The sequence below is a fragment of the Haliotis rufescens genome, unplaced genomic scaffold (genome assembly GCF_023055435.1).
Source record: "Haliotis rufescens isolate VD_foot unplaced genomic scaffold, xgHalRufe1.0.p SCAF_27, whole genome shotgun sequence".
NCBI classification, from domain to species: domain Eukaryota; kingdom Metazoa; phylum Mollusca; class Gastropoda; order Lepetellida; family Haliotidae; genus Haliotis; species Haliotis rufescens.
Genome location: NW_025963968.1, coordinates 6662093 through 6734181, shown reverse-complemented (window position 1 = coordinate 6734181; position 72089 = coordinate 6662093). Strand labels below are relative to the sequence as shown.

The following is a 72089-nucleotide window of genomic DNA, read 5'->3' as shown; positions in this document are numbered from 1 at the left end:
TTGATACAAGAGACTCGCAGACCGCGACCGAAGGGCCATTGTTTTTGTTCCCAGTGCAGAGAACCCTTCTGTCACTTGCACACATGCAGGAAGTCGGACGGCGAGTCTTCCTCGTTCGGCGCAGTAGATGCGGCGACCGTAGCTGTCTGACTAGGTGTGTCTAGTTTGAAGGGAGACGTATTACATAACGTGGTTCAAGGTCATTGGCCCACGTAGATACACAGGCTCAAGACCCGGCGACATGTTGGGGTGTTAACTTATACTTGTAGATGGCACCCGGATGAGGCTTATGATTAGTGTCGATAGGGCGAATGGTTGCTGAATATGCAGAACAGAACCGGATGGTATATCACATTTATGAGATAATTGTTTTACTTCCAATGTAACATATGCCGTATGACACATTAATAAAATACCTCACCTCAACAAATTGATATTCATATTCTTATCATGACAATTTCTACAATTATCGCAATAATCACAATTTCTTAATTCCCTTGGTGTATAATTGTATAACCTTTCAATATTTAATATATGCATTTAATATATATTTGATATAAAATATATTGGCCTTTTTTAAATAATATACACCGTGTTTTGCTATCAGTAGGGATCTCAACACGTAGCCAAATCCATGTTTCTCGGATTGCAATTTGTCAAACCTCATAACAGGTGCTACTGGCTAACAGAGAACTCGATTTCATAGAACAGAAGACCTCCATAAAAGATCTTTTCTGTGGTTTCACTTTGCGATTAAGTTTGTTAAAATGCAAGAATTAGTAATAAAAAAATCCTCAAACAACTTTTGAGCAAGGATCGTATAACTCTCTTTGAAATTTAGACAGAAAGAGCATGTTCGATTGTACCCAAAAGTTGTGAAGAGGAGATACCAAAGGCTGGAGCTGCTTGAGATGTCGACTGTTGGAAAGTTGAAGTCATATCCTTGTAATTCTGAATCTTAATGCATATATCTAAACATGAAACAGATGAAGCGTTTACATTGGTCTCCTTTATTTCTAGTTCGGCTGGATAAATCAGTGAAAGGAAAATGTCTATTTAATTATTATTGAACGATATCAGATCATCGATATACCTGAAGCTTAAGTTACACTACTTTGCCTAATTCCCTTGGTTTGATTTTGCCTAAAGAAACTGACCAGCAAGGAGAGCAGCACAATGCGGATGTTTACTTCTTGCTTAAACGTCTTACCTTTAAATTTCAATGCCCGTGAAGATTCCGGGGTAGAATAGGTCTTCAGCAACCCATACTTGCCGTAAAAGGCGACTATGCTTGTCGTAAAAGGCGACTAACGGGATCGGGTGGGCAGGCTCGCTGACTTGGTTGATACATGTCATCCGTCCCAATTGCGTGAATCGATGCTCATGATATTAATCACTGGATTGTCTGGTCCAGACTCGATTATTTACAGAACGCCGTCATATAGCTGGAATATTGCTGAGTGCGGCTTTTAACAACAAACCAACTAAGCTAATTCAAATTTCAAATAGATGTTATCAATGAGGAAGTATTGTTTATTGTTTATTGTTTCCTAGTAGACTTCAGATGGCATTTGTTTTACACATTGTCATAACCCTATGTGTATGGTCGACACGTATATTGACAAATGCCCTATTGATTAAGAAATTAATGTTTTCTTTCAGTATGTCTTGTGGGACAGTGGTGTACAAATTTGAACATTTGACAAAATTGAACTTGGTGCTTTTCCTGGATAGCAAAATTTCAAGTAAATCCTTTGGGGTTTTAAAGTTCCGCTGGTTTTAATTCCAATTGACTCAAATACCTTTCGTGATTATTTAGAAAGTTATTTCGTGATTTGGTGGTATATTTGCGGGACACTTCAATACATGTATGTATCTCTCTCATCCTATACTGACTTAACCACGTCAAAAGACATAAAGCAGATTCATCTCCTTGTTTGGCCCATGTTTTCACTACGCTCCGACAGCATTCCTAATGATTCTAAAGTTGTGATCCCAATTGGTTGCAGACAGTTCATTTGGGGCCTTATTTGATTAACTGACGAAGCTTGTTATTGTCAACAACAGACAGATGGCCTGTGATTTTATGGCCAGCAAGTTGGAGGCAGTAAACTGAGTCATGGCAACGTTAAGTAGTGGAATTTACATCATGATCGTTCTGCAACACCTGTGCTCAAGGACCTCCACTACTTGCCTGTCAGGGCCCGGACTTTAAGATTCTTAGATAACCAATGATTTTTAGTGATCCATTCATATAATTTTCACATCTATTTGCCCTTTATGCCAAATGTGATCTGTTTCGGAGGACTATCTGGACTGGTTATTCTCCTTCATTGACAATTTATATATATCATCTTGGCGGTCCATACAATAATCTTCATGGACTGGCACCTTCTTTTCAGCCTGAACGTATCTGTCCCCATGTGCCAACACGTGAATTACAATGTTGCAGACATGAGCAAATGTACAACCTTGATTGTGAAACCTTCTGAACTGATGTCCTTTGACAACCATCGTTCTCATATTAGTCTTATGGAATGATCACATGTAACATTCACTGACAATACTGACACATTCACCTTTTTTCTCTTCATTACTCCTCGTAACAACTGCCGTTGTCCAGATTGTCCTCGCGTGTATACATCATAGATACTCTTACATATGAAACCGGGACTGCTTCATGATATGAAGGACAGATGCAGGTGTTGTTCGCAGTTATAGCCAGTTATTTATTACTGATAAATTTCTTTAAACGCAAGTGTGTGGACCTGGGTTCATCAGTCCAGACACAGACCTCTGCACAAGTAATACAGCTACATCTTTAGATGTGAATTCCAAAGTCAATAAATCAAACACCACAATTAGTCCAAATTGTGAATTCCAAAATGTCCAATGATATACGTGTGTTTGACAGTAACATCAAATGTGATATAAACTGTAGTAAAAACTAAACCCTTTAAACTGGAGACAGTAAGCTAGAAAGTTAAACACAAAGGGGCTGCGAGGGGCGCACTTGGGCAGGCTGTTGTGTGACAGTGCACTAGGTGATTGAGGCTATGGCAAAGTACTCATGCACTAAGCTGAAACAGAGAATTAGGAGAGCAGAAGTGTGAAGTATATAATGTTTAAAAAATACTTGACTGAACATTTAATTCAGTAAAAATCTAAACTAATAAAACTCTGAAAATATATACAATTATCTGATCCTGTCACACATATGTTCACACTGTTATAGCGCCTTGAACAGACCCTGGGACGTGGCATTGCACATATATAAACATGCATTATTATTTGATATTATTTTTCAGCCACAGTATATCACGACAGAGAAAGGTGAAATCTCAAAGTGACACAGACAGTAGACAAATCTAGGATCATAATCAGGTCGAAACCTGAATGGAAATACCCTAAAAACAGCCGATCCTGACCCGACTAAGGAACGCTACTCTACACATCTTAATGCGGTGACTTAGACAATAGTACCAACCTTCCATATTCATTCCTTAGGATTAATTAGTTGTCTCTGGACTCTATTCCCTATGTGACACAAGTAGCCAATGTGCACGATGTTCTGGTTCACAATGTCCTAATCGTTAGGGATCAATGTTCGCGCCAAAACGATTTAATAGACTGACAAAAGACATTACCAACACTTTGTTCCTTAAAACAGAACACGACCAAGTCAATCAAGGAAACTTGTATTGTCAAAATACATGAATTAACAGCATCATTACAATAAAACCCTTTCCATATTTAAGTATTGCCATGAATTAGACCAACGATGAAAGTGTGGTATCCACAAATTGGAGGATGTGGTCAGTTAACCATCAAGCATAAAGACTGAAATCTGTACAAGAAACCCCCTTTATTCAGCCGACGACGGGCAGACGATGTGAGACGTCACTGGCTTACATGAAATCTCTTGGGGACTTGTGTTTTCTTGCTGAGACATGGTCAGAGCTCTCTGCTGCAAGAACGATAGTATACGACAGGTCGGAGAACGTGGTCAATGTGATGCTGTCCAGTGATATTTTCTTCCAAAATCACCAGATGGGTCCTGACTTGGCCACAGAGGCTGTGCCACCTCAAAACGTTTCGAAGCTTTGAACTCAACAACGTGACGTGTAGAACGTGTGTTCCTCAGCAACTTGTTTTTGTTGTGTTTGGGCGATTGATTCTCACCCAGTATAATGACTCGCCACAATACAAGACTCTCGATATACTACAATGGATATAGGTGTACCAGCCGTCTACGTGAACCGCAACAATAACTCCACTGTACTATAAAAGTCTCCACATACTACAGTATGCTCACTGCGTTTCAACAATCTTGCAAAGATGTGCGTGCTAAAAATACGCCCGTGTTTAAATGATGAATACCAGTATGTGTGGAATGCACTCGCAGTGACACAGTCGTGTCTGATGTAATTACCCCGGCCGCATCATACCAAAAGACGTTAGAAGATGGCGCTTGTTGTTACCCTGTCCGCCGCTCGGCATTAAGGGGCTAAGATAATGACTGGTCGGCTCGGAGTCAGTATACTGTGTCTGAGTGGGGTATTCATGTTAAACTGCGGCATGGTATCTCAGTGTGCTAGCACTATTAATCGGCATCAATCCGGACAAGTACAAGCAGCCACACACACACACGTGCATGCAAGTCGCTATATAAGTCCAATAATCTTGGACGCGACGTTAAACCCCATTTCACCTCACCTGATGTTATTAACGTCTCATTGCTACAAATCGTGCTAGTTGGTGCTAATATCTATCCAAATTGTTGTATGAAAGCTGTTGATATTACGAAACATTCTTTCCAGCGACATCAGGAGGCAGAAAAAATATCAGATGAAATAAAAGAGCTGAAAAGCTACTATCACTTGACAATAAATCACCAGGTGGCATAAACATATAATATCTTAAAAGCTTTTCTCGCATTCTCGTAATTCATATCCCTGCATGGTATTTATCAAGTCTCCTAGACGTCACTGTGGTATTGTATAGGGCTACATAAAAACGTCTTTTATTGATTTTTGTAAGGCGACATTAAATATATGTTGTGTTATTTCACTCACTTCGTCTGTAGACTATGACATTACACCCTGCTGGTACATGATGATACTGGTCACAATATTGGTTTATGGCATGTCCTGGAAATGGATAATAACAGTGATTTAGTCCCGACTTGTAATTGGAATTAATGACATTCAACTCCCTCGTGTCTTTATGTCACTGCAGAAACACTGCAGATTCTATGGCATTCTTCTAAGCAGTGACCCTACACGTATTAACTGGGATTGTCTGGCAATACAGACGGTATAATTTCTGTTTTGCAGGCCTGATAGCATCATGCCTCTCAACAACCTAGGACAGAATCAGCCTGAAACACGATGATTAATAAATCGGTTTTATTTTCAAGAAGACATTGCATTCACAAGCTGTTCAGATAGGTTTGAGTGCTTTCATGTGCCTTCATAATCTATTTCGCTGAACGACAGTTCATGATGACCGACGAATTTGGGATGAGGCGACACAGTAGGATTACAGGTATTTCCCCTCAAAATTACAAATCACGAAAATGAAGGCTTGAAACCAAATTAATCGCTGAGATGTTCTGAAGTGCTTATTGCTTGCCCCTAGTGCCCGCTACAGCCGACAAGCATGTTCATTAAAACTATGGCGTCCATGTGCATGATTAGTAATGAACGTTAAACACTGTATGTGGGGCCTTGATAAACTACTTTACGTGGACCTTGATTGTGGTTTTCAGCTTGCATCATCGCCATGCAGAGGGACAGACGCCATGGTCAGTAGGTAAATAAGACCCAGGAACATTTTCGACAGCATATTCTTTGGTTCAGTGTTTACTGGCGTTTTCAGCAGTGGCTCTCGGTGACATGTAGTTGGGATGTTTGAAGCCATTCTGTAACCCGTTTTGAATGGATAGTGTATCATCTTATGCGACCTTTCACCGCCTCCGTGGTCTAATGGTAGAGCGTCCGCCCGGAGAGCGGAAGTTCCGGAGTTCGATCCCCGGTCGCGTCATACCAAAAGACGTTAACAGATGGTACTTGTTGTTACCCTGTCTGACGCTCGGCATTAAGGGGCTGAAACAAGGACTGGTCGGCTCGGAGTCAGTATACTGTGTCTGAGTGGGGTATTCATGTTAAACTGCGGCATGGTATCTCAGTGAGATAGCACTATAAATCGGCATCAGTCCGGACTAGTACAAGCAGCCACACACACACATACACGTGCATGCACGTCGCTATATAAGTGCAATAATCTTGGACGCGACGTTAAACCCAATTTGACCTCACCTCACCTTATGCGACCTTTCAATTTGCCAATGACAAATAATTTTATCGTTTACATTTACTGGAGAAAGAAGGAACGAGAAACTATTTTTACAGCGCCATGACCTCGCTGTTTTCCCTAACGTTGTAACCTTCACCTCCATCAGTTTCTATATAGAAGGTGCTGAAACTGTTTTTCTTAATTCCTTTTCAAGTTACATGTGTGGTAATAAATAGAATTTTACACGAGCTTCACTTAATTGACGTCTCTCGTTAAAACTCTGTAAAACCGAGGTTATTTCACAAGGGACATAAACTTGGAGTGAAATTGAAGCTCGTGTAATATACTATCAATAGTTTAGTCAAATTTTGTCCAATCCATGCCAGATGCTGTTAATACAATCTACACAACCTTTTCCATGAGAAGTCACTGCTAACAGCAAAGTCCGCTGTTCGAATCCGAATACATCATGAGCAAGTCCAACTTATGGGGATGATGCGAGGTGTTCGTGAACATATTATGCTGTACTGTGTTATTCACAGGAACTATTGTTTAATGTCATATTCCATATTGGTTATACTGAAACCGACCTCCGAAATTAATGAAACTAAAGTTTTATTGAGTACATCTGTATATAAAATAATTTTAAAATGCCATCTATAATAGTAAGATGCAACTGTAACATGGTAATATTACCCTCAATCATTTGATGGCATGCAGAAAAGATTACACTTTGGAAGGGTTAATCAAATATATCGTCATCCTGGGTACTCCCAGATTTGCTCTACCACTGACATTCAAGAACTAAATTTTCGAGACCCTTAATGCTATAGCTTGTAGTGAATTTGGAAGAGATCTGATTCATATAAATTAATGTGTCAAGCTTTAATATGTTGGTTGAAACTTTGAAAGACACGAAGGTTAACTTCTTTAAGTGGCATTTTGGAAGAAGGTTTGATGAACGAGGAGATAGGTCTATTGATATACATCATCTTTGTCACATTGTGTACGTGAGTATGTTTATGTGAAGATTCTACCACGAACGTTGTATTGCCAGAAATGTATACACTAGTCTATGCTTATGTGTCATGACAAACAGTTATAATAATGCTTCTCCTGTGCCTTATATAATGTTTGAGCTTTTGGATTGAGCACGGCTTTAGGAGGGAAAACTAATTTTCTTGGAGAACTCATACGATTTCCGAAATTCACTTTGGACCAATGGCTGAAGGTTCAGGCTGTGACACATGTACAGCTGACTAAACACTACATAATTCATACTTTTTATTTATTAACGACTTAATGAAAACTGGCAAGTCATAGATAATCCGAATTGAAAGCAATTTCATGTCAATAATTGCCAGAATTACTTTAATAATGTAAATATCACAAGAAATCATAAGGAGGGAGATCATCTTGGGGTGGGTGTGTGTGTGTGTGTGTGTGTGTGTGTGTGTGTGTGTGTGTGTGTGTGTGTGTGTGTGTGTGTGTGTGTGTGCGCTGTTTGTAGTTTAAGACCACACTCAGCAATATTCAAGCTATATGAGATGAGGGAGGTCTATAATTACTCGAGTCTTGATCGGACGAGACAACCCAGTACTCGACATCACGAGCATCGATTTACTAAATGGGATACGATGACATCTATCAACCAAGTCAGCCAGTCAGACTACCCGATCCTGTTAGTCGTATTTCGCGACAAAGATGGTATTTTCAGTGATGTACCTGGTAAGACACGAATGGTGCCAGCTGCACATCCCCCACTGGAGATGGAACCATCGAGGCACAAGGTGCATCATGTAGCTCAGTGGAGCGTCTTCCTGGTCCTTCAGATGTTGTATGTCTGTCTGTGTCTGACAGACAAGTACAGTTATATATAGCCCCATTTCCTAACTTCAGATTGAAACTGTAAATGCATTAATTTGGCCACATAGACTTTGTTTGTGGTTACAAGAACTTTAAAGTATGTGTATCAAGAATAATCTGGTGAGAATTTTCATTATTTTGTAAGATCTTTGTACAGGTCCACATGCTTTATATTTAATCTTAAGGTTGGAGCTTGACGTACTTCTTAGTAATGTCAATCTTGCAGGTCTCTGGCTTACGTTTCCTACTTCGGTTAGGTCTGGCAACGATGACGTGGTTCATGGGCACTGTGTCTTACCCCGGGGTATGTGACACTGCTGGGGAATTCTAGTGCATCGCTGTAGTTGGGGTACATGAGTGAAGTTGTGTAGCTCCAGGCCTTGCAGCGTGTGTGAGCAGTGTTATTTAATTGAGTGAGTTAGTTAGAATAATTTTAATAAGTCCTACAATATTTAATAGAAAGGCCTAAATTATGTTAGAGACTGATATATGTACGTGCTGTGAATATTTAATTAGTACTAATATGGATCTAGAAATCCAAATGAAAGTCGTATTGAATTTAAAATATTTCAGGGAATTATGGGAACGTATAGGCCTATGTATGTGCAGTGTGTAGGTGTTAATGAGATTGTGCTGTTAGAGTAGCTTTCCTTGACTTGGCCTGGTACTGCGTGGTGCTTTACAGTAGGCCCAGATGTCGACACTGCTTCTCTTCTGACAAAATAGCATAGGTTTCTGTTGGGAGGGGGGTTACACACATTTCCCCGATGTTACCACCAACATGAACAACTTTATTAGTAGTTTGCATTTATGATTTATCTTGTTTTGCTTTTTGTAACGAAATCCACGTCCTCTGCTTGTGAAATGGGGTGCCTGTGCCGGAGAAACAGACATTATGTCTTGGACTTTATTAAGAAAATATTTGTTTGGGGGAGAATGTTGAGATATTCGATAAGATTGAGACTATGGTTTAAGGTAATGCCCTTTTAATGCACTTACCAAGCCTTGCAGCAACAGTAGGAATCCGCAAATCATTCAGTTCGTATTTAAACCTAAAGCTGATGTGGTTAATCGCCATTGGCCTCCAACACTTCCGACAAAACGGCCTGAACATGACGGAAAATGTTGATATTGTGCACATGTACCTGAACAAAATAATTAAGCCCCCTTTCCTCTGCCCGATTGGAAATCGTGCTGTGTTCGGGATATATTAACAGGAATGACATTTAGACTGTCGCCTTTCGGATGACATTCAGCCATCTTTGACAGTCCAGCATCGCAAAGCTTGGGGGCTAGCAAGGGTATCCATGGTGGGCGTGGTTTCATGACGTCCGTCGGAACAATGCATTGAAAAGCAGGGAGATTATGTTGAAAAATATAATTATAAACACTTTCACAATTGTTGGTTTTGTTTGTTAGGCTTAGAACGTTTTGTCCAGCCCCCGTACACCAGAAAGATGAACCGAATCTATCCTCAAATTCAATTCATAATGAGACCGCATGTGTACATGGTACCTGCTAACAGTGGCAATGAAAGTAGTTACCTTTGGGCTTGCAGAGAATTAGACACGTCTCATACACTTGAACACAGATTCAACTATCTGTTGCTTGGTGTAAGGGAGATAGTGTAAGGGCATATCCATGTAAGACGCGACTAAGGACCTTGTGAGCTCTGATGTAGGACCGGAGAGATTACACCGTTTGCGGGAGACCAACTACTGATGCGATTCTGTGTGGGCTGGCAGCAAGAGTAGCATGAAAGGAAATCCATTCCAAAATGACTGTAGAACGAGGGCAGGTTGCTGTCAGTCTCAGGTTGTTCTCATTCAAGGGGTCGGGGGGTTTCTGGCTTGAGGGAAGCTAAGCATCTTCTACGCAGTTCTGATCCATATTTGAAGCCAAAGGATGACGATCGTGTTTTCTAAAGTTGATGTAAGGTCATCATCTGTTTCGATCTGGTCATTGTGATGGGTAATACCTTCATCTGGGGTCAAGAGGTTATGCTACGAAAGACGTGAGACGCTGACGTAGGTCTTCAGGTCGTTCAGCAGGTTAAAGTTCAGAAACTGTTTGCCACTGAATTGAAAGCTATAATGCTGCCTGATGTTTTGCCAAATGTCTGGTGATGATGTGGAACCTTTAATGATAGCGTTACGCGACTTCACTGAAGAATAGTCTCCTATCTGATCAAGTATGAGCTCGAGATGAGCATTTTTTATGAACAGCATTTTTTACTAGCCTGTGCCACGTCGACACCATCTTCATGTAACCTATCAGAAGGTTGGAAACACATTTCTTCTACCATGTAACGCCATCCCTCAAAAAAGTTAAAAGTTGTTATCTGGTGATAAGCGTATTTACAAACTTGTCGCCAGTTTGCAAAAGAATTTATGGTCTCATTTGTAGTAAGTTGCCATTGTTTTGGGGCTCGACCTGTAGCCATTTGCGGAGGAAGGGATGTGCCAACGTCCACAGTAGAAAGATTGATCTAATTGATAAATGACTTAGGTTTATTGGATGCAAAACTTCCAGTGCTATTAAAGGTTAATTCAATATTTTGTTCGTTTGAAAAATTCAAGATGGGTAAAACTATCTGAGCCATTTTCAACTTCTTACACAGAGTAAGTAAATTTTCTGAATTGTTCGCTAGACTAAGTCAAGCCACGTAGTGATATTGAAATGTCCGTACAATTTACTATACTACCTTGCCCAAGGTGGAAACTGTTAATATATACTTTGTCTGTCAAGTTATTGCCTCCTTGCGTTCGCCCTAATGCTGCCACCACGCCAGTAGCGACAAACCACAGTCGCTTCGTAATGGTGATTCAGCGAACGGAAATGGAGAGATATACAGAAACGAAATAAACATGAACTACAGCGTTGTGGCGCTAGTTTTGGCCTAACATTAAGTATTATGCATTTGTACTTTGTCTAGAATTAAAATGACCAGGATCCTATTTCGACCCATCGACATATAGAACAATAACAGGCAGACCAAGATGACAATTTAGTTTATTTCAAGGGTCTTCATTCAACGGCATCAGACCAAGGTAACCACGTTGCACTTGTTTCAACTTGGAACTGGCATTTCCAGAAATATCAAATTTACAATTATATCAATTTCTGACTTGCGAGGAAATGCAACAAATAAGCATTTATATATGTCTAGACCTCTTAATATATATCCTTGTATTTGCTGACTGTAATGTGTCTCTCTTTCAGTGATATTGTCGGATATACTCAGGCTGCGTGTCTTCAGATGTAGCTATATATTTCAGGTCCATTGAACATGTGGGAGTAGGAAAATTAGTTATTATTCTATCACTGTTGAGATCTGAGCTCGTGTTTCAGATTTGCCGACAATGCATCCTTCCTATTTCGTGGATTTAGATAGTGTTTTATAAGGTCAACCGAAGATTACTGGCGGTAGGGTAAAACAGTCACGCTCAGCAGGTACACGCACACACACCTGGCTTCGTCGGTGTAATCTGTAGGATCTTAATTTTGTCTCATCGATTTTGTTTGTCTTATTTTATTGTGACATGGAGACCGATAGCAATTCCATGAAGCCCTAGCTGAGTGTTTTATAATGCCAACAAATTGGAACGCCTTCATCATCACAGGGTCTCCACTGTGCGTGCCAGACAGCTCACTGCAATGTGCATGACAAGAGTGTTAGATGGATTGTGTCTCCATCTCTCTGGCTATATCATAGGTCAAATCTGAGCTTTTAAGAGATCGCACAACGGTTGGCGCCTACTGCGTACACCGACATAGGTCATTTCAAATATTGATTTTGTCGTCTCGATACTAATTAAACAGACTGAAATCAAAACCAAGTGTCTCCTGTCAGTGCAAGTACGTCATTCGTGAGTTTATGTTCAAATAAGATTTGATTATCAAAGCGTCAATGGTAATACACTTGCACGAAATCAATGATAATGAAAGTTTAATCATGTAGTTAGGATGACACGTTATGCATTATTTTTATTCTCTTTTGAAACCCTGTCAAATTACAATTGTTTCTTTACACGGGTTATTTGATGAACACATACGAGATTGAACGCCATTATTATCTATAAATGGAGAAAAATTAATCATCCACGATAATGCCTAAACAAAGAATAAACGGTTTTTTGGCGTTTAACATTGTGTCACTCACACGTCTGTCGACGTCTCTCAAAACATATTGTATGTTTTCTGATCGAATGCTAGACAGATAAATTCTTAGATGTGACGGACTCAAACACTGAGTCTAATCGATGCTCCGACGTAATACGGACAACCGAGTCGATAGTAATTAGATGATATTTAAGCCATACGTTATCGATAGGTTAAGATCGTTATTTGTTTTTCTATTGAGTCGGTACATAAACGTGGTTTGCGCCCTTGTTCTCGTTCATCGGGCTACTGTTTGACGCTGAATGGCGGGGAAACAAAGAGCTCCAACAGGATCTTGTGAGGACCTCAATTATATTTTGTACTTTCATGACAAACATCTGACTTTGTGTCAGATAATTCAGACCAGGACCTCTTCGTGATCGGGAATAAAATATTTGTGTCCATATTCTACCGCCTTATGATACAGACACATTAGGGTTCCTGTAGCAGTATGGATCTAGGGAAATATTATGTCTATAATGTCCATGTTTGCTTCACTATCAATAAAATTCTCGATTATCCATTGTATACCTCCATTCTGGTACTACCCCGGACGCATTCACCCAGATAGCTTTGTTTCGGAAGTGACGTCACCATCTGTCCTTTTCCTAACTTAGCGAATGTTTTGTCTCGCTTATCCGTGTCATTTGATTGGACGACTATTTGCGTCTTTCGAATCGGGCTCAAACAGCTATGATGGCAAATGTCTCCACTGCATCCACCATAACAGAGTGAGTGAGTTGGGTTTAACGCCGCTTTTAACAGTATTACAGCTATATCGCGGCGTGTCAATTTAATGTGGGAGGAAAGCCCGAAGTGATGCAGGTGAAAACCCACGAGCACGAGTATGGTGCTGACAAACCTAGAAAAATAATCGGGGCGAACCGGGATTCGAACCCACAATCATAGGTTTCTGGCGCGCCCAACTCTGCACAGCTAATCGCGGCGCCTAAGACGACTGTGACACCCGTGCCTCCCATAACAGAAAGGAGAAATGGAGGATGTGATCACTGATTCATGTCCTGGATAAACAAACCTGAGTAGCCAGGACGGGGAGATGTTGTGTAGTCAGTCAGTCAGTCAGTTTCTTAGTTTTAACGACCCCTTCTAGCATAGCTAATTTCGGGGTCGGGGATGGCCCCGTACTAGTAGATAGGGAGAATTTGAAAAATAAAGTCCTGATAATGACGTGAATAGTGGAGATATGCTAAGGTAGCCACCCAAACAAATGTAAGGCTTTATGGGGCAGGGGAATCGGGTGGAGGGCTGGGTGGTTGGTGTGTTGGGACGGGGCCTAGCTATAGTATGATTTATTTGGAGTATTTATAGTTGGTTATGTTTTGTGTGGTTTGTGGAAGATGTTGTGTACCATTATGTGTTTCGTTAAATACTCTCATCCTATTTCTTGTTGCCTTACAGCTTTTGTTTTCAATGCAGATGTATAGTTTTGTTTTCTGCTTGGTGTGTAGTCGTACATAGAGCAATTTAAAATGAACGGTAATTGTTTAACGCCAATGAACATCCGAGTCTTACCATAGATCTCACTCTCACCACGGATCCGAGTCCGACCATAGATCAGTGTGTAAACACGGATCTCAGTCTCAAGGTTGATTCGAGTCCTTCAATAGATCGGAGTCTTAAACACGGATCTCAGTCTCAACGTTGATCCGAGTCCGACCATAGATCAGTATTTAAACGCGGATCTCAGTCTCAACGTTGATTCGAGTCCGACCATAGATCGGAGTCTAAACACGGATCTCAGTCTCAACGTTGATCCGAGTCCGACCATTGATCGGAGTCTAAACACGGATCTCAGTCTCACAATGATAATGTGAGCACACAGTAAGTAATTCCTGTAGAGTGTGTAAAGGAAGTAGATGCCTGCACGATGGCAAGCGAGTATTAATGTATCCCCGCCTACTGTTTGTGTAATAAATCGATTGGTATATCACTAATCTGAGTGACGACAACAATATGTCCGTATGCTGACAAGAGCTCACCAATAACACCAATTTACGTACCCAATCTCGTTAAATAGTCAAAACACAAGAAATAATATTAAGTATTGTGGACGTATGCTATTTTTAATGTAGACTAACGCACAAGGAAGTAAAGGTTAGAGTACCAGTGTTGTTACATTATACTCCAACAAGGTATACATAGATCTACTCTAGAATAGCACAGCCTGGGTATGAGTCAGATGGCGCTGTAAGTGTTAACATAACATTCCTCATTTAGTAACTGGTGACACTGATACAGATTACATTATACAAACCTTATACTTCATACTAATACACGATCCATCTGCATTATGTTACTATACTTCTTTAATGCGTCTGTACACAAGAGTGAATTTCTCTCTATTACCAAGGATCAATATGACTCGGAATATACGGAAAAAAACGTTTCTGTAAAAACCAAAGCCGAACTTCAAATCAAAACCTTAGGGTTTAGAATTAAATATATACTGAACAAAAACTGTTAGAATTAATTAATCCTTTGGGGATATGCTTTTGTAGGAAAGTCTGAGCACAATATTTCATAAAAAAAAACAAAAAAGATTCACGATCCCTGACATATATTTTTTCAGTGTATAATTAAGTCTAAACTTCTAGGATTTAGTTGAGGCTGGGCTTGTTTTTACCGAAATGTTAAATTTTGAACGTAGAAAAAGAATGTATCATAGGTTGAATGAGTGAGTGAGTATGGTCTTACGCCCTTTTTAGCAATATTTCAGTAATATCACGGCGGGGGACACCAGAAATGAGCTTCACACATTGTACCCATTTGAAAAATCGAACAGGGGTCTTTGTCGTGACGAGCGAACGCTTTAACCACTAGACTACCCCCACCGTCCCATAGGTGGAATGAATTAATCATACACACGCCCGCGAGCACACACGAACACGCATACACACACGCACACGCACACGCACACACACACACACGCACGCACGCACGCACGCACGCACGCACGCACGCACACACACACACAATAAATGTCCCGGATGACTGAGACAGTATTTACATAGTTATTTTACTGCAACTTCTACTGATAAATACCCTACCTTCTTTCGTGTAACGTCAACTTGGGCGATACGTCACAGAGTATAATAGATCGATCTCAGGCCGTTTAACAGCATAATAGAACATATATTGACAAAGTCCAACAGAAAATGGTATTTAGAAATTTTCTTGTGGAGGTTAGGGGTGGGGGGGGTGGGGGGGTTATGGGGTAATAGCGACAGATATTACTTATCGTGCAAAGTGCTTACTTACTTACTTTGGAGATTTAACGTGCGCTTTCCGACTGATACGTATTTCGCACACGGGCCCGGCCAGGCCATTTAATGTGTTTCCGAAAGGGGCGAAAGTGGTCTGTGCAACCCAAGACGGGGGTTTAGGGGTTGCTTATATAGAATTTGGGAATTTTGAGATTTGGAATAGATGCCGTTGGGGAGGAGAACTAAGGGAGCTGGGTATGGTGGACGTTTGTTTGTTTATGTGATTTTGATTTGGTAGGTTATTGTGCAAAGTGCCGTTTGGTGTAAAATAAGTAGTTTACGACACAGGGACTATAAGGACCTGACCGAGCACCGACTTACCGTCTAGGCGCACACAAATGGATAATGATATGTGATATAGTAGCGTATCATATGACGCTCTAAACTCTAATAACTACAACCATTTCGTAATTAACTGCTATAACTACAACCGTGTCGTTAATTAATGTAATAACTACAACCATTTCGTAAATAACTGTTATAACTACAACCGTGTCGTAAATAACTGTTATCACTACAACGGTGTCGTAAATAACTGTTATAACTACAACCGTGTCGTAATTTAATGTTTTAACTACAACTGTGACGTAATTGAATGTTATAACTACGAGCGTGTCGTAATTAGCTGTTATAACTACAACCGTGCCGCAAATAACTGTTATAACTTCAACCGTGTCGTAATTTAATGTTATAACTAGAAGCGTGTCGTAATTAGCTGTTATAACTGAAACCGTGCCGCAAATAACTGTTATAACTTCAACCGTTTCGTAATTTAATGTTATAACTACAACCGTGTCATAAATAACTTATAACTACAACCGTGCCGCAAATAACTGTTATAACTACAACCGTGTCGTAATTTAATGTTATAACTACAACCGTGTCGTAATTAACTGTTATAACAACAACCGTGTCGTAATTAGCTGTCATAACTACAACCATGTCTTAATTAGCTGTTTTAACTACAACCGTGTCGTAATTTAATGTTATAACTACAACCGTGTCGTAAATAACTGTTATAACTACAACGGTGTCGTAATTTAATGTTATAACTACAACCATGTCTTAATTTGCTGTTTTAACTACAACCGTGTCGTAATTTAATGTTATGACACAACCGTGACGTTATTACCTGTTATAACTACAACCATGTCTTAATTAGCTGTTTTAACTACAACTGTGTCGTAATTTAATGTTATAACTACAACCGTGTCGTAAATAACTGTTATAACTACAACCGTGTCGTAATTTAATGTTATAACTACAACCATGTCTTAATTTGCTGTTATAACTACAACGGTGTCGTAATTTAATGTCCCCGTCCCATTCTCTCCCTCCTTTTCTCTCCTCCCTCTCTCTCCTCCCTCTCTCTCCTCCCTCCCTCCATCTCTCTCCTCCTCTCCCCCTTCCTCACCTTCCCTCTCTCCATCACTCTGTCTCTTCGTCCCTCTCTCGCACGCACGCACACACACACATGCATGCACTCCGCTATATAAGTGCAATAATCTTTTAGCGACGTTCAACTACATTTCACCTCACCTCACCGTTGATGAAAACCTTTACAAATGCGGTTTGATGGGAGTACTAAACGAAGCGCCCGTACAATATCAGTCTTCTTCCGTACATGAAGCTATTTCATTCAATAACCACTTCGACCTGAACAAATACCTGAACGTATTGTACAGGTGAAAAAAACGGAATTGCAACGTACACCATTTTGGTCACTAATGCATCAAATTTGGAAATGTCCCACCATTCAACTTTTCCGAAACAAATTGTTGAAATGCTATAGCCATGATAAAACAGGGCAAGAGTGGTGAACAAATAGTACGATCTACAAATCACGAGGTCCTTAATTTATTAGACAAACACACTTACAATACTCAGTAAAACTTTCAATACATGGGTATATATACAACCAAATTGTCACCTCCCAAGCCTCATTGGTATGCGCTTATAACGCGGGGAACATACACCTACGGTGTAACGGAATTCCATGCGGACGATGAATTGAAGAAAACATATTACACACACAAATCTCTCTCTCTCTTTCAGTCCACCTCTCCCCCGCTCAACCTTTCCCTCTCCCTCCCCCTCTCTTTCTCTCCTTCCATCCCTCCTCTCTCTCTCTCTCTCTCTCTCTCTCTCTCTCTCTCTCTCTCTCTCTCTCTCTCTCTCTCTCCCCTCTCTTTCTCTTCCTCATTCTTTTTCTCTCCCCCACCCCCTCTCTCTCCCCTCTCTCCCTCTTTTTTTCTGACCCCTCTCTCTCTTCATCCCTCTCTCTCATCTCTCTACCTCTCTTTCCATTCCCCTCTCCCCCTCTCTACCTTTCCCTCTCTCTCTCCCCTCTCTTTCTCTCCTTCCATCCCTCCCTCTCTCCTCCTCCTCTCTCCTCCTCCTCTCTCCCTTCCACTCTCTGACACCCTCTCTCGCTCCCCTCTCTCTATCTCTCTCTCTCTCTCTCTCTCTCTCTCTCCCCCTCCTCTCTCCCCTCTCTTTCTCTTCCTCATTCTTTTTCTCTCCCTCACCCCTCTCTCTCCCCTCTCTCCCTCTTTTTTCTGACCCCTCTCTCTTCATCCCTCTCTCTCATCTCTCTCCCTCTCTTTCCATCCACCTCTCCCCCTCTACCTTTCCCTCTCTCTTCCCTCTCTTTCTCTCCTTCCATCCCTCCCTCTCTCCTCCTCCTCTCTCCCTTCCTCTTTCTGACTCCCTCTCTCTTCATCCCTCTCTCTCCTCCTCTCTCCCTTCCTCTTTCTGACTCCCTCTCTCTTCATCCCTCTCTCTCCTCCTCTCTCCCTTCCTCTTTCTGACTCCCTCTCTCTTCATCCCTCTCTCTCCTCCTCTCTCCCTTCCTCTTTCTGACTCCCTCTCTCTTCATCCCTCTCTCTCCTCCTCTCTCCCTTCCTCTTTCTGACTCCCTCTCTCTTCATCCCTCCCTCTCTCCTCTCTCCTCTCTCCCTTCCTCTTTATGACTCCCTCTCTCGTCATCCCTCTCTCTCTCCTCCTCTCTCCCTTCCTCTTTCTGACTCCCTCTCTCTTCATCCCTCTCTCTCTCCTCTCTCCCTTCCTCTTTCTGACTCCCTCTCTCTTTATCCCTCTCTCTCCTCTCTCTCCCTCTGTCTCCATCCTCTCTCTCCCCCTCCCTCTTCCTCTCTCTCCCTCCTCTCTCTCTATGTAAGAACATATTACACGTACTCATCTTCACAGCATAGTTCTTGTGACTGATTTATTATGCATGTTTCCTTTCTTAATGAACATTAACACCTACTATGCATAATGCGCTGAAATATGTAACTACAGTAAACTACGTTGATAATAAACACGCTTCATGCTCTCCGTGTTATAATCGCACACCAATGAGGCCTGGTTGGAAACAAGGACATGAATAAATACGTGTCTTCCCGAGGGCGTAATAATGACAGTCCGCCGTGGTGTAGAAGGGAATCAACGCTGGCTGCGGCGTAAAACTACATGCAATCGGTTAAACCATTACACTTTGTCTAATGCTACACATAAGAATATATGTATGTGTATTGATTATATGACTTTTGATTATAAATGACTGATTCTCATTGTCGCAGAAATTGGTGCGCGTTCTAGTTTAAGAGTGAGTGAGTGAGTGAGTTGGGTTTCACGCCGCTTTTAACAGTATTCCAGTTATATCGCGGCGTGTCATTTTAATGTGGGAGGAAAGCCCGAAGTGATGCAGGTTTCAGACGTTTACCACTTCGGTGAAACCCACGAGCACGGGTATTGTGCTGACAAACCTAGAAACATAATCGGGGCGAACCGGGATTCGAACCAACAGTCATAGGTTTCTGGCTTGCCCAAGGGACGCAGCTCTGCACAGCGAATCGCGGCGCCTTAGACGACTGGGCCACCCGTGCCCCTTTAGTTTAAGAAGCTGGGCACGTTTCACAAAGCGGTCTTTGCGCTGTAACCTGGTTTACAAGTTCCATTTTCATAATTATCCCCTTTACTGACATGAATAATCATGTAAGGGAAAACTGTGGGGAAGTCATGGACCTGGTCACCGGTCAAGGCTCCCGATGACACTACTCTTTTGACGAATTGGTATGACGGAAATGCTGTAGTTATACATTAACACATATTTGAAACGCGTTGAGCAATGACTTGCAGCAAACATCGTGAGACTGGCCGACACACAAGCTCAGATAATTGGAGCGTTTTGATATCAGTGGCATCCGTGCATGCATCATGTCCACAAAGAGAGAGTATCATGTAATTGTGAACAGTATATATAGATAGGAAGGATGTCCATCGTGCTAAGGTGCTCAATTCAGTATACTCGTAACCAGCCTGTATGTCAGAATATCTCCATGTGTTTTCTTCTGGTGTGTTTATATAAGCGACAAACTATTTCCTTATTCACAAGAAATCCCTTCAAAAAACAGCGTCGGTTGTACGATTCCGAATATATCATGAGCATGCGTTTATGAATCACTATCAATTGATGATACCAGGCGTTCGCGAAACAGAAACCCGTCACAAACGCATGCAAAGACAAGTCAATTGTTTACCTGAATCACTGGGTAAATACGTGGAAAGTAACTGGCTATTTATGGTTATTGATCGATTTCAGATCATCGATATACCAGAAGTTAAACTTCGTGACCAAATAACATGTACCTTGTTTTGACTTTGCCAATCCGAGCAGAAATTCTGATTCATGTGCATAAAGAAGCCAGAATAGGAGCACTATTGGTATCCATGGGAATGCCTTGTTCCTGCCTTAATGTCTTACCTCCAAAACATCACATAGATGTTATCAATGAGGAAGTCGAACATTTCACATATTGATTACTCAGTAAACTTTAGATTTGCTTTCATTTTTTATGTATTGATCTGAAAGGTGTGCTAGTTGTTCTTCCTTCTGGTGTGTACGTTGGAGTGCTAGTTGCCATAGATACCCAGTGCCATTCAGTCATACTCAGTGTCACAGTCTCGTGTGCCTGGTAACATTAAGTTAGTGCATTTGGTGCCTTGGAATCCTCAATTTTCGAAACAATATTTAGTTAATCTGCTTTTTCCAAATTCATCTAAATTCCAGATGGTATTGACAACACGTTATTCTTTAGGTACATTGCATAATCAGCGAGAATACCTTGTACCTGAAATATTAACGCAGTCAACTTCTATCTTGACTACCCTATACTTTACGGAAATATTAATATAACATCATCACAAAGCTTTGTTAAACAACGCCTATAGTATATGACAGTAGCGCGGGTCATGTAGCGCAGTTATCCTGTGAATATAAATGGCTTAGTAAATGTATAATAAGAGAGGTCAAATTGAAACGTTAATGCGATAAAACCTGTGTTTTAGATCTACAGTGAGATGTCCTGAACGCGGAAGTGACAGCCTGGTAGTGTCTGTCAGTGAAGCTAAATACACCTCATGTCCTAGCACGGCCCACTGTTAGCTGCTGGCGTGTTGAGTCGCCATGGCGAGATATATCGACCAGCTTCTATATCTGCTTTATCCATGTTTGTGGCTTTTGAACTGTTTGTTTTAGCTTTTGCGTGCTGTTCTTGCACTTGAAGACACTGCGTGACTTATTAGGGCTCGAGTCACCAATGTCAAGGTCGACAATTCATATATATGTTGTTGTTATATCTTAAAATAATCTGAACCAAACAAATACATTGAGATAAAATGAGGCTCGAGTTACAGAGATTGAAATGTACATTTATAAGGACGAATTTGTGATGTGGGTTCTCCGTGCATTATTTAAAGATATTATGTCATTTGTTATTATTAATATCTGTCATCATGAAATATGTCTTTAAAATTACTCTCTTCAAATTGATCAATAATAAATTACACGTTATGTTTTAGTTTTAATCTCAAAGATCTTTTTTTAAGTATTCATACGAAATGGCCAAGCTACATATAATGGCGTCACTGAATAATTAGGAGATAAACATACAGTATGTACAGAAAACAGTATGTTTATTTCCATTCTACCATGACTAAATAAAACTCGTTGGTGTTAGCAAATATACTGAGTGAAGCGGCATGGGTTGAGTTCAGTGTTTTGAGTGGGTTATCGATCTGAATTACGGAATCACTGAACAAAATATGGTGCTGTATATACTCAAGCAGTTTGTTTACACCGTAATACTTCACTCGAACATATGATAGGCATTGAAAGCATATAAGCACGGCAACTTGGTAAGCTAACATGAGGTGGGCATACCCAACGAAAACAAAGCAAGCTTTGCAAGGCTTTCGCTCTACATCGCGCGTCACCATTATGACGTCATATCGCCCATTGTGACGCAAAAGATATGACGTCACAGTCCTATATAGAAAAGCGCCAAAATTCCAAGCTCTCTGTTGTCTCCAAAACGTAAATACATTCCCTTTGTAGATTTCTATCGTGTTTTCTGCACGGAATGTATTGCCACACATTCTTTGAATATTGTAGTAACCGCATCTGTGCATTTTGTAACCTGTAATTGTAGATATAATTATTTAAATACGCCTACCGACAAATACTGAAAATAGTGCTTTTCTATGAATATTAGCTTCCGCGGTGATGCGGCCGTCAAACCAGCTGTTTCAATCAGAGGGGGTTTATCGTGATTTAATAGCCTCTGATTGATTAACCAGAATCGAGTAAATTCCAAATTCATGGTAGAATTTTCCATGACGATAATAATGTTTAAATTTATATATGCGTCTTTTCAGATTGAAAGCAAACAAAATGCAAAAATACAAACCTTATATGGCGCAAAGTTTTTCGTTCAGATGTACTCTGCTACATCAAAAATGTCAAGAATGTTAAGCCGATCACAATTCGTGTATGAAGTTGAATTGATCTACGACCAGCTGTCCCAATGGTATCAATACAACTACTGTTCATTCGCCTGTCTCGTGCCTCAAGTTCAAACCACAGACCATAATGATATCTACGCTTAACAAGACTTCCAGCAATACAAAGAACTCTTCAGTCTGTCGGATGAACTGTATTTAAGTTATCGTTGTCGGATGTCGATAGCGTGTATGTGGTCCTGCTGCACATGCGAGCACCCCGTCGGCATGTATCTTCACTGGACCGTGATACGTCATATAAAATGTGTATTTCTACCAGGAAGACATGTTATGGTGAGCTCGGTACTCGCGCTATGATAATGCGGGGATAGTGATGGACAAGATTACAATATGTGTGAACGCAAGGTAGGTGCATGAAATGTGTCTTTTGTTAGGCAAGGCTACAGGGCTGCGTCGTGTTTCGGCTGTTGCGTCGCATCGAGGTCAGGTGACACTGCGTTACCATGACAGCCGCTGCCAATCATGCCACGTTCATATCTGAGATCTGAAAGGTAAACAAATAGGCGTATAGGCTGACATGTTATGCATAACATCCGCGGGGCTGGGTGGGTGTGTGTGTGTGTGTCTGTGGGCGGGGGGGGGGGGGGGGGGGGGGGGGGTAAATCTGTTCATCTTTAATAACATATGTTCTAGATACAACGAAACCTCTATAATCCGGACGATGAATTCGGATTAACGAAAACTGCTGCTGTAAATATTCATAATACCGTTGTCAATACTTCCATTGTTGTAAATTTTAATTAGATATATGTTTCAGAATCGGATTATCAAAGCAACATTTCAGCAGCTGTTCGCAATGTAACCTCATTAACACACATTGTACGCTGTACATGTGGCAGCAAAGTTTATACATTTGATACCGTTTGCTATTAAACGTCATTCACTAACTACATCATGATAATAATAATCATAATCATAATAATCATAATAATAATAATTACATTCATTATTATGGTATAGGTCTTCATGGTTCTAACCCTATAACCGGTTTTTAAATTTCAACTCACTCACTCACTCTATCTGCCGCTGCAATACAGCGAGCACAGCTTAACACCCGACCTCTTGTCCGTTCAGATTGACGTACGAATCGAAATACAAGGATGAAGAAATAAAAAAAATTTTGCGTACAGTACCAGGGAAATGTCTAAGAGAATGCAACAGTTTGTGCGATCTATAGTCGTAAACTATAGTCATATTCCATTACGTTGAGGGTGACCCACCATCGATCATATACATGTTGCGGTTACAATACTGGCCTTAAGTGCCTTCCACCCAGCAATCACATGTTGATTGATCGCAACGCCTCCCGCGTCAGGGCGATAATGCACCGGGCACCTGTTGTTCGTATGAAAACGAATTTTGTATCCGGGGTTTAAAAGCAAAAGCTGCTATGTACAATATGGTACCAATATTGATCAGTAAGGAGTGTTGAGAATTTTTAGTATTTGTTCTTTTTTTATTACTATCTTATCGACTGTTTTTTATTAACATTATACATCAAAAGGCAAACGATATAGTGATCATGTACATTTAAGGTTAACTGAAAATTAATAATATTTTTTACATATTGATTAATCTGCAAGGCTGCCAGTGTGGTATGTTGTCGTCTTAATAACTTTGAGGAAAACAGAGAAGTCACATCTCATATTGTCATTACATTGGAAGTACAGTTAAGTACGGTTATAACTAACTCAAAGGGACTACTAATTTTAGTTCGTTATAACCGTAGTTCGTTATAAGCATATATACAGCATAACTACAACAAATAGTCGGGACCAAAAAAGTAAGTTCGTTATATCCGTAAGTTCGTTATAAGCGTGTTCGTTATAACCGTAGTTTACTGTAGTTCTACAGCTGTAATGAGTAATGCAATTGACGAGAAGTATCACTATGACTGTGTATAGAACAAGGTCTGGCATAAGTTTTATTCCAAAATGTCAAAATTCTAAAGATGCCTATCTGTCCGATTAAACACCATGGTAAGGAGTTATGTGTTCCTTACAATCACCTGTACTATAGGTAAAAACACGATCACAAAAACTATTGTTGAACATGTACCAAGCTACCAAGTCGATACTACTTACAAGCTACAAAACAACCACGTTGTTACTAAGCTACCTCGTTGTTTCAGAGTTACAAGCTACACAACTATCACGTTCTTACACAGTTACACACTACATAACTACCACGTTCTTACATAGCTACAAGCTACATAAGTACCACGTTCTTACATAGTTACACGCTACATAACTACCGCGTTCTTACATAGTCACACGCTACATAACTACCACGTTCTTACACAGTTATACGCTACATAACACCCTCGTTCTTACACAGCTACAAGCTACATAACTACGACGTTCTAAAATAGGTACACGCTACATAACTACCACGTTCTTACACAGTTACAAGCTGCATAACTCCCTCGTTCTTACACAGCTACAAGCTACATAACTCCCTCGTTCTTGCACAGCTACAAGCTACATAACTACCACGTTCTTACATAGTTACTCGCTACATAATTACCACGTTCTTACATAGTTACACGCTACATAACTACCACGTTCTTACATAGCTACAAGCTACTCAACTACCACGTTGTTACACGGCTACAAGCTACATAACTACCACGTTGTTACACGGTTACAAGCTTCACAACTACCACGTTGTTACACGGTTACAAGCTACATAGCAACCACGTTGTTACACGGTTACAAGCTTCACAACTACCACGTTGTAACACAGAAATAAGCTACACAACTACCACGTTGTTACACAGCTATAAGCTACTCAACTACCACGTTGTTACACAGCTATAAGTTACTCAACTACCACGTTGTTACATAGTTACAAGCTACACAACTACCACGTTGTTACACAGCTATAAGCTACACAACTACCACGTTGTTACACAGCTATAAGCTACTCAACTACCACGTTGTTACACAGCTATAAGCTACACAACTACCACGTTGTTACACAGCTATAAGTTACTCAACTACCACGTTGTTACACAGCTATAAGCTACACAACTATCACGTTGTTACACAGCTATAAGCTACACAACTACCACGTTGTTACACAGCTATAAGCTACACAACTACCACGTTGTTACACAGCTATAAGCTACTCAACTACCACGTTGTTACACAGCTATAAGCTACACAACTACCACGTTGTTACACAGCTATAAGCTACACAACTACCACGTTGTAACACAGTTATAAGCTACTCAACTACCACGTTGTTACACGGTTACAAGCTACACAACTACCACGTTGTTACACAGCTATAAGCTACTCAACTACCACGTTGTTACACAGCTATAAGATACATAACTACCACGTCGTTACACAGCTATAAGCTACTCAACTACCACGTTGTTACACAGCTATAAGCTACTCAACTACCACGTTGTTACACGGTTACAAGCTACACAACTACCACGTTGTTACACGGTTACAAGCTACACAACTACCACGTCGTTACACAGCTATAAGCTACTCAACTACCACGTTGTTACACAGCTTTAAGCTACATAACTACCACGTTGTTACACAGCTATAAGCTACTCAACTACCACGTTGTTACACAGCTTTAAGCTACTCAACTACCACGTTGTTACACAGCTATAAGCTAAACAACTACCACGTTGTTACACAGCTTTAAGCTACTCAACTACCACGTTGTAACACAGCTATAAGCTACTCAACTACCACGTTGTTACACAGCTATAAGCTACACAACTACCACGTTGTTACACAGCTATAAGCTACTCAACTACCACGTTGTTACACAGCTATAAGCTACTCAACTACCACGTTGTTACACAGCTTTAAGCTACATAACTACCACGTTGTTACACAGCTATAAGCTACTCAACTACCACGTTGTTACACAGTTTTAAGCTACTCAACTACCACGTTGTTACACAGCTTTAAGCTACTCAACTACCACGTTGTTACACAGCTATAAGATACATAACTACCACGTTGTTACACAGCTATAAGCTACACAACTACCACGTTGTTACACAGCTATAAGCTACTCAACTACCACGTTGTTACACAGCTATAAGCTACTCAACTACCACGTTGTTACATAGCTATAAGCTACACAACTACCACGTTGTTACACAGCTATAAGCTACACAACTACCACGTTGTTACACAGCTTTAAGATACACAGCTACCACGTTGTTACACAGCTATAAGCTACACAACTACCACGTTGTTACACAGCTTTAAGATACACAGCTACCACGTTGTTACACAGCTATAAGCTACACAACTACCACGTTGTTACACAGCTATAAGCTACACAACTACCACGTTGTTACACAGCTATAAGCTACACAACAACCACGTTGTTACACAGCTTTAAGATACACAACTACCACGTTGTGACACAGCTATAAGCTACACAACTACCACGTTGTTACACAGCTATAAGCTACTCAACTACCACGTCGTTACACAGCTACATGCTACTCAGATACCACGTTGTTACATAGCTTCTGTTCTTTGCGATATATCGCGTAGCTGTCTTATATTTAAGAAAGTGTGATTGATAAGAGAGATTTATTAACATCCTTGTTGTACATAATATTCATATCTTATATAATAAAAGAACGACGAGTGGGAGTTGTTTGTCGTACAATAAAATACTGCAGGGAGAATAAACGATGAGGGGCGCAGCCTCGAGTGGTTTATTCTCCCTGTGGTGTTTTATTGTGCGATAAACAGCGACCACGAGTTTATTCCTTATGTATAGGTACTGCCTATAAATCCAATGTCTGACAGGCTAGCGCTGTAACCACTATGCTACCCACCCTTACCTCATAATGAGGGATCAAAGTGACACAGGTCGTACACCTCTACCACTTTGGTGTTGAACCCCTGACGCCTTTGCCTCCTTATCAACCCTACGACCAGCATATCCAGGAACGACTAAGGGACGTAATTATGCATTACGACTACCACACGTTAGATCACCTGGCTAACAGTCGCCTGAGGTTTCGCAAATGTCAGCTATTATTTTATTTCATTGCATGTTAGAGTATTATCCTCGATAGTGCATTGTGTTACAGAATGATCCTGTACCTAACTCCACTTGATGCTAGTATTGATCATACGCGCCATAACGCTGATATTCAAAGCGCCCTCCCGTCAACACCTTACGGACTCCAATCCATACAACAGTAATACAAAGCTGTCATTGTGAAATGGCATACTTTATCAAAGGAACTTAATAACATACATCAGATACATTCTATTAGCTCGCCATTGATTAGTACGATCAGCTTTTATGGATATTGGCCTCAATTTGCAGTCATTTACAATGTTCCCTTGCACATATGTTTATAACCAGTGTCATATGGAAACTCCTGGCAGTTCGACTAGGATCCGGGCGACACCTGCCGTCAGGTAGGCTATATGTCTGTCTCTCAGACTTTTAAACCATTAGCATTCAGTTTGAATAAGACCGTTAGGACCATAGTGAGAAAATAATATTTCATCATTATGTCGTCAGTTTGTGTTTTATTTTGATAAAGCTTGTGTAGTGGTATTGGGTAAATGATATAAATGCTTTAAAGAGTAAATCCGTAAATTCTTATTAATATATTACATTTATTTGATATAGTATCCCTTCATATTTCGAATATCGGGATATAGAGGAGACATGTTTATCCACGAAGTCTTCGTTGAGGGGAAGCCTGGATAATACTTGTGTCTGTTACTTTTTTATTTACACATTTTTTAATGTCCAAAAAGACAAAAGGATTGGACACAGGTGCATCACTAACCGCCGTCTTCTCCGTTTGTTACTGTGGTACCACGTACAATAAATGCAAGCAAATGTCATCTTATATTAGGAGCCTCGTTAATGGGACCCGTCGATCCCAGCATGCTAAACAGAGATATTTATTAATTCCACTATGTTATGGAGGTAGACCTCGTAGAAAATTATTATTAATTTGCAAACATAAGAATGGATAATATAATTTGTGAGTTTGTAACTTGTTGAATATTTTGCTGATAAACTTTGACAAACATTTTAATTCTTTAAAATTGAAAGTACAAAATAGGCGTTTATATGTAGATATGTTTTGACATATTTTTGTGGTATATAAAATAATATATAATAATGAAATGTTTCACAGCGGAAAATATAAAGAAACTCGTGCGCAACGGCGGGAGTGTCACACACAATACACAGTACAAGAAAACCTCTTTAACTCGATCATTTTTTCGGATAACCTGTTTATCTCATCTTTGATTTCGTGGAAACCTATTCGTGGTTTTCAGGGAAACCTTTGTATTCCAAACAATTTTTGGAGCTCGTTATTCCGATAGCGTTATACAGCGTAACCTCGTCAATCCGATACTGTTAGGTTGCACGCTCTGTACAGCATTATACTCAGGACACGCCCGCAGTTATAGACGAGTAACGTGAATGAACAGTCTGGTTTAATGAGGTTGTAGTTTACTGTGTGTCAATGCTAATGACGGGTGCCTGCTGCAACGACTGCGGGTTTAGAGCACACAGGACTTAGCACAACCCTGCTATCTGATGATCAGGGTCGTTATGCGTCGTCCACGCCAGGTGACATCACTTCCCTGACACTGATTCATGCGTGTTGCTTGTATCTTGTTAATTCACGTCGTCATCCTTGCCACATTGCCTTATTGTATAAACGTATCACGTGGTGTTGGGACAGGAGTTCAGTTCAGTTCATTAAACAGGCCAATTTCAAAAGCAAATTTACAAAGAATGAATTATTAAAATAATAGTTAAGCTCCTCGCTTCCGTTCAAGCAGACATACATGTATCATGCGATTAAAAGAACGGCTGTTGCAGTCTTGGCAGGTGTGCGACGTTAACGCGCTGGAATAACAGTACATACACTTCCTCCTGACAGCACAAGATAGCAGGTACGACCAGGTCCTCAGTGAATAATGCCCTGGACATGTTGAATGTATAGAGAACATTATAGCGAAAAATTATGACGATGCTGAATACCTACTAGCAGCTGGTTATGGTGTATAAACATGTACCTGTACGTAGCCATAACCAGATATATGTACCTGTAACTAGCCATAACCATATATTTGTACCTGTAACTAGCCATAATTATATATTTGTACCTGTAACTAGCCATAACCATATATTTGTACCGGTAACTAGCCATAACAATATATTTGTACCTGTAACTAGCCATAACCAGATATTTGTACCTGTAACTAGCCATAACCACATATTTGTACCTGTAACTAGCCATAACCCGATATATGTAATTGTAACCAGCCATAACCACATATATATACCTGTAACTAGCCATAACCACATATATGTACTTGTAACTAGCCATAACCATATATTTGTACCTGTAACTAGCCATAACCACATATGTGTAGTTGTAACTAGCCATAACCAGATATTTGTACCTGTAACTAGCCATAACCAGATATTTGTACCTGTAACTAGCCATAACCAGATATTTGTACCTGAAACTAGGCATTACCATATATTTGTACCTGTTACTAGCCATAACCATATATTTGTACCTGTAACTAGCCATAACCAGACATTTGTATCTGTAACTAGCCATAACCAGATATTTGTACCTTTACCTAGCCATTACCATATGTTATATATATTCTGTCTGTATTTGACACAAAATATCCAAATCGTCAAAATCACCCTTCTTATGTCATAATGTTAAGGCCTTGACTACGCATGGGTGTATCAGGGTGTGTCTTAATGGTGTTACTTAAAAGAGCTTAAGAATATTTAAGCAAATCTGGATAGCAAAACTAAGAAATTGCAAATGTACGAACACCTATTTCCTATACCTTCTCCTGTGTCTCCTCTGAATATATATGTACCTCTGTCTGCTCTACCCGTTTAGCCACTGCTAGCTTCACTCTTTCCCCACCTTCATCTCCACCTATATCTATATTTAACTCCATAAATATGGACATGTATCTAGTTGTACCTGCATCTATTCTGTCTGTATCTGCCGCCTCCGTGGTCTTGTGGTAGAGCGTCCGCCCGGAGAGCGGAAGGTCCGGGGTTCGATCCCCGTCCGCGTCATACCAAAAGACGTTAAAAGATGGTATTTGTTGTTACCCTGTCTGGCGCTCGGCATTAGGGGGCTAAAACAAGGACTGGTCTGCTCGGAGTCAGTATACTGTGTCTGGGTGGGGTATTCATGTTAAACTGCGGCATTGTATCTTGGACGCGACGTTAAACCCAATTTCACCTCACCTCACCTCTATCTGTATCTACCTTTAGTGCTGCTGGTGTGTATAACCGTATTCGACTAACGGGATCGGGGGGGTCAAACTCGCTGACTTGGTTCATGCGTGTCATCGTATTCCAGTTGCGTAGATCGATGCTCATGATGTCAATTACTGGATTGTCTGGTCCAGACTCAATTATTTACAGACCGCCGTCATATAGATGAAATATTGCTGAGCGCGGCGTTAAACAATAAACAAACAAAATCTATCTATATCTACCCGTGCCTGCGTCTACTCTTTCTTTATCGATCCATACATATATATAGTTGTACCTGTCTCTGCTATATATATTTACCTCTGGATGAATTTACCTCTATCTACCACTATCTGTATATACATGTAACTTCACCGAATCACCGATGGCGTCGTCTCTACCAGTATCCACGTATGTACCTGAAAGTGTTCGTCAAGGGTTTTACCGTAGGGTTTGTTCATGTAAAAGAAATACATTTACAAGTGTGTTATTCACGTGTGATATTCCTTATGGTGACTACGGAGCGGTCGGGTAGCCTAGTGGTTAAAGCGTTCGCTCGTCACGCCGAAGACCCGGGTTCGAATCCCGACATGGGTACAATGTGTGAAGCCCATTTCTGGTGTCCCCCGCCATGATATTGCTGGAATATTGCTAAAAGCGGCGTAAAACCAAACTCACTCACTCACTATGGTGACTACCTGTATCATCACGTCGAACACATACCTGTCCGTCGAGGTATATTTCAACAGCGCAAACCCGGATGTAAACACATATGCAACCGTGCGGTCCGTGTTGTTGTCGTTAATGAACTGTGTTTCCTTCACAAGGGACACTGTGAAAGACATATATTTACATATATTTACATATCAGTGATATTAAGTCACGATGGATCAGGACAACTATTGCAAATATGTAATCTTTACACACACACACACACACACACACACACACACACACACACACACATACCTGTCCCCTCCCCATCCCCCGACAGGGGAAAACTTACTGTCTATAAGATACAAATACGAATTTTATACCATGTATGTATGTATGTTGTATGTACGTGCGTACTAATGTACTAAGTGGGGTTTGTTGCACCCAACTTCAACTTGCACTTGCACTTGCACTTGCACCCAAAAACTTCACCCACAACCTACCCCCACTGCCACCCCCACCCCCACCAGCCACACGACCGTGGCATGTCAACAATCGTGTCTAGGCCAGACATCCAGTGACTTGAATGCGCCATTTACTAATTAAGTGTCAACTAAATACGATGTTAACCTTGAATATTGTATGCTGCATACAAGTGCAGAGAGGCACTGTATAAATACGTTCGTTTTGCAACACAGTGAGGAGTGGAAGTTTTAATGTCTCGGCCTGAATATTATTTTGTAGTTGACTCAGTGATGTGAATGATATCGTTTGTGAATGATACGCCATCGGACTGCACTGGTCGCACAGGGAAGAAGCCATTGTGTTCGCCCGATCATCTGTGTTGCTTTTCAAAACGGAGAATAGAACAGATGAACCACGTTTAGACACTGCCACAGCTAGTATACTCATTTCAAAGCCAGCACAACCCCTCTGCTGATACATTCGACATGAAAGACTTCTTGAATACATTAAATACAATTCTATACCGACATGCTTCTACCGCATGCTGAGTGACAAGTCGCGCCCTTACCGGGCCACTCTTATACATATGTGCATACTGCTTGCCCATTGTTTGGTCCTAAGACGTATATTACTGCTTGCTAAAAAAGGCATCGTGACATTGTTGTTGTGTGTAACCCAATTTCTGAGTCAACATGACATGTAAAATGTAAATTTTGAAACGTCAACGTCAGACGTCTCGATTATTTGCGGAAACAGATTTCAGGCAAGGACTGGTGAAAGAGTGGTGAAATTATATGTATGGATTACGACACCAGGTGTTCGCGAAAAGGGTAAGCCTTTCCTGCTCTGCCGGTGGCACCAGTTTAGCCCTGTTTACAGATGCGGAACGCTGTGGGGTAGCCCTGTGGTTTGTGAGGCCATCTATGACGCCAGGGTTCTATACCCATGGGTGCTGTTTGGGACACCGGGGCCCACTTGCACAAAGCGGTCTCAGTGCTAAGATGATCGTAACTCAAGTACTTTAACATAGGCTTACGATAGTCTTAGCACTAATATTGCTTTGTGTAAGTGGGCCTAGATTATAGTTTTTCTTTCGTTATAATGCGAAAGTCTCACTGACACCCGTACCTGTGCCAAGATGGGAATAAGGAAACAAATAACGATAGTGACATCAGGCGTACCTGTGCCAAGATCGGAATAAGGAAACAAATAACGATAGTTACATCAGGCGTACTTGTGCCAAGATGGGAATAAGGAAACAAATAACGATAGTTACATCAGCTGTACCTGTGCCAAGATGGGAATAAGGAAACAAATAACGATAGTTACATCAGGCGTATCTGTGCCAAGATGGGAATAAGGAAACAAATAACGATAGTTACATCAGCCCTACCTGTGCCAAGATGGGAATAAGGAAACAAATAACGATAGTAACATCAGCTGTACCTGTGCCAAGATGAGAATAAGGATACAAATAACGATAGTTACATCAGCTGTACCTGTGCCAAGATGAGAATAAGGATACAAATAACGATAGTTACATCAGCTGTACCTGTGCCAAGATGAGAATAAGGAAACAAATAACGACAGTTACATCAGCTGTGCCTGTGCTAAGATGAAAAGAGGGATACAAATAACGAAAGTTACATCAGCTGTACCTGTGCTAAGATGGGAATAAGGAAACAAATAACGATAGTTACATCAGCTGTACCTGTGCTAAGATGAAAAGAGGGATTCAAATAACGAAAGTTACATCAGCTGTACCTGTGCTAAGATGGGAATAAGGAAACAAATAACGACAGTTACATCAGCTGTGCCTGTGCTAAGATGAAAAGAAGGATACAAATAACGAAAGTTACATCAGCTGTACCTGTGCCAAGATGAGGATAGGGATACAAATAACGACAGTTACATCAGCTGTACCTGTGCCAAGATGAGGATAGGGATACAAATAACGACAGTTACATCAGGCGTACCTGTGCCAAGATGAGGATAGGGATACAAATAACGATAGTTACATCAGCTGTACCTGTGCCAAGATGAAAAGAGGGATACAAATAACGATAGTTACATCAGGCGTACCTGTGCCAAGATGGGAATAAGGAAACAAATAACGACAGTTACATCAGCTGTGCCTGTGCTAAGATGGGAATAAGGAAACAAATAAAGACAGTTACATCAGCTGTACCTGTGCCAAGATGAAAAGAGGGATACAAATAACGAAAGTTACATCAGCTGTACCTGTGCCAAGATGGGAATAAGGAAACAAATAACGACAGTTACATCAGCTGTACCTGTGCCAAGATGGGAATAAGGAAACAAATAACGATAGTTACATCAGCTGTACCTGTGCCAAGATGAGAATAGGGATACAAATAACGATAGTTACATCAGCCGTACCTGTGCCAAGATGAGAATAAGGAAACAAATAACGATAGTTACATCAGCTGTACCTGTGCCAAGATGGGAATAAGGAATCAAATAACGATAGTTACATCAGCTGTACCTGTGCCAAGATGAGAATAAGGAAACAAATAACGATAGTTACATCAGCTGTACCTGTGCCAAGATGGGAATAGGGATACAAATAACGATAGTTACATCAGCTGTACCTGTGCCAGGATGAGAATAGGGATACAAATAACGACAGTTGCAACACTTGTACCTGTGCCAGGATGAGAATAGGGATACAAATAACGATAGTTACATTAGTTGTACCTGTGCCAAGATGAGAATAAGGATACAAATAACGACAGTACGTCAGTTGTACAATGAACATGTGCAAGATGGCACAAACGTTTTTGTTAATATTTCACGATGCGCAAAATGAACAAATAATCACACCGCGGTTTGGTGAATGGGTTACTGCATTTATGAAAGCATTTCACCTTGTAATCAATAATGATTGTAATTGAGTCGCTGTTAAAAAAAGAATAAACTTAGAACTGAATAGCCGAGTAATTAATGTTGTAAACAGGTACCATAGCTAGTCACATACATGTAAGTAGTCACTGACACGTAACATGTTCTAAGCCTCTGCATCTGTTTCAGGTAAGCAATGGCATGTTACAGACACGTAATAGCATGGGCCTCTCTGATGCTGTGGCTCAACGCTGCGATTGGTCAGTATAAGTACACGTATACATTTATGAATTGAAAATCAAAAGGGAACTTTGGACTTTCCTAATGGATACGTATTGAGGATTTTCAAAAGAATCAATTGCTAAACTGACATCTATTTTTCATTCAGGTCATGACATCTGCGCGAGCACATCGTTCTTCCTCCATCCAAATAACACAATCTGCCCCAATCGGGGCAAGGTGGACATCTTCCAGAAGTTTGGGTTTCCGTCAGACGCTGTGCCCGTGGATTTGTCCGGCTATGTTCCCCGGCTGCTCCATGAAGACTCGGTGGTCCACCACGTGGACAGCAACAAGGCTTTCGTGAAGGTTGGGAGCGGCCACGAGGGCGTTGTGTACAGAGCCGAGATGAAGGATTCCAGAACACCCATCATTGTCAAGACATTGAGGAACAAGAACTTCCATCAAATCTTCCACGAGGCCCGGATCCTAACGTATCTAGATGACGTCCCTTTCGTTCCAGATGTAGTCGGACTTCTGCCAACTGGACCGAGTATGTATAATTTGTCAATAGTGTCAGAGTATATTAAAAATAGTTCCACAATTGGTGTGTGGTTCAACAACTCCCATAAAGTCAGTGGCTGCCAGTGGTTGAACATTTCCTATCAAATAGCAGGTGGGCTGAGACATATTAACGAAAGGTATGTTCTCCATAATGATCTTCACCATAAAAACATCCTCATCCAGTGGAGAGGCTCGGATCCAAAGGTTTATTTCATTGACTTCGGGGACTCTACATTCCGTCATGGCAGAGCCGTGAAGAACTTCAACCCATATGACAACATACCTTATCGGGCTTATCTTCCGCCGGAAGTGTCCTACGACCAGTCGACACCAGCTAGTGATATATATAGTGCTGGACAAAACATCAAAACTATTGGGCGTCTGGCTAAAAAAGACAAGCTCATTTACCTAGCATCTGAGTGCATGACAAAAGATCCAGACTCCAGAATATCCGTACGAACCCTTGAGAAGGATCTTCTCGAACTTCTACAGAAATCATGCCCTCTATCTACCGATAGCTTTATGCACAGAGACTCACATAGCCATCAACCCTGTAGTGGGAAGCACCGTGGCTTTCACCATCTACCATTGCCTATCTTGTTACTGAAGGACTTTACAATATATAAAAGACCTATGATATTCCAAGGTTGGCATCTAGCAAAATACAATCCAACAAAAGAAACTGTGGTGATTCGAACGTTTAAGACAGTAAGCTTTAGATATATTCGTCATTGTGCGAGAGTCAGCTTATATCTAAACGACACGAGTTATGTCCCCTTGTTCAAGGGTGTTGTTTTCATGGGAACTCAGTTGGCGGACATGGCGCTGGTGCAGAAGGGTGTGAGCGACAGTGTCACGTTGTCGAACGTCGTCCACGACCAACGCGCTTTCAATGAAGTCCAGAGAGTGAACTTGCTGAGGGAGGTAGCGAAAGCTCTCAATGCCTTTAATCAAAGACATCTGGGGTGTTCTCGCTTGCATACTGATGACATCCTCATAACTTTTATAAACAACAAACCCTCAATCAAATTTATTAGTCTCGGTCGAATGCACTACGGACGAAATCCAAAAGTAAAGTACAAGCTAACCAGAAAACCGAGGTTGATTAGAAGGAGCGCTCATCGCAAAAGCAACCGAATCCGATTTTCAAGTATAATACAGCAATTGCTTCCAGAATTCTACGACCAAGTGAATGAACAGAGTTTGGTTAATGCTTCTTCTCGGATAGCCATGGACGTTAATTCTGTCTCCGACTGGATGTTTACAAGTAATTAAACTTACTGATCTCTTTATACATCGATGTTTATTTGTTGTTTTGTCATTCTTTGGTTAATGTTGGACATTTGACGTATATTTTAGTATCACTTCTCACACTTGTTTTGGAATGACAGTCTAGATACGTGAATATTTATGTTTGTTGTTTAACGCCGCACTCAAGAATATTCCAGCTACGAAGGGTGTCTAAAAAGTTATGGGCCAAACTACGAAGGATATATATAGAGGATATTTCATGTGTCGAGTGAAATATCAAGTTTCTCTCGTCGAGTTACTTGGGGATATTTTCACGATTGGCGTAGTCACGAGTGAAAATATCTCCTTTTCCCTCGTCGCGAGATGAGAGTCATATGGAATATCCTACATATTATACACTTTTTTGTGTAGTTGTCATCCGGAAAAAAATAAATTATTTCATTACAAATGTAAAACCTTGAACCGTAAATTTGCGCTCCCAACCTAACACGCGGGGGCGGTTCACCACCCCTTGTATTTGCGACATAAAAAGTAGTTTCGTGTTTGCAAAATCTTTAAAAAAATAAACAAAAGTAACTAAAAATATTTAGGCTAACGAAAAGTCTTTATCATATATTTAGATATGATTATATACACAATCAACTTTAACAAAAAAATATTCCTGAAAACTAAGAGACCGCTGTTGGTAGCAAAAGAATACACGCTGGTCAAGTAACAGAAATGGCGCTTTGCGAAACGAACAGTCTCGATTGACGAGTTAAATGAGAATTTGACAGTTTATAACGAAACACTTTCAAGAGAATAACAAATGGCAAGAAGCGACATCAACTACATAAATGACCATCGGCCATTAATTTGCCTTGTCATTGAGGAACTAACGTGAAAAGGAAGTCAACAGTTTGTGTAGGAGCCAGACATGATAAAGGGAGACAATTTGAGACGGGGTAACTCTTGTTTGACAACAGTTCCGTCAAAGTGTTATGTTCACAGCAGTGAAATAGCGAGTGTTATGTTCACTGCAAAGGAAACTTGAACTGCAGACAACTCAGTCTTTCACACTGAAGTATATAATAATACACCCTTAACGGGTTTTTTTGTATGAAGTACCATGCTTCACATGCTTACAGCGTGTATTTGAACCAAATACACAACAAGGCAGCATATTTCTGTAGGCAGCAAGTGTGTACTCTGCAGATAATACTTGGTCACACACACACACACACACACACACACACACACACACACACACACACACACACCGGCCCGACACTATCACTATCACGATATTCAAAGTGAGACTAGTGCCATTAGTTTCCTTCTTTCTACATTCCTGGAGACCAACCTCAGACAATTTCGTTGACTTGATAAATTTTGCCTCTGATGTATTTCCAATAACTGCACGACATTCCATCTGTTAAAAATTATTAGCGAGGCGTACCTTATGTGGACTCTTGATAACAGCTTCGCGTGCAACCTGAAGAGTAGTATTATTTAGTAGTTACCTCCCTTTAACTGTCCGTCTCATTCCCTGTCGTCAAGGCCCGACGATACGTTTCATCATTCTGTTGAAATTTCTTTGATTTTGTCACGGATGTTTTTGACACGCATGCTGTGATGACATTTATGTTGTTTTGTCCTTTTTATGCTCATCCAATTATCAAACCGCAATTAAAAACGACCTCAACGAAAGGTTTGATCCCAAGCCCATCACTACACACAGGAGCAAGAGAAGCACTTAATGTTCACCTCTGTTACACTCTTTTACCAGAGGAACATGTGAACATCATCGAAACATACATGAATACGGTTTCGGGATTAAAATGATGGTTCAAATTTGCCAGTGGCCATCTTCATGATGTTTGATTGATATCTGTCAGAATGACTGTGATTTTATGTTGCTTCAGTACTAGTGTAGCCAAGAACTCTACGTTGTCATGATGTGTCACTGTCAACGATCTGGCAGCTGGAATCTCCGTGTTCCCTTGTAGAAACTGGCTGCATTTAACACTGAGTGAGTGAGTGAGTGAGTTGAGGTTTGACGCTGCTTTGATGTCACTGCATTTCATGTGAATTGCTGCATGTTAGTTTAAGTAGACGATAACATACTGTGTTTTCAATGAGGAGCTATGTGACCTGAAACTTTAACTGCGCTAACATCAATTTAGAATCAACCCGAAGTTTCAGATCGAGTCATTTTTGAAATTCTGGTAGCGTGTAGATTTACAGGCCGGGGTTGTTATTCGCGCGCGCGTGTGTGTATGTGTCTATGTGAGAGTGTGTGCGCGTGTGTGTATGTGTGTGTGCGTATGTGTTTGAGTGTGTAAGAGAGAGAGTTGTCCGCGTGTGTGTATGTGTGTGTGTGTGTGTGTGAGAGAGAGAGAGAGAGAGAGAGAGAATGTGTACGTGTGTGTATATAATACTAAGTATGCATTCATGGTATATCTGAATGTGTGTGTGTGTGTGTGTGTGTGTGTGTGTGTGCGTGAGCGGGTGCATGCACTCATGGTACGTACGTGTGTGTGCATTCATGTTACGTACGTACGTGTGTGTGTGTCTCTTCGTGTAAGCATGTGTCTGTACTGTGGACGCGAGTACGGTGCATGCGTCATGGTTCGAAGCCTGGGTCAGGTCATGGTAATTACAGCACATCCACCACCTTTGCCCACAGTGGAAGATGGTGTACTCGATAATACTTGATGATGGCACGTGCATATTTCGCTCTGACTACCAACTGTCAATTATCAGTGTAGCTAATGTTAAATATGATATTGATTATATAGATCCGAACGAACTGCATTCATAAACAAGCCTTTATTATCATCATATATAAAAAAAATAAACAATTACTGTGTATGTAAATAAAAATGTAACAGCAACAAAAAGCTTTCAGGTTTTTCCAAGCATCAATTCTGCAATCAATGCTCCATACGTGTGAGAGCTCTACGGCAACACCGTGTATGTTGTTTCCATACCTGCACTGATATGATCCAACACGTGACAATGGAGGATCCATGTCCCTACGTCATGCGCGCGCATCTCCACCTCCTCTGCCTCCCCGGGGTACAGTTCGATGACGTCAGTACGATGTTTGTTGTTGCTGACGTGGGTGAAGGTTTGTCCATGAAAATGAATTGTGTGCATGTCCAACTCCGACCCCGATGACAGCAGGTACCAAGCGATGGTGTCGTTCAGCCGTACGTTCAGGCCAACGTTGTTGCCAGTCAATAGTCCGTTGATGGAGTGGAAGAGGTTGCTCTCCTCAAAGTCTCCATCATCATCATAGTCGGTGCCAACCCTTCCTGCCGCGTGATTGGCTATGTTATCTGATAAATACCAGCTTTTGTTCTCGTTAAATATACTAAACAAAAGAGCGAATTCCCTATTTACGTCAGTGCGCGTGTTGTTAGAGTCGAGTATCCCCTTCCGGCAAATCACAATTGTGCCAATGAGGCCTGCGTATGTGTCTTTTGTTGATTCAATACCCGATGTGTACAACCAAGGGATACAGTTAGGGTCACTACTTCCGGGTCCGGCGCGCTCCGGTACATACCACGTGTACACGCGCGTCTTTCCCGGCTGAACACCTCCGTCAGGGCCGTTGTTATACGCTGTGCCTTCGTTGGACTTGTTATAGAACAGGCCATGTGGGTGAATTGAGTACTCCCTGCTGCCGAGGTTCTTCAAACTCACTTCAATTTTATCACCAACTTCCGCTTTAATCATTGGACCCATAATTCCTAAATGAATATCCTCCTGGCTTCGTGACTTCCGGTTGGTAAATGTGTTATCAGTGTATAGCCTGTATAAAGCCTTCTTGTAGGTGTCACCGATGAAGTTTTCGTCATCTCTCACAAAAATGAATGCACTGTGTTGGAAGGAAACAAAAACAAATTACTATTATATATTCAATCTTGAAAATAAATTTCATGTGATTTCCCGAACTATGTATGCGTAACACAATATAAGTTAATGTATTGAACCGAATTTTACTCAAATAAATATCATGAAACGTGTCTTGTTTTAGCTTCATAATCCCAGTTAAAGGATTGAAGAAAATATATTCATTACAGAACTGATTTCAGTCCACAAATAAACATAATCATAATCAGGGCGAACCGGGATTCGAAGTCATGATCATAGGTTCCAAATGCAGCGCCTTCGACCATTGGCTACCATTGCCCCACCTATATGTCTAGGTAACAAATAGTTGCACCTGCTCTCGAATTTGCTTACACAAGATGACCGTGGACTTACGCTCGAGGGTCATTGAGATCTACACCGTTGATGAGGCTTGTTTCGCGTGGGGCGTAGTCCCAGTCCACCTCCTCCACGGCGATGTTGTAGCGTCTCGTGACGCCGCTGCCTACGCCGTCGGCACCGGTCATGGTTGAACCGCATGGGTTGACCGTGTACAGAGCGGTCACGCCAGTGTCCGTCATGATGTTGGTCGCTGACCTCACGGCCCAGACACCTGGAACGGTTGTGTTTCAATATCTACATAGGGCGTATTACCTAAATCCTACATTGTTTTATCTTCATACGAGATTGAAGGAGAACGTAGCAATAATAATAATGATAAATATGTTACATTTTGTAATGTTTATTGTTCGCTGAACATTGTACTCGCAGACATGTAGAGCGAGTGTGTCTCTCACCTGGATTATTTGGCGTCACGAAGAGCGAGAGTGTCTCTCACCTGGATTATCTGGCGTCGTGTAGAGCGAGTGTGTCTCTCTCTGGATTATCTGGCGTCATGAAGAGCCAGTGTGTCTCTCACCTGGATTATCTGGCGTCATGAAGAGCGAGTGTGTCTCTCACCTGGATTATCTGGCGTCGTGTAGAGCGAGTGTGTCTCTCACCTGGATTATCTGGCGTCATGAAGAGCGAGTGTGTCTCTCGCCTGGATTATCTCGCGTCATGAAGAGCCAGTGTGTCTCTCACCTGGATTATCTGGCGTCATGTAGAGCGAGTGTGTCTCTCACCTGGATTATCTGGCGTCATGTAGAGCGAGTGTGTCTCTCACCTGGATTATCTCGCGTCGTGTAGAGCCAGTGTGTCTCTCACCTGGATTATCTGGCGTCCAGAAGAGCGAGTGTGTCTCTCACCTTGATTATCTGGCGTCGTGTAGAGCGAGTGTGTCTCTCTCTGGATTATCTGGCGTCATGAAGAGCGAGTGTGTCTCTCACCTGGATTATCTGGCGTCATGAAGAGCGAGTGTGTCTCTCACCTGGATTATTTGGCGTCACGAAGAGCGAGTGTGTCTCTTACCTGAATTATCTGGCGTCATGAAGAGCCAGTGTGTCTCTCACCTGGATTATCTGGCGTCATGAAGAGCGAGTGTGTCTCTCACCTGGATTATCTGACGTCACGAAGAGCGAGTGTGTCTCTCACCTGGATTATTTGGCGTCACGAAGAGCGAGTGTGTCTCTCACCTGGATTATCTGGCGTCATGAAGAGCGAGTGTGTCTCTCACCTGGATTATCTCGCGTCATGAAGAGCGAGTGTGTCTCTCACCTGGATTATTTGGCGTCACGAAGAGCGAGTGTGTCTCTCACCTGGATTATCTGGCGTCATGAAGAGCGAGTGTGTCTGTCACCTTGATTATCTGGCGTCATGTACAGCCAGTGTGTCTCTCACCTGGATTATCTCGCGTCGTGTAGAGCCAGTGTGTCTCTCACCTGGATTATCTCGCGTCATGTAGAGCGAGTGTGTCTCTCACCTGGATTATCTGGCGTCATGTAGAGCCAGTGTGTCTCTCACCTGGATTATCTCGCGTCGTGTAGAGCGAGTGTGTCTCTCACCTGGATTATCTGGCGTCCAGAAGAGCGAGTGTGTCTCTATCCTGGATTATCTGGCGTCATGTAGAGCGAGTGTGTCTCTCACCTTGATTATCTGGCGTCGTGTAGAGCGAGTGTGTCTCTCACCTGGATTATCTGGCGTCATGAAGAGCGAGTGTGTCTCTCACCTGGATTATCTGACGTCATGAAGAGCGAGCGTGTCTCTCACCTGGATTATTTGGCGTCACGAAGAGCGAGTGTGTCTCTCACCTGGATTATCTGGCGTCATGAAGAGCGAGCGTGTCTCTCACCTTGATTATCTCGCGTCATGTAGAGCGAGTGTGTCTCTCACCTTGATTATCTGGCGTCATGTAGAGCCAGTGTGTCTCTCACCTGGATTATCTGGCGTCACGAAGAGCGAGTGTGTCTCTCACCTCTATTATCTGGCGTCATGTAGAGCGAGAGTGTCTCTCACCTGGATTATCTGGCGTCGTGTAGAGCGAGTGTGACTCTCACCTGGATTATCTGGCGTCGTGTAGAGCGAGTTTGTCTCTCACCTGGATTATCTGGCGTCGTGTAGAGCGAGTTTGTCTCTCACCTGGATTATCCGACGTTATGTAGAGCGAGTGTGTCTCTCACCTGGATTATCTGGCGTCGTGTAGAGCGAGTGTATTTCTCACCTGGATTATCTGGCGTCATGAAGAGCGAGTGTGTCTCTCCAGATATCAAGGTACCAACGTCTCGATGTCTATTTCCAATACTGAATGTGTTACCATGGAAATAGGGCGCCTGCACATTCACTTCAGATCCGTAAGAAAGTATATGCCACGTGACATTGTCACCAACACACATGTTCAAGCCATCCAAGTTGCCGAAACTCAGTCCATTGATTCCTGGCAAAAAAAGATGTCAAAACATTACATTTCTAATGTTCGAAGTACATGCGTTTTACTAATGTAAGTGTGCGGTGGTGTACCCTAGTGGTTAAAACTTTCGCTCGTAACGCTGAAGACCGGGTTCTATTCCCCACATGTGTACAAAATGTGAAAATCACTTATGGTTTCGTCCGCCGTCATATTGCTAGAATATTGGATAAGCGGCGTAAAACCAAACCCACTCACTCACCCTTTACTATAGTAAGTTAAGACGATGCAATGTGTATTCTAATGCTCATGCTTTCAGCCACTGGTTTGGCTGGTGCAGACTTGATTGTTGAAGGGCAGACGCGATATAACAGAAATATGGGTGTCGGAGACGGAATCGAAATACACGCGTGGACAGCTTTATTAGAATACATAAATTAAATACAGAATACATAGCTTAAGGCACTAGCTCAGCCATACTTGTAGAGTGAGGTTAGTGAGTGAGTATGGTTTTACGCCGCTTTTAGCAATATTCCAGCAATATCACGGCGGGGGACACCAGAAATGGGCTTCACACAATGTACCCATGTCGGGAATCGAACCCGGGTCTTCGGCGTGACGAGCGAACGCTTTAACCACTAGGCTACCCGACCGCCCCCATACTTGTAGAGGAGACGGAGACAAAGTGCGTCATTAATTTTGTGTGAAGCCGATGTTTACCGTGCATGACGTTGCTCTCAGTAAAGTCGGCGTTGTCCTTGTTGACAGTTGTAGTCACGTGACTCTTGATGTTGTCATCTAAGTACCAAGACTTGTTCTCATCAAATGCACTAAACAGCAGGAAAAACTCTCTGGCGGTGTACCTCTACAACAAAGATAGTATCCGGCTCATGTGTCATGAACATGTAAGTGCATGTATAATTAAACATTGTTCCAACAACACCCATCTTTCCGAGGCAAGTGAGTTAACTGACTATAAAAGTCCAGTTTCCACCCTTGCCGAACTAGGCTGGTATTATGGAGTTACATTTTGGCTGGACTAACGAGTCTATGCATAGTCCAATCAAAATAGCGCACCGAAATCGAAATCCGGTTCGTAAAGTGTCATGCAGATTTCGGTCGACTGCAGGATTTGCAAAGCATGTGCACCGCTAACTCGTTGTCAACAGATGTTTCCTGTTTTTAATCAAGATGCTCACGTGATTTGATGCACTTCGCGATGTAAGACTCGTTTTATCACAATATAGAACTTGATTATCGATCAGATCGTCTTGACTGGGCGCCACCGTTTTGTTTGAAGCAAATGAAAGTGATACGAGAGGTTGAATCTGATTGGTCAATAGGAGAGGCATAGAAAGGACATAACTCGTAACAGCCACTGGTGGCGCTACGATCGAGCCCAGGAATTCCAGCCTAGTTCGGCAAGGGTGGAAACAAGACTTTTAAAGTCAGTTAACTCTCTTGCCTCGGGAAGATGAACAACACCAGGATGTTGTGTGTACTTTAATGAAATGTTTTGTTCAGATTCAGATTAATGATTTCCTTCATATACCCGGGTGCAAGGGTTATGTTCTTATGTTCTAGTGGTACTGCTATTCCCGATATAGAGTTGTGTCCCTTAGCAGTGCAAGGATCAGGTTCATCGCGGGTTTGAATCCCAAATCAACATGATTATGTTCCTTGGTCAGTCAGCAACCTGTAAACTCTCACATTAAGCTCAAACCCTTTGATTTTAAACCTGTCTTAAACCCAGTTACCTCGAACAGAAAATAGTTTCGCTCACTGGTTCAAAACATTCAAGGGGTCAGCCGTCTAAGGCGCTGCAATCCACTTTGAATAGTTGCGTCCTTTGGGCATGCCAGAAACCCATGATCGTGGGTTCGGAACTGCGTTCGCCCCGATTACGTTTTTAGATGTGTCAGCACCGAGCCCGTGCTTGTGGGTTTCACCGAAATGGTAAACATCTGAGTCTGCTTCACTTCCGGCTTTCTTCCAAAATTAGGACTATACGCCGATAACTCGACATGTACCACATATTCTCTGAAAACAAACATGTTTTATTGGCTTTTTTTAAAACCAGAGGTTAAACTGCTTATTTCAAGGTTGGTTTGTTGGTTTGTTGTTTAACGCCGCACTCAGCAATATTCCAGCTATATGACGGCGGTCTGTAAATAATCGAGTCTGGACCAGACAATCCAGTGATTAATATCATGAGCATCGATCCACGCAATTGGGATCGATGACATGCATCAACCAAGTCTGCGAGCCTGACCACCCGATCCCGTTAGCCGCCTTTTACGACAAGCATAGTCCCCTTTTACGGCAAGAATGGGTTGCGGAAGACCTATTCTACCCCGGAATCTTTACGGGTACTTATTTCAAGGTGTCCGCATAATATCAAAGGTTGGCCCCAATCTCACTCAATACATACCTGACCAGTGAAGATCCCGGTTAGAATAGGTCTTCAGCAACCCATGCTTGCCGTAAAAGGCGACTAAGCTTGCCGTAAGAGGCTACTGACGGGATCGGGTGGTCAGGCCCGCTGACTTGGTTGATGCATGTCATCGTATACCATTTGCGTTGATCGATGCACATGATGCCAATGACTGGATTGTCTGGTCCGGACTCGATTATTTACAGACCGCCGTCATATAGCTGGAATATTGCTGAGTGCGGCGTTAAACAACAAACAAACAAACAAAACATACCTGTCTCCCGGTGACTTTGTCCAAAGCGCCACTCCGACACAGAACTAGAGGCCCTATCAGGCCAGAATTGACGTCACTGATTGCAGCTGAGTAGTATATCTTCACGACGCAATCTGGGTCATTTGGGCCAATGACGTCATCGGGAACGTGCTGATTGTACACATGAATTGTGCCAGGGTTGACATGCGCAGAATGTCCTAAGCAAAGACAATTTTATACGGGTTAAGTACGTGTACGTAGCACCACCGGGTCAGTTATTCACAACCATAACGGCGCGATACAGAATACACTTTTGTTATGAAGGACTTATATATAAACTTCGTCAAAAAGTATCGCACCACCAAGATGTTGTGATAATCAGAAAAGAGATGGGTTAGGAGATACTCGCAAGTGAAATAAAAGCAATCAAGAACATTGCAAGTTAAAGTTGGAAGCCGCTTTGAGTGAGTTAGTGAGTATGGTTTTACGCCGCTTTTAGCAATATTCCAGCAATATCAAGGCGGGGGACTCCAGAAATGGGCTTCACACAATGTACCCATGTCGGGAATCGAACCCGGGTCTTCGGCGTGACAAGCGAACGCTTAAACCACTAGCCTACCCGACCGCCCCGAAGCCGCTTTGAGAGCAGGGACCCTCTCTGGCACGATCTCGACAAGCCCCTCACATGTCCAGTCAATGTGTGTTTTCTAATGAGTCGGGGGGCGGTCGGGTAGCCTAGTGGTTAAAGCGTTCGCTCGTCACGCCGTGTCAGCATGTGTATTTTTGCATGTTTTTAATCCAGTGGTTCATGCACTTTGCGAGGTATCCCGTTTTATTACATCATAGCTCTTGATTATCGATCAAATCGTCTTGACTCGGAGCCGAAATCTTGTTTGAAGTAAATGCAAGCTATATGAGCGATGGAATCTTATTGGTCAATAGGGGGACATAGGAGGGACATAAGTCGTAATAGCCAATGGTGGTGCTACGATCGAGCCTGAAAATTGCAGCCTAGTTCGGTAAGAGTGGAAACTTGACTTTTACAGTTAGTTAACTCCCTTGTTTTGGGAAGATGGGCAGTGTGTAGAGATAAAATGATCATTTTCATACTTGTAATTTCACCTGGGTAGTGTGTAGAGTTAACATAATCACATCCATACCTGTCATTTCACCCGGGCCTTGTGTGTACGTCAACCCATGGCCAGTAAACGAGAACGGTCTACTGCCTTTGTTCTTTATGACAATGTTGATATGATCCCCAGCTTCCGCTCGTAACACCGGTCCCAGAATTCCAAGAGATGTGTCATTAGACGACTTCCGGCTCAAAAAGGCAATGTCACCATACTCTTGGAACCTTGCCTTCTTGTATTGTCCTCCGATGCGACCAGCACTAGTACTTTGACCGAAATAGGGCTCCGCCTTGCTGCAATTTGGACAAAAGTAACCTCTTGAAAAATATTTCATTACGCTTTGTCAAAGTCGAAAGTTAAAACATCCTTGGACCGAGCAAAAGTTGCAACCATGATTCTTGACATGCATCATTCAACGGAATTAGCATTGCAATATTACAACACATTAAAACAGTGGTATATTATTTTTGCCGTAAAAAATCTTAACTATTCACAATTAAGCCTTATACCTTCCAGGTTCAATGAGTTTGCCACCATTAAACCTATCCAAGCCAGAAGGCCCATAATTCCATTCTTCTTCTTCTATGGCGAGATAGTAATTACGAATGGTTCCTTGTAGCTTTGGCGATTCCCGAGCCCCGCAATTTTCTACGACGAAGTATGCATTCATACCGCCTAAAATTATAAGAAATACCTTTCTATATGAACTCATCCAGGACATAATTAATACTTATAGACACTGTATGAGTAAGAGATTATTAAAATATAAATTACCATATTCAAATGAGAAAATATGCAGGTTACGTTAAGAATAATGATAACGTCTTGCAGATTGGTTTATGTGAATAGTGATCTGATAAATGTCGACTGACCGGCGAAATGATCTGTGACCATACACCCTATTATCCAATGTCCCGGGGCACCAACTGTCATCATCCCCGTCTTGAAGACAGCAGGGAACACCTGGATGTTGTCGTCACTGAAACATGTCCACTGATATATGTCATTTAAATTCGGGTCCAAACATTTCCCCACAGAATAATTCCCCACAGGACAATTCCCAGCCAGGGTCATTTCCCCACACACACCTTTTTTGGTTAGACAGGATAACATTAGGCTTGGTGATTTTGACACCAACAGCGCCAGACGTTGTGTAGTCATCCCTACTTATGTTGTGTAGTCACCACTACCTACGTTGTTTTTTCACCCTTACCTACGTTGTGTATTCACACTTCACTAAGTTGTGTATTCATCCTTACCTACGTTGTCCATCATCCCTACCTACGTTGTGTACTCACCCCTACCGACGTTGTTTATTTACCCCTACCTACGTTGTGTAGTCATCCCTACCTACGTTGTGTATTCACGCTTCCCTACGTTGTGTAGTCACCCCTAACTACGTTGTGCATCATTCCCACCTACGTTGTGTAGTCATTCCTACCTACGTTGTCCGTCATCCCTACCTACGTTGTGTACTCACCCCTACCTACGTTGTTTTTTCACCCTACCTACGTTATTCATTCACCCCTACCTACGTTGTGTAGTCACCCTTACCTACGTTGTAAATTCACCCCAACCTATATTGTGTATTCACCTCTACCTATAATGTGTATTCAGAGGCACCTACGTTGTGAATTCACCCCTACCTACGTTGTGAATTCGCCCCAACCTATATTGTGAATTCACCCCTACCTATAATGTGTATTCACCCCTACCTATAATGTGTATTCAGAGGCACCTACGTTGGGTATTCACCCCTACCTACGTTGTGAATTCACCCCAACCTATATTGTGTATTCACCCCTACCTACGTTGTGTATACACCCCTACGGATGTTATGTATCACCCCTACCGATGTTATGTATCACCCCTACCTACGTTGTGTAGTCACCCCTACCTACGTTGTGTAGTCACCCCTACCTACGTTGTGTAGTCACCCCTACCTACGTTGTGTAGTCACCCCTACCTACGTTGTGTAGTCACCCCTACCTACGTTGTGTAGTCACCCCTACCTACGTTGTCCATCATTCCCGTCTAAGTTGTGTATTCATCTCTACAAACGTTGTGTTTTCATCCCTAACTACGTTGTGTATTCATCCTTACCTACGTTGTGTATCACCCCTACCTACGTTGTGTATTCACCCCTACCTATATTGTGTACTTACCCCTACCTACGTTCTGTATTAATCCCTACCTACGTTGTGTAGTCACCCCTAACTACGTTGTGCATCATCCACACCTACGTTGTGTAGTCATCCCTACCTACGTTGTGTATTCACCCCTACCTGCGTTGTTTTTCACCGCTACCTCCGTTGTGTATTCACCCCTACCTCCTTTGTGTATCACCCCTACCTACGTTGTGTATTCACCCCTACCTCCTTTGTGTATCACCGCTACCTCCGTTGTGTATTCACCCCTACCTACGTTGTGTATTCATCCCTACCTACGTTGTGTATTCACCCTGCCTACGTTGTGCAGTCACCCCTACCTACGTTGTGTATCACCCCTACCTACGTTGTGCCTCATCCACACCTACGTTGTGTATTCATCCCTACCTACGTTGTGCATCGTCCGTACCTACGTTGAGTATTCACCCCTACCTACGTTGTGTATCACCCTTACCAACGCTGTGAATTCACCCATCCCTACGTTATGTATTCTTCTCTATCTGCGTTACGCATTCACCCCTACTTACGTTGTGTATTCATCCCTACCTACGTTGTGTTCTCACCCCTACTTACGTTGTGTATTCATCCCTACTTACGTTGTGTATTCATCCCTACCTACGTTGTGTATTCATCCCTACCTACGTTGTATATTCATCCCTACCTACGTTGTATATTCACCCCTACCTACGTTGTGTATCACCCCTACTTACGTTGGGTATTCACCCCTACCTACGTTGTTTATTCATCCCTACCTACGTTGTGTATTTATCCCTACCTACGTTGTGTATTCATCCCTACCTACGTTGTGTATTTATCCCAACCTATATTGTGTATTCACCCCTTCCTACGTTGTTTATTCACCCCTGCCTACGTTGTGTATCACCCCTACCTACGCTGTGTATTCACCCCTACCTACGTTGTGGATCATCCCTTCCAACGTTGTGTTTTCACCCTTCCCTACGTTTTGTAGTCACTCCTACCTTGTCTGTTCGGTCAGCACTATCTGGCCATGGAACTCGATGGTATGGATGTCAATTTCGTTGCCCATGCCAATCACGTGCCACGCGACCTTGTCCCCTGAACACGCGAGCAGATCCGGAAGTTGCGCAAAGGCATAGCCATTGAATGTATACATCATGTTGCTTTCCATGAACTCCTCGTCTTCGTCGTCCAACAACCTCTGACACTCACTCGGGACTCCACACTTCTGCAAATTTCGTGATGTCATCCAGTTTGCGTTTTCGTCAAACACTTTGGCAACAATGAAATACTCTTCATCCACGTCATTTCTTTCGCCTTTGACATTCAATGTTCCTGAAAAATGCAACTAGTCACAAGGCATTGTTCGTGAACGACTGGTGTCATCACTGATTGTCAGGTATCAATTTATATAATTTTCACCGCCCAAATAAATCTGCTTTGGCAGATAATCGAGGATGGTCATTCTCTGGCTTTGACGTTTAATCTTATTTTCACAAGACTTAATATTGAACGTTGCAGATGATTGCAAATAGTATGCGATACAATTTATACCTTCTCTAATTACTTGGTTTAAGGATTTTACGTTCGAAAGTAATAGATCGATAGTCGAAATAAAAGCAGACAATCCTGTGACTGACATCATGAGCATCGATCTATGCAATTGGGATTCGATGACTTACATCAACCAAGTCAGCGAGCCTGACCACCCGATCCCGTTAGTCGCCTCTCACGACAAGAATAGTCGCCTTTTAAGCAAAAATGGGTTGCTGAATACCTATTCTTCACGGGTCTAGAGAAAGGTACGACACATATTGGTCCTGGCCTGGATTACAGTCAGACACGAATGCAACAGCTGTTGGTCCATTACCTGGCTTACAGACGGAGATGACACCGATGAGTCCTGTGTTGGTGTCGGGTGGGGTGTCGATATGCGAGTGGTACACGTACGGAATACAGGCGGGGTCGTCTTGACCTGGGGCGTCGTCAGGATGTACTTGCCACGTCAGCGTGACGTCAGATCCGGGCATAACTATGTCATCAAACTTAAAACGGCCGGATGTGCCATCCATGTAGATTGCACCTGATATAAATAATCTGTGTGAGTGTGTATACGTTTGTGGACGCTTGCAATGCCCCGTTAGTTATAGATCAGTACACCTTTTAATGACAATGTCACGTTTGCAAAAGTTATAGGATAAAAAAATTGAAGAGTTACGTTCAACTGGTGTATATCGATCATGCATGCAGGTTCCAATGTTAATGCTTTTTGGTGATGCCTTGTCCGAACACAATAGTATTTATGATGCTTTAATTTTTATTTCCAAATGTTACCCACTTTAACAAGTATATTTTTTTACATAGACCTTTATATTTGTAATGAATTATATCAGGACTAAAATGTAGTCAATGCGTGATCGATTATGAGAGATCTATCAAGTGAGTATACTGTCTACTCAACTTTTGAAAATAATATTTCTAGTATGCTTTGATCCATCAAACTGTTTACAAATAATATGTACAATTATGTAAATTATGAAATACTGTGAATTATTTCAGTATCCCAATAAAAGAAGTTGAGTAGTATATATTCAATTCATACATACATACATACATACATACATACATACATACATACATACATACATACATACATACATGAACAACTAAATTTAAGATTAGAGTAGGCATCTTACTAACTGCGTTCATTTTTTAAACAACTTACTTTCACTGTCTTTCTTATAAAAGAGACCATGTGGATGCATAGAAAACTCCCGTGATCCATTGTTCCGGAAGTGTACGGTGATGGTGTCCCCGATTTCTCCTCTGATGATTGGTCCATACAGCCCGAGCCATGGTGGACTTGGAATCTCAGTCCGGTAGGTGGCGTCTGTGTATGATCTATATATGGTCTTGGTGTAGACCCCGCCAATGCGGTTCCTGCCATTCACTAGATACTTGTCCGCAGTTCTAGGAGGGAAAATAAAAGGTACAGATAGCATTTGCGCTGAGGGTATGTTTCCCCTTTCCCGGGACGTGTGACGAGTTTCACCTACCACAACACCCCGTTCGCCACTCGTGTGCAACCCGTGACACACGCATTTCGGGGAAACAAACTTTTGATCAAAGTAGGACCCCATGTTAAGCTGAAATCCTGGCGAAAATGTAAAAAAATCATTGTGATATGAACTTGTAGATGTGATTCTATAGGAAAATATGAGTGAGTGAATGAATATGGTTTTACGCCGCTTTTAGCAATATTCCAGCAATATCACGGCGGGGGACAGAGATTGTACACATGTCGGGAATCGAACCCGGATCGTCGGCGTGACGAGCGAACGCTTTAACCACTAGGCTACCCGATCGCCCCAGGAAAATATGAGTACCGTAGTGGGTTAATATAGAGATTTGACTGCGCATGTATAATCTACTATGTGCAACCTCTTATTCACTAGGGGGCATGGTGACCAAGTCGTCTCAGGCGCCGCGATTCGCTGTGCAGAGTTACGTCCCTTGGACACGCCAGAAACCTATGATTGTGGGTTCGAAAGGTTTGTATTAGTTGGAATACTGTTAAAAGTGGCGTTAAACCCAACATACACACACACACACACACACACACACACACACACACACACACACACACACACACACACACACACACACACACACACACACACACACACACACACACACACACACAAACACACACACACACACACACACACACACACACACACACACAAACACACACACACACACACACAAACACACACACACACAAACACACACAAACACACACAGTTATATATATTCACAAGAAGAAAACCTTAAAACCTTTTATTAAATGTTGCAGTTAAACTTCTACAATTAGCTCCACCGTTAGCTGTCCCTCGGACACTATTATAGAATGTTGCTCAGTGCGGCGTTAAACAATAGACAGTCAATAGACTACCTTCTATCAACTCTTGAGGTCAAGTCCCTGAAGATTCCGGGTTAGATTTGGTCTTCAGCAACCCATGCTTGTCGTAAGGGGTGACTAATGGAAATCGGATGGTCAGGCTCGCAGACTTGGTTGATGCATGTCATTGTATCCCAATTGCGTAGGTCGATGCTCATGACGTCAATCACTGGATTGTCTGGTCCAGATTCGATTTTTTTACAGACTGCCGTCAAATAGCTGAAATATTGCGGCGTTAAACAACAACAAAAAACACACACACTCTTACCCCTGATCCTGTGGGTTGATGATGTTCCTTCCCGTAGGGGCATAGTCCCACTCCCGTTCAACTGCCGCTATGTAGAACACCCTCTCGACAGCCCTACACCCGGGGACTAGCGTCAGGACCAGCAGCCCTGTTACAATACACAGCGTTTCCATGAGTGAATGTACACGAGGGCTCGCGTCCTTCCTTATATATTTACTTCTCTCACAACCCGGATTCCGTCGTCACCATGAAGGGGTACAGTGCAGTATCACCGACCCGGTCACCTAGTTCATCTTGGTAAGTACTCAACTTGGCCATCTAACAGGACACAAAGGACCTGGGCCCACTTGCACAAAGCGATCTTAATGCTAAGATTATTGTTACTCCCATACTTTAACATAGGCTTACGATAGTCTTAGCGCTAAGATCGCTTTGTGCAAGTGGGCCTTGGTTATTAGCAAGACACAGCCTGTCGGCGAACGTGTAGAGTATTTTGAAGATGCACGATCAAGTTCAAAGTTGTTGTCTGTGTTATGTGCATGTTGCATGGAAATAATTATTCCATACATTCAGTTGTTTTAGTTTTCCAAAGGACCTCAAGGAAGCTGGATTTAAGAAGAGACCGATAACGATATATGGTCGCTCTCTGATTTAATGCTTAACACACCGACTCAAATTTCACGCACTGTCACGCACTGTCACGCACTGTCACGCACTTTCACGCACTGTCACGCAATGCAAATTAGACTTTTAAAAGGTTTTCATCTGGGCAGGCTCACAGGAATATTGACATTTTTTTTGTAACGCCCATATCTTAATACACAAGAGGATAATTTGTCATAATTCATTATTTGGTGGTCCCATCCCACAGAAATGAACTTTTAATGACATCGTGCATATAATATAAATGTCCATGTATGGTCCAGTAATCAACAATACAGGTAATATGTTTTACCAAACCATGGAATCAATGACGGCGTATTTCAGGTTATTTATAGTGTGAGCACCGAACGTTTGCTTTACGCCATATTTAGGATGCATGTATACCAGCCTGGAACATGCGCAGATGTGCTTACACTGCCCCTGAAGGACCCAAAGCAAGCAGATGAAACGTTCGGATAAAAATAATAATTCCTTAAGTGTGTGTGTTGGTTCCATCTGTGTGTGTGTGTGTGTGTGTGTGTGTGTGTGTGTGTGTGTGTGTGTGTGTGTGTGTGTGTGTGTGTGTCTGTCTGTCTGTCTGTCTGTCTCTGTGTGTGTGTCTGTGTCTGTTTGTGTGTGTGTTTCTGTGTGTGTGTGTGTGTCTGTGTGTGTGTGTGTCTGTCTGTGGCTGTTTGTTTGTGTCTGTGTCTGTGTCTGTCTGTTTGTGTGTGTGTGTGTGAGTGTGTGTGTGTGTGTGCCACCTTCCACAAAGCGTTCTTAGCGTAAAGATGACTTAAGCGTTAACATGTCTTGTTTGTTTACAGGCCGTCGTCGCATGGCATACTGTTGTACGATATCAGACAACAAACAAACACTTTATTTTTTATGCAAAGAGTGTGAGTGGCGGATGTTACAGGTCGGGCGAGACATGCTCACTCTTTTCGCGAACACTTGCACGGCGTCATCACTGTTTTTTCTTGGATCCATTCCGGAAATGTACACCGCCGTTTTACGCCCAATGGAATATGTTGGAACGCCTCAATGGAATGGATACTGGCGACTGGTGATTCTCTGGCGTTGACCTTTTACATTTACGACAGTTAGAGCGCTAAGATTGCTTTGCGTGAGGGGCTCCTGAACAGCTTAATATAGCTGACCACCTATGTAACATAGCTGTAACCGCCTGGTGTCTTAATACAGCTAATTACCATGTAATATACAAATAGCTGTAATGCCTTAATACAGCCCCCCCCCCCCCCCCCTGTAATATATCTGTAACCGCTTGATGCCTTGATACAGCTGAATTGTTTGATAGGCATCTCTTAAAGTAGGCATCAATTGTGCTCCAGCTCTTGCTGATCTGTTTCTTTATGAATATAAATCGGAATCTCTGCTCGGATTGGCAAAGTCCAAGGTTATTTGGCTAAGAAGTTTAACTTAAGCTGCAGGTATACTGAAAATCTGATATCGTTTAATAACAATCAAATAGCCAATTCCCTTCCACTGATTAACCCACCTGAGCTAGAAATGTAGGCGAACAGTGAGACCGCCTCATCTGTTTCATGTTTAGGTTTTTGCATAAAGATCCAGAGTGACAAAACACTCTCACCAACACTGTATGACAAGAGGGATGACTTCAACTTTCCAAAAGTCAACTTTCCCTTCACGTCGAGCATTATTCCAGCAGTTTCAGCCTTTGATGTTTACAACTTCACAACTTTTGAAATACAATCGGGCATGTTCTTCCTACCAAGATTTCAAAGAGCTTCATACGACAGTTGCTCAGAAGTTGTTTGATCAAGGTTACAACATTCAAGGCCTCAATAAAAGCTTTCAAAACGTTTTGTGGCAAAAACGACATGTGAAGGACATTTCCAAATTTAACGCATCAGTGACAAAATGATGTCCGATGCATTTACCTATTTTGACTTGTAGCATGTGTTTCTGTGTTTTTCAGGTGACGAATTGACTATCCTTTGCATGTGTTTGTGATGGGTGCCATGGGTGGGGCAGGATACGCTCAATTTTCCGAGAACCCCTGGTTTCATCACTATTTGATAGTGATTCATAAACACATGCTCATAATATAGTCGTAATTGTACTACTTCATGCAGAGATTTCCATTGGATATGGAAAGAGTTTTGTCGCTTTATATTATTATTATATAAAATACATAAATGCAGCAAAGAGGGTTTGGGTGATCCTGGCACTTTCAGGCTAGTTATGCTCATCATCAGCTCAGGGCACTTGCCCCCTCTACACGCAGCCCAGACAGCGAATGGGACTTCTCACAGGAAGCGCTGCCTTGTCGGACCCGACCAGAATTTTTCGGAGAATGTGACGACTCCCCAACACTGCAGCCTTCTGCATAACACTGATTGTCAGAAAGGTTGTATTCCTGGTAGCGAACCCTCGTACTCTCCAAATGTCAGTCAACAGATTGGGAGGTACCAAACCCAAGGCACCGAAAACAATGGGGATTCGAACAACTTGGTACTTGGGATGTCTTCGTGGCATTTCGAAATCGAGGTCCGGATATTTGCCATGTTTTTCCTGAATCACATTAGTGTCAAAAGGGACAGAAAATTCAATAGAATAAATGATTTCATTGGATTTAACAAAACGGGACAAGCCGAGGTTTGTTGGCCTGGATAGGTCTGAGGCTGTATACGGGCCAAACCCAAAGAATTTTGTATTTATCATTTTCCATGACGCCCTCTACATATTCTGGGTCGTACCATGGATGGACCTCGGTGACAAAACCATAAGCATGGCAAAGACGGAAATAAACATCCGTCAACAGAACAATCAACAAAATCAACAGTGACAGTGAGATTATTATGTCAAACATCCTTGGCTCGTTTAAGGAAACTGTGGAATGTCTTGTTTTCATCATGAGTCTTGACATGCTTCACAAGAGGATCATGAAACAAAAGAAGTGTGCAAAAGTGCACAAAACAAGTCTATCGTGAAGAGCCTCCGCGTTAATCAAACCACGCCCTCCCATTATGATTGGTAAAGGTAAGAGATTGTGGGAAGAGCGAGGGTTGTGGGATCTATTGTCTGACAGGGGCCTGAAGTTAGCAGCGGGTTCGTTATTCGTTATTCGTTTTTCGAATAACGGAAAATAAGCCAGCACCGGATTCGTAATTCAAAGGTCTCATTTGGCAATACGTTCAAGGTCATCCATGTAAATGAGGTGAGTAGGGGTAGGGGATGTCAACAACTATAGGCGCGTCTGTTCTCGGTGTGTCTCAATCTTTCCTGTTGATGTTTTGACACTGGTGCAAATAAGCGGATGTTCGAGTGTTGTGTTTGTGAATATTTTCGTGCAAGCATTTGGACTGGGCATGTGTCATATTTGTGATAACGCTTCGTGTGTGATCTGCACGATCACGGTGTTCAGCTAAACAGTTTGTTATCAAATTACACTGTACCAAAACAGGATCCATTCCTAGCCATATTTATATAAAATATGACACAAATGTGGGTGAAGATAAACACGTGAATGGCGTCACAATAAGGTGTGCTGAAATCGCGTTATCGTCGCGTTCAAGAATTTGGATCTTATATTATTTAAACATATTTTTATTCAATGAATCTGGATTGATAAACAACCCAGAGAGGCTTATGTTAATACCTCTCTAGTTATATTCATGAAGGTAATATGCAAAATAAAATATAATGAAGATAAACTGAATACGCTTTACAGAAGCAAGTGGTCATGACCTACAGATGACCGCCTCCGTGGTCTAGTGGTAGACCGACCGCCCGGAGAGCGGAAGGTCCGGGATTCGATTCCCGGCCGCGTCATACCAAAAGATGTTCAAATATGGTACTTGTTGTTACCTTGCCTCGAGCTCGGCATTAAGGATCTAAAATAAGGACATGTCGGCTCAGGGTCGGTATACTTTGTCTGAGTGGGATATTCAGTTTAAACTGCTGCATGGTATTACAGTTGGCTTGCACTATAAGTCGGCATCAGTCCGGACTAGTACAAGCAGCCACACACACACACGTGCATCTGTCTGTATGTCTGTATGTATGTATGTATGTATGTATGTATGTCTGTATGTCTGTATGTATGTATGTATGTATGTATGTCTGTATGTATGTATGTCTGTATGTCTGTATGTCTGTATGTATGTATGTATGTATGTATGTATGTATGTATACTCACCGCCAGAAGAAACGCGAACCATATAAACATATAGAGAAGTATGTACGTTAAGAAGAGATGTGTCCAATGTGCACCAAATAATGACAAAACTAACAGTCAAGTGTTACCACGGAGTGTCTTTATTCATAACACGATATCACTTATATATCTCATAGTCTGTAAATTGTCTCTCAATCTATAGCTACTGTTAGCAGAGACATTTCCAGGTATTAGGTGGGGAAGATATTCAGATGTGAAGCGATTGATCATTTTATAGAAAAAAGTTTTAAGTTCTGTCATCGTTGAACGAGTGGTCGGGCGTGTGTCTCAGCTCACAGACCAGCGCGACTCGTGCCCCTTGTGGCTCCGCACATCGTCCTTCATGCGTCTAACTGTGTCATTTCTTGTTCTTTTGTACAATTATCCCAAATATGAGGGCAATAATCAAAGACTGGTACGATGTTAGAATTGTATATGATTTCTTGCGATTTGCGTAAGAGGCGGTAGTTGAGACTAAGTAGGCAATTCACCATAGGGCACCTTTTGAAGAGTGCGTACGTGCATGCGTGCATGCGTGCGTGCGTTCGTGAGTGTCTGCTGGTTCTCGTCCGGTTTTATAGTAATAGCCCCCTGGGGTAGCATGCCGCAGTTTAACATGGATACCCCACTTAGACACAGTATCCTGATTCCGAGCCCTTGTTTTGTCCCTTATGCCGAGCCCAGGGCAGGTTAACAACAAGTACATTCTTTTAACGTCTTTTAGTATGAGGCGGCCAGAGATCGAACCCCGACTTTCCGCTCTCAGGGCAGACACTCTATCCACTACACCACGGAAGCGGTCGTCTTCTTCTGGAAATACGCCCCTTGCTAACAACCCTTAAACAAGGACAAGGCACAAGGTAGTTGACAGTTAACGTTTACCTTAGGTATATTAATTACCAGCGTCTAGACCAATACTGTAAGTGCTCCCCAGCAACCTGTGCTGGCGGTAAGAGGCGACCTAATGGATCGGATGGTCAGACTCGGTGACTTGGTACATGTAGATGGGCGTGTCAACGTACACGGACGGCGTGGAGAGAAAGCGAAACTTCACAAAATAATAATCCGGACGATCATCAGGTCAGCAAGGTAGTAGTACCATTGCTATTTGGACTTTTTAATTTTGTTGTTTCAGCAATATATGGTCGTTGTTTCGTAAATATATAATCGTTTCGTTAAAATATAGTCGTTGTTTCGTTCATATATGGTCGTTGTTTCCTTAATTTGCACCCTTTATATATATTTGTTTCGTTAATTTGTTTCCTTAATATATAGTCTGTTTCGTTAATATATGGTCGTTGTTTCGTTGATTTGCTTCGTAAATATATGGTATGTGTTTCGTTAATTTATGGTCGTTTCGTTATTTTGTTTCGTTAATATATGGTCGTTGTATCGTTTTTTGTTTCGTTACTATATGATATGTGTTTCGTTAATATATGGTCGTTGCCTGAAATTCAGAACTGGTGTGAATGAAAAAGGATTTTGTACTTGTTGTTACAAAACTGAAAACATGACAGGTTTAAGCATGCCATTTGCAGTATGCATAACAGTGTCAAGGCAGCTGTAGTTAATGGCGGCCAAGGGTCACTGTGTATACTCGTGATCAGTACATAGGTTATCAGACAAGTGTGTTTGGGGATGGTAAATATCCTGTACTAGGAATAAACATAGTGTTTATCTCTAATACAGGATATTTACCATCCCCAAACACACAAGCGTGATAACCTCTTTATCATATAATGTCATTCTTCAATTCTGTGCTCGAAAATATCTTCCCTTCTCTCACAAACATTACCTAAATATTGCAAGTTTCCTGGAATGTGCGCATTTACATGTATGACGTCAGAGGGTAAGTGATGTGTCAGTCGGGCAATGACAGTAGCCAATATAGTACCAACTGAAACCTGTTTCTTATACAGTGGCGTAACTACATATATGCAAAACTTTTCCTTTCGCGGTAATCCATTGATCTGTCCTATTGAGTAACTACCCTTTATTAAAGGGAAGCTACTCTAACTCTAGTCTATGAGACGTCACGACCAATCAGGAGTTGTTGACAGTCGGCCTAATTTTAGTTCGTTATAACCGTAGTTCGTTATAAGCATATATACAACATATATACAACACATGGCCGGGACTAAAAAATAAGTTCGTTATAAGCGTGTTCGTTATAAACGAAGTTTACTGTATTATGTTAGTCACAATAAATAGTCTAATGGAAAGGATTGACATTATGTATTCACAGCAGTATTACAACGAGAATAGTTCAAATATACCCAAAGGTTTGATATGTTCAAATACCACATAAACTTGCATACTGGTATATTGCCGAATACAATAATATATAGTTAATATTTAACGTATATATTTATTACAAGATAGTAAAAGTTGCTTACCTGTGTTTAAAATCGTTACAATTAATACCTATTGTAGCTTCTGCAGATAATGGTATTTTCTGAACAAAATGATGATAAAGCTGTTAATGGAAACTTTAGTCCGCTATCTCCTCAGAATGATATAATATAATTAGACCGAGGAATTGATGATAAAGATGTTTACGAGTAAAGTTTATTATGAGTCAGAACAACTGAGCTGTCGCTTGTATGCCACGGATGTGTGGAGAATGGACAGAGACGTAAATACAGATAATAAGTATTAAAGACTTACATGTTTTTGCCAAACTCTGTCTGATCAGCACAAGAGAAACTGGTCCCAGTTTATTTTCCAAAGGGCGTTATCAAGTTGCCCTTAGCATGATCAACATATTGGAACGTTGACCGTTAGTTCGTAATATTTCCCTATTTAACAATTTACGTACTTAGTAACTGCACCACGTGTTGCGTTTATCGTTATCAAATATTTGCAAACGTTTATCCAATTTCTCCATGTCTACTCATGACCATATCACAAATTCCAGTGTGCCCGTGCATCCCTCGCACTTTGAACAAAGCGGAAACGGGTTTCACCTTGTGCTCATCTGCATATGTCTCACGATCTGTGAGAGGATGAACCACGGGTGAGGCACGGACATGCCACGAGTGACGGTATAACTCGCCAGAATAGTACTTTATCAAGTGGGACATTTTTACCCGAAAAATACCAATAAGTCCCCTTAGTATAACTCATTCAATCAGCTATTAACGTTAACGTGTTGAACACATGCTTAATAATTTAATATTATTTATCAAGATAGATGTTCGGATATTGATTTAAATCTACAAATTTATACAAGAATGCTTGGACAGGAAGATATGTGGATGTAAAGTATGAGTGAGTGAGTTGGGTTTAACGCCGCTTTTAACAGAATTCCAGTTATGTCACGGCGTGTCAGCTTAATGTGGGAGGAAAGCCCGAAGAGATGCAGGTCTCAGATGTTTACCACTTCGGTAAAACCCACGAGAACGGGTATGGTGCTGACAAACCTAGAAACATAATCGGGGTTAACCGGGATTCGAACCCACAATCATAGGTTTCTGGTGTGCCCAAACGACCTAACTCTGCACAGCGAATCGCCGCGCCTTAGATGACTGGGCCACCCGTGCCCCCTGTAAAGTATGAGCATACTGAAGACTCTAGGCGATGTCCAAACCGCTGGCCACAAATGGTATTTGCTTTACGTGAAATTGCTGACAAAACCAATATTGGCCTGACACAGGGTTAACTCTTTAATAACCTGGCTTCCACTGTGCGTACCATGTATGTACAGGTAGGATACAAGCAGCACGAATACCGCGTTATGAAAGATGTCAGTACTAGTATAAGGAATTTGTACGGTGGCCCATAAGGGACATGGAGTCTGTTTTTCAATATTTTGATATTTCACTTACTTTTATCGTAACCTTTTGCAAATTAACACAATTTGTCATACAAATTGTGTGTGTGTGGTATGTTGGTGGAAATATTATCACCGCGGTGGAAATAGTTTTCTGTATTTTCATTTTAGTTTTTGACATTTTCGCTTTTGTTTTTGACATTTTCGCTTTTGTTTTTGACATTTTCATTTTAGTTTTTGACATTTTCGTTTTTGTCTTTGACATTTTCATTTTAGTTTTTGACATTTTCGCTTCACTTTTCAGCGATTCTTACGGAAAAAAAAGTTACGATAACAGTAAGTGAAATATCAAAATATTGAAAACTATTGACTCCATGTCCCTTGTGGGCCACCGTAAATTTGAGAGGTGCAGGACAAGTCGCCGTTCCCTTGTCGGACGTTTGCTGTGATCTGCGGGAATGTGCATATGACAACATAATGTACCCTTGTATGAGGAGATAAGATCACGTTTAACTGTGGTGGCGGTGTTTTTTAGGTCGGTAAACGCGGAACCAGTCACTGTGCTGAAAGGGCCATGCCTAAAAACATAGTTTTATTATCATATCCCTGCATGAAACGGCTTTGCTATTTTAACTTTCAGTCATCAAAATTAACGGTGAAGGAGATGTGGCTGACATCATGATTGAATAACGCGACAAGACCTCAAGGCACGTATGAATGTGTGTGTGTGTGTGTGTGTGTGTGTGTGTGTGTGTGTGTGTGTGTGTGTGTGTGTGTGTGTGTGTGTGTGTGTGTGTGTGTGTGATGTCGTCCTATCTACAGTATATCCGTGTGTGTGTGTGTGCGCGCGAGCGTGTGGTATGTTTGTGTGTGAATGATGTCGTCCTATCTACAGTATATTCGTGTGTGTCTCTGTGTGTGTGTGTGTGTGTGCGAGAGCGTGTGGTATGTTGGTGTGTGAATGATGTGGTCCTATCTACAGTATATCCTAGTGTGTGTGTGTGTGTGTGTGTGCGTGCGCGCGCGCGAGCGTGTGGTATGTTGGTGTGTGAATGATGTCCTATCTACAGTATATCCGTATGTGTGTGTGCGCGCGCGTGCGTGTGTGTGTGTGCTGCTGTGTGAATGATATAACTTCATTTACAATTTGTTGGTGTGTTTTGTGTGAATGGTGTCGCCTATTCTTCGATATGCTCTATGTTGTGTGTGTTACTTTGAGGGCAATTGTAATTGCATTAAGCTCATATATTTATATTGGTTACGGGACAAGATCACCTTACGAAGATAGTGCTAGTCGAGGTAATATAAATGAAGTTCCATATCAAGTCAAGCCTCGTTGCAGAGGCCATGAATTCAGCACATTAAGAGGAAATGGAAGGACTATATCTGTGATTTCTGCCCATGCCCAGGACACATGCATTCTACCTTTCATTTCCAATGGTCTGTGTGTATATATTGTTTGTAAGCATATTTGTTGTTTAACGCCGCACTCAGCAATATTCCAGCTGTATAACGGCGGTCTGTACATATTCTAGTCTAAACCAGACAATCTAGTGATTGACATCATGAGCATCGATCTACGCAATTGGCATATATTGTGAAACAAGTGACCCGGTATCTGTTATGTATCTTGGTTCTTGATTCCAAGACGAGCACCTGAAATCAAACGCATTCAAACCTGACATTTCAGAGTTATGAGGATTATAATGTTCAAATCCACTCAAACCTGTCATTGCATAGGGACCCTGTGAAAGAAGAATATGATACAATCCATTCATACCTGCCATTATAACCAAGGTGTGCGAGAACTTGATCTCCAACATTATGCTTGTGATATTAAACTGACCCTTGTGTAAGAAGTGCAGGATTAAATGTGTCATGTGCGAGTCGTGGCGGGTTTGCGAGACCTGTCTGGGGCAGCCGTTTCCGGTGGTAAATCGGCCCCAGAATTCCAAACGATGAGTCATTAGATGACTTACCGGTCCAGTCGGCCGTGTCGCCATACGTGCCACCTTGCCTTCCTGTATTATCCTCCGCTTTGACCGAAGCAGTGTTCCGCCTTGCTGTGACCTCTTGGACAATGCTTGACCTTTTACTTTTTGTTTTGCAGACGCAGACGGATAGCAGAAATTAGCATTTAAAACGAAAATTGTTTGAAACTTGTCGCTCTCTTCTTAACAGGTGTTTTTTTCACTTCCAAATATTTCTCTGAAAGATCTGTCTGGTTGGTGCACAGAGCTTGCCGCCATTATATTTGTCTATGTCGGAAGATCCCATAATTCCATTCTTCCTTGAAGCCAGGCAGTAATGACGAATTCTTCCGGGTATCTTAGAAGATTTCCGTTTCCCACAATCCTCCACCATCACGAAAGCGTACATACTGTTTAAGGTCTCTTGTTTTTATTTATAAATAAACATGGGGCGTTTGTCTAGTTTTGATCATTAACCGAATTACATAGCCACAACACGAGGCATACTAGTATATACGGAGTGCTACACTATATTAGTGTAATATCATATTACAACGTGAGAGTTACCTCCCTTATGTAACAACTTGTTCGCTCTAACGTTTACGGTCGTTCTTAAAGTGTAAAAATACAAGTCACAGTACGTTGGTTTTCGTTGGAATTACCATTACTATCAGTTACTTTTCTATGTCCGGTTCCGCGAAGAAGGAACCAAACTGATAAAATGGCCACTAGCATCACGCAAAAGGAACTGTTCAATATGGCGACAGCTTCTTCCAGCGTAGTCTTGACCGATTCTGCTTGGTCTGTCACGTCACTTGTCAATACTATTGCACTCCAAACTCCCATTAACGAGTTGACACGGAATCTCCCTTTATGCATTCCTTTCAGGAAGGTGACCATGCATGACCAAAGCTGGGAGGGCTGACCAGGTGGTATTTAGAGTTATCTCCCCTGAAAATATATTTGCGATTTTGTCTCTGCCAGAGGAGTAAAAGCGATGTATATATTTTACTTTCCAATGTGTTAATTTTATTTTTAAAGAATTAAAGAGATCAAACCATTTCCATAACAACAAAGAAAGGCGGTATTACTGGTTTTACTAATCTTCATATTATATTATTCTTTCTCACCCCAAAGTGACAGTTTAAAGAGTTTTCGTATTGTCTTTAATATCGGGGGCGGTCGGGTAGCCTCGTGGTTAAAGCGTTAGCTCGTCACGCCGAAGATCCGGGTTCGATTCCCGACATGGGTACAATGTGTGAAGCCCATTTCTGGTATCCCACGCCGTGATATTGCTGGAATATTGCTAAAAAAAAGCGGCGTAAAACCATACTCACTTGCTCACTTTAATAACGCAAGTCACTTGAAGGTAAACACCTTGCACCTATTACAGTATAGTGTTGGGCACCGTGTGCACGAGTACTAAAGGGTGGTCATATACATTTACATCAGGTTTACATGTTTCAAGTGTGCATGTACGTGCGTGTTTGTACATTCACGTAAAAACTCATCTCGTTTGAAGAATACCAGGGCACATCTATTCTGCAAGGTCCATTTCCATCCTTCACAGTATGCATAATTGACTTCACCCACGTAATGCTTGAATGTGACTGTGCTTCGGGAACGCCGGATAATAGCTCATTGTCGTACACCTATCTCAAGAAACGTATTACTGCTTTTTCCGATCAGAGCTACCTCATGTGGGGTTTCGCATATGTGAGTGAACTGTTTTTGCCCAGCACTGCTCCGAACAGTATTTCGGTTTTATCATATGTCTGGAAAGAACAATGTTTTAGAAGTTGACCACTTTGGTGAAAACAACGAGACCAAGGCAGGATGAATCTGGGATTCGAACTCAGGATGACAGGATGACAGACTTGAGGGACCCATCTCCGTTTTGGGCGACTTGGACATCACTGACCAGATTTCATGTATGCGTTCAATTAATTAGTAATATCTCGAAGACGTTTTTTTTATATTTTAAGGGTATTCTACTGGCTTTGCAGAATTATGTCTCTTACTTGCCAACACCCGCTGGTAGTTGTTTGTAAATATAAGCGATATAACTCTTTCCACGGCCGTCAGAAATCTCTGCTAAAAGAAGAGTCCATTGTTCAATTTCGACTAAATCATAAGCATGTATTTATTATCTTTTTGCTTGACTCTAACAGATTTTTAATAACATATGTAATATGCATTTGTTCTTAAAAGAAACAATTTGTCGTAGTTAAATAAAAACTGTCACACCAGAAATATGCCGTATGACTATGCTTGTCGTAAGAGGCGACTAACGGGGTCGGGTGGTCAGGCTCGCTGACTTGGTTGATGCATGTCATCGTATCTCAATTGCGTGGATCGATGCTCATGACGTCAATCACTGGATTGTGTGGTCCAGACACAATTATTTACAGACCGCCATCATATAGCTGGAATATTGCGGAGTGCGGCGTTAAACAACAAACCAACCAACCAACAATACATCCCTATTTTATACATGATATTAATCACTGGATTATCTGGTCCAGACTTGATTATTTACAGACCGCCGTCATATAGCTGAAATAATGCCGAGTGAGGCGTTAAACAACAAACCAACCAGCCTATTTTGTACAGGATTCCAAATCTCTAAAACAATCCGTAGAAAGCGAAATATAATGCAGTATCCAGAAAATGAACCACCAAATCACTGTTTATTAGATTAACTATACTAATTAAGGAAAGGCTTTCTTTATATACTCGAATACAGAAAGTATCTGATCAGACAAATGGAACTAATACAATGAGGATTCTGAGAAAAATCAAAGCATTTGCTTGAATTGAATTGAATCTCTATCTTCAAACGTTTAGGACAATTTGTAAAAAAATATTGATATATGTTACCTGAAGGTTACCGAGAAAACAATATGTGAAATGCTGGACTTCATCATAGATAACGTCAACGCGACACTTGGGGACAGGACATATAGACAAGACGTTGACATCCCCGGTGTGCACCAATTGCGCTGCACTCTTTGCTGATCTTTCTTCTTCCTGGTGTCATCGCTGATTTTCAGTATTTCATTCATCGCCACAACTAGTTTGCCCTTTCATCATTTATTCTCTTGCATTGGCAATATATATTTCAGCAAACGGATCGTAATTGCAAAATAGGATTGGCAAAATATAAACATGGGAATAAGGCCAAGAAGTCTACCTTATACTTCAGGTATATCGATGACCCGATGTCGTTTTATAATGGTCACGTAACCAATTCCCAGTGACACTGACTCATCTGTTTTTATATTTAGATCTATGTATAAAGAAGGCAAGTGTTCGCGAAAAGGTGGCCCATTCTGTCCGAGTAGCACCCGTCACAAACACAATGCAAAGGCAAGTGAAGTGTTCACCTGAAAAGAATGAAGTCAAACTGGGGAACTGCAAATGTCATCCATATGTCTACCATAAACAGGTTTGACAGCTTTACTGGGGCCTTGAATGTTGTAACCCTGATCAAAATCTTCGTAGAAAGAGTATTCTCGATAGTACCACAAGAGTAGTGAAATGTGGACACCCAAGGCTGGAGCTGCTGGATAGTTCTCGACATAAAGGGAGAGTTGACAATGGAAGGTCTCGCTTTCTCTCCTAGGGGGCACGGGTGGCCCAGTCGTCGAAGGCGCGGCGATTCGCTGTGCAGAGTTGCGTCCCTTGGGTACGCCAGAAACCTATGATTGTGGGTTCGAATCCCGGTTCGCCCCGATTGTGTTTCTAGGTTTGTCAGCAACATACCCGTGCTCGTGGGTTTTACCGAAATGGTAAACGTCTGAGACCTGCATCACTTCGGGCTTTCCTCCCACATTTAGCTGACACGCCGCGATATAACTGGAATTCTGTTAAGCGGCGTTAAACCCAACTCACTCACTCACTCTCCTATGCCCGTAGGTTTCAACAGAAAATCAACTCTACATAACGGTGACGATTTTCATTTCCTTTTTATAATTAAAATACCTTTTAATTCCACAATCATTCATAACCAACAACACAACAGCTCATGAGAGATTGTAGGACGCTTGTGACAGTAGTTCCCAGTGCGTGTCTTCGCATCTGTTTCACAAAGTGACATATCAGAGCTCCAGATAAGGTTTGTGTGTTGTTGGTATTTTACCCATGCATTCTAAAATCATTGGGTATCAGTAATTCTATCCGGATTTTCAAATTTATGTTACCCACTAGTTTTTACTCATGTGGGTATTTAAGTTCATTATTTAAAAACACTATTCATCTAGTTCCTGCAAACTGGTGTCGTGTGGGTTCGAGAGCTTTATCGGACTCAAAAAAACCACGATACTTCCACAAGAAAGTGTGATGGCAAATGATCATGATGTAACTGTCATCGTGGAGTTTGGCAAGGTTGACGGAATGCCCGTTTATAATTTCAAAATAAGTTGCTGATTTGCTAATCGAATACGCAGGGTTACTTCACAATATTTTGATGATACGCACAAGTTTTACTTTTGTAGCGTATCTGTAATGTTCGTTGCGTATTTGATACGCTTGGATTTTATTTTACTGCGTTTTTCTGCATTTCTGATGCGTATTTCACACAGATACGCAGCTTATCTGTAGCTCTGTGACATATGTTCACACAGAAGTTGGTTATGTTTTTGTCTGTGATACTGTGATAATTACATTGTCTGTACTAGTGTTGTATTTTGAGGGACCCCATAAGCTTTCATAAGACATTTTCATTTTTTAGATAATTTTTTTTTTAAACAAACTGAAATCTGCACAGAACTTTTTGTCATGTTAGCACTAGTTGTGATGAAATGGACGGTTATTTTCAGTCGCAATACAAAGAAGCATGCGATGTCGGATAAGATCACCTAAACAACATAGCATATGTGAAACTCGGGGCTTACAAATGCAGCCGAATGTTCGTCGTTATTAGTTTGTTAATTGTCTGGTAAAACTTGCAACTCCCACTCACTGAATCACCCACACCGGCTATTGTCAGGCTTGTTTTGCCATGTACATATGTAATTATACCTTCTACACAATCTTCTATTGTAGTCATACATAGCAACTTGCCTTACAGTCTAACAAAGTTTAACCGTTTTTTTCTACCAGACATTAAATAAAAGGTCGTGTCATATGCGAGTCTGCGGAAATCAGAACACACAGATTAGGTTGTAAGACGTCATGGTTCTGCCGGCTCACGACATCATTGAGATAAAGAGGTCATGGGTAGGTCAAATAACAGCAGTAAAGGTCAGACAAATATATATGGAATTGCGAAACATGTCTCCATTAAAAAAAAAAATTCTTTGTCATAAAAAACTATTTTTCATTTTGTTGGAATATTAAGGGTTATTGTTAAGAGAACATTGTCGCACGCTTTGGCACAGTCAGGTGTGATGTTCCGTATATATGTTCATTATGTCTAGTGTTGCTTTGTTTGTTTGTTTGTTGTTTAACGCCGCACTCAGTAACATTCCAGATATATGACAGCGGTCTGTAAATAATCGAGTCCGGACCAGACAATCCAATGATTGAGATCATGAGCATCGATCCACGCAATTGAGATACGACGACATGCATCAACCAAGTCAGCGAGCCTGACCACCCGACCCCGTTAGTCGCCTCTTACGACCAACATAGTCAGTTTTTTACGGCATATTTCTGGAGTGACTGTTCATTTGACTACGACAAATTGTTTCCTTTTTAGAACAAATGCATATTACATCTATGATCAAATGTGAATTGGTTCATATGTGCTGAGAGGGAGTGAGTGGGTGGGCGGATGTGTGCTTGAGTGAGTGAGTGAGTGAGTACCTGCGTCAGTAAGAAATGGGCGCCACCTCCTACCTTCATGTATATGGGGAATTGACTTAGTGCTGAAAAAGAAAGAATCATTGTAAAAACAATTGCATAAATCCTCTGTTGAAATAAACAAATGATAAATCTCATTAAACATAAGAGAACACAAGTTCAGTGTTTTACTGACTGACTGACTGAGTATGGTTTTACGCTGCTTTTAGCAATATTCCAGCAATATCACGGCGGGGGACACCAGAAATGGGCTTCACACATTGTACCCATGTCGGGAATCGAATCAGTGTTTTAACACAGTGATCCATTCCGACGTTAACGTAGCCTCACGAACCGTCGACATTGTAACGTTGTGCAGATCACGCGTCAAACAAGCATGAAAATTTCAACGTTACAATAGTTTCTGACCCTAAATCACTTCTGTCAGCAGAAATATATAGGTTAGACATTGTTAACACCTCTTCAGACATAAAGGCAGGTGCGCGGAAGATGGAGTTCCCTCCACCGGTCTGTATCAGCGCGTGAGAGGAGATTTCTCTACAAGATCAGAAATGTCAGCATCCGAAAAAAAAAGTTACGTCACATCCAATCGGTGACATTTACCTAACATATACAGAAGTTCTTGATCTCCAGAAGCTATGCAGATCTAATTAAGAAGTCCACACAGTGGTGGGCGCTGCCCCATCAGTCGGGCACCAGGCATATTGACCGTACGTGAGGGCTCCTAGCAGACCAACTGTCAATATTAAAATGACATCGGGTTAAATATTTAAACTTTTGACTCCCACAATCATTCTTTCATTAAAGGACACAAGAAAATATCGGTCAACTATTTTCAAAGATTGTCAAGGAAATGCGTATATGACTATGAGATATGAAATGACGATTTTTTTTCCCATGTTCGTCACAGTTGCATTTTTCGCGAACACTTGGTGTTATCACCTATTTTCAGCGATCTTTTCATCACTGTTTTGACTTTTACGCCCTATGGAATCTGTTTCGTCATATAATCGAGACTGGTTGCTCTCTGGTATTGACGTTTTGTATGATATAGCCAGTCGGCAAGTGGCCCAGTGAAATTCCATGACAGTACTCGTTATGGTGCATCTTCTTGTGGTTAAATCCTTGGTCTGTAAATGCTATGTTATTTGTCTCTTTGTTTAAACAAAGACTTATTGATAATTATATTAAAAAAATGGAACTCAGACCTCAAAAATAGTAGAAAATTGATGTTGTACAGCAATCTAAAAGTGACTTTTGGTTATGAACTGTATCTTAACATTTTACCACAGGGTCTACGAAAATATGTAACAATGATTAGAATATCGAGTCATAAGTTAAAAATAGAAGTTGGACGATATCACAACATTATCAAACCTCTTAGATACTGTGATTATTGTCAAGCTAGAAGTGTTAACGTACTTGAAGATGAGTATCATCTCCTATTAATATGTCCAAAATATAAAGATATCAGAGTAAAATATATACATAAATACTATTGGGAAAGGCCATCTGAATTAAAACTAGTTAGCCTGCTACGAACAAGTTGTAAAACACAACTGTCATACATTTCTAAATATATGAAATCCTGTTTACAGTTAATATGAAATCGTGTCCTACCTCCATTGTCAATATATGTTTTTGTTGTATCTGTTAGACGAGGGGCTGAAGCCAAAGTCTTTTTCATGAATAAATATCTGTTCTGCTCTGTTCTGTGAACGGGCAAATGCCGTGATAAGTCTTGTAAGTTTGCCATAAAGGCATTATATTTTACACGTACCTGAACCCATCAAATCCTTTTCATAACCCCGGACCATTAACACCATTATTAATAATATAAAAAAGTGACTATTAGAAAACTATTTTTTGCAGAAGAATGCTTAATGCTGTGTTGTGTATTAAAGTTTCGCATGAGCGTAATCAGCCATTGATTCAGTACCGGCTACAAAGTATTTCTTCTCATATTACATTGGGAGGCCCAGTCGTCTAGAGCGCCGCAAATCGATGTGCAGAGTTGTCATGCCATAAATCTATGATGGCAGGTTCGAATCCCGATTCGGCCCGATTACGTTATATGTTTGTCAGCACGGTACCCGTACCTGTGGGTTTCACCAAAGTGGTAAATG

At 41.6% G+C, this 72089-nt stretch overlaps 2 protein-coding genes across 7 annotated transcripts; one reads left to right on the top strand and one right to left on the bottom strand.

The window, feature by feature from the left end:
- The first annotated feature begins 22493 nt into the window (after nt 1-22493).
- LOC124150594 lies at nt 22494-36807 on the top strand. 6 transcript variants are annotated; one of them, XM_046522534.2, is made up of 4 exons: nt 22495-22814; nt 27840-27895; nt 34920-34990; nt 35119-36807. In XM_046522534.2, exons 3-4 carry the CDS (start codon nt 34927-34929, stop codon nt 36786-36788), a joined length of 1734 nt encoding a protein of 577 aa, XP_046378490.2. In that variant the 5' UTR covers nt 22495-22814; nt 27840-27895; nt 34920-34926; the 3' UTR covers nt 36789-36807. The 6 variants fall into 6 exon arrangements, with proteins under 6 accessions (XP_046378495.2, XP_046378490.2, XP_046378489.2 ...); XM_046522539.2 differs by lacking the exon at nt 27840-27895 and having other exon boundaries at nt 22494-22742; XM_046522533.2 differs by lacking the exon at nt 27840-27895.
- A 2753-nt stretch (nt 36808-39560) lies between these two features.
- Nucleotides 39561-53774, bottom strand: LOC124150595 (hephaestin-like protein). The gene is made up of 12 exons (XM_048402613.1): nt 53598-53774; nt 52094-52338; nt 51239-51451; nt 50370-50703; nt 48094-48200; nt 47731-47896; nt 47252-47514; nt 46113-46309; nt 44125-44269; nt 43222-43434; nt 41019-41235; nt 39561-40629 (listed from the first exon to the last, which is right to left on the bottom strand). The coding sequence occupies exons 1-12, from the start codon at nt 53747-53749 to the stop codon at nt 39705-39707; spliced, it is 3177 nt and encodes a 1058-aa protein (XP_048258570.1). The 5' UTR covers nt 53750-53774; the 3' UTR covers nt 39561-39704.
- Nucleotides 53775-72089: the final 18315 nt, after the last annotated feature.

What these genes read in the sequence shown, in the direction of transcription:
- LOC124150595 (XM_048402613.1), bottom strand. Translation starts at nt 53,749, where the DNA reads ATGGAAACGCTGTGTATTGTAACAGGGCTGCTGGTCCTGACGCTAGTC. An exon ending in GTGCTGACCGAACAGACAAG is followed by an intron (nt 48,201 to 50,369) that starts GTAGGAGTGACT and finishes GACATGTTTCAG; the next exon opens with TGACGACAACATCCAGGTGT. An exon ending in TGAGAGCAACGTCATGCACG is followed by an intron (nt 43,435 to 44,124) that starts GTAAACATCGGC and finishes TTTTTTTGCCAG; the next exon opens with GAATCAATGGACTGAGTTTC.
- LOC124150594 (XM_046522539.2), top strand. Translation starts at nt 34,927, where the DNA reads ATGGCATGTTACAGACACGTAATAGCATGGGCCTCTCTGATGCTGTGG. An exon ending in GTGGCTCAACGCTGCGATTG is followed by an intron (nt 34,991 to 35,118) that starts GTCAGTATAAGT and finishes TTTTTCATTCAG; the next exon opens with GTCATGACATCTGCGCGAGC.